This window comes from Neopsephotus bourkii, unplaced genomic scaffold, assembly GCF_033783945.1.
Source record: "Neopsephotus bourkii isolate Nb327-2 ecotype Australia unplaced genomic scaffold, CSIRO-AGI_Nbou_v1 NB_1820, whole genome shotgun sequence".
NCBI classification, from domain to species: domain Eukaryota; kingdom Metazoa; phylum Chordata; class Aves; order Psittaciformes; family Psittacidae; genus Neopsephotus; species Neopsephotus bourkii.
Genome location: NW_026902293.1, coordinates 3,614,537 through 3,686,625, shown reverse-complemented (window position 1 = coordinate 3,686,625; position 72,089 = coordinate 3,614,537). Strand labels below are relative to the sequence as shown.

The 72,089-nt window shown below is 40.5% G+C and overlaps 1 protein-coding gene across 3 annotated transcripts; it reads left to right on the top strand.

Annotated features, from left to right (window-relative positions):
• Window positions 1-15,095: 15,095 nt before the first annotated feature.
• On the top strand, window positions 15,096-67,627 carry CA8 (carbonic anhydrase 8). Of its 3 annotated transcripts, none has more exons than XM_061342760.1 (9): window positions 15,096-15,312; window positions 15,795-15,884; window positions 19,654-19,778; window positions 39,755-39,850; window positions 42,265-42,327; window positions 43,688-43,736; window positions 46,382-46,494; window positions 52,827-52,998; window positions 66,966-67,627. In XM_061342760.1, exons 1-8 carry the CDS (start codon window positions 15,234-15,236, stop codon window positions 52,959-52,961), a joined length of 750 nt encoding a protein of 249 aa, XP_061198744.1. In that variant the 5' UTR covers window positions 15,096-15,233; the 3' UTR covers window positions 52,962-52,998; window positions 66,966-67,627. The 3 variants fall into 3 exon arrangements, with proteins under 3 accessions (XP_061198744.1, XP_061198743.1, XP_061198742.1); XM_061342758.1 differs by lacking the exon at window positions 15,795-15,884 and adding an exon at window positions 15,567-15,758 and having other exon boundaries at window positions 15,102-15,312; XM_061342759.1 differs by lacking the exons at window positions 15,795-15,884; window positions 52,827-52,998 and adding an exon at window positions 15,567-15,758 and having other exon boundaries at window positions 15,098-15,312.
• Window positions 67,628-72,089: the final 4,462 nt, after the last annotated feature.

Sequence of the window (72,089 nt, the reverse complement as noted above, 5' to 3'; positions counted from 1 at the left end):
GGACTGCAATTTATCTCTGCTTCTTACTGTCATCTTTTCCCACTCCAGCCTGCCATCAACTAAGTAACCAAAATCTAGCTTCAGTGAGATTTGGAAGATTCCTGAAAACCTCAAGATGGACACTTTTCCCTGTTTTTGTGTTCCTTGCCTGTTTTATTACCCGTTTGCCTGGGAAGGGACAATGTTATTTAGAATATATATCTTCATAGCATTTGGAAGAACACCTATTTCTTCAGAGAAATGGACATTTAAGAAATACTGCAAGTACTTTGCTTTGCTTCATGCCAGAGCTCACAGTTCTCCTTATGAAGGAATGTCTATAATGAAATTACTGATCTTGTGAATAATTTTGTGGATGCTAATGTGCATACCCCCATTCTTTCTTGGTAGACTGTGAAGAGAAGCTCCCATACATATTTAGCTCTTCAAGCCCAACACCTTCCTCTTGAGGATTCTGGAAATGGGCATTGTAGCAGAAGTCGTCTCTGGCACCAGGTACTTTCAAGTAAATGGCAACAATCTTTTGATGTCAGTGAGGCAGGATAAGATCTTTTGAAAACCAGCAAGCACTCACATAATATCTCAAGAACCTCGTATCTGATTTCACACTTTATATGTCCACCCCAACCAAATACATGAATAGGCACAGATATGGTACAGCAAGGAGGTATGACAGTGAACAAAAAGATGTGACTATAAAATGTGATTAAAGGTATGGTGCAATGAACAAGACCATATCATTTTCCTGGATCTCTGTTCCAAGCAGCTGCTGAAGCTAGCAGCATGAAGCACAGGAGGTTGTGGGCAAAATGTATTTGAAATATCAGATGCTTGGAATAGCTGAGCTTTTACCTGAGCTTGTTAAACAGTCTGGGATATGACACAGACTGGAGAAACACAAGCAACACAGCAAACAAGAGAACAGCTACTGGTTTCAAAAGAACAACTGTTATGTTTTGTCAGAAAACAAAAGATTTTAGCTAGAATCCTGACTAGTTATTTCTGTTTGAGGTTACTTATGAAAACCACTTATCACAGAGCAGATTAAATCCTAGCACTGTTATGTTGTCATCACTATAAATTCATTAATGTTTCACTGAACTGTTCTAATACCATTAGACTACCCCACATCACATGTGCTGTGTCTGTGAATGTTCTCTTTGTCTCCCTGCTTAGCATGAAAGGTGAGAGGCACTGGAATTGAACTGATTTTTCAAGCCAAGAATCTTTGCAATCATAAATAAAATAAGTCCCTTCAGCTTAACATTCATTGCCTCTTTTCTCTTTCAGAAACGGATGTCAACACAAGGAGAATGCAGGTACAGAGCACCTCTTTCAGCTGCTTTTGAAGGAAAACAGGAAGTAAGTCACAGGGAGATGTGTTGTATGTATCCTTAGAAAAGCACTTATAATTTCTTGGTACATTTCTGCTAATGAGGGTGTGAGATGCCAGCTCCTTGGAAGTTACAGCATGCATTGCTGCACTCTCACCAACTCTGATGGATGAGTTTTGCATGGGAATATGATTTAAACATGAGAATGTGAGGAATGATTTATTAAATTACCAGAGAAACTACTTAAGAAACAAAGCCTAATACCAGAAAAAATGTCTGCCTCAGTTGAGTGCTATTAGAACTACAAAAGTTCTTATAAACTGGAAACCCCAAATGGATGCTGTCTGTACACTGCAGCACTGTCTGAATCTGTGTATAAATACTCTGAAGTAGTTGTAAAATATTATCATTTATGACAAAGTGTCCTAAATCCTGAACATAATGAAGGCTGCAGTCTTCTTGATGCCAATCAAATTACTGCTGTTAAAGTGAACAATATAATCTGAGAGCACATTATGTTTGGGTATGTAGCGAGAATGTGAATACTGCCATTTTCCCCCTAGGCAATCCAACTCTCACACAAAACATTGCCATTTTTCAGTGGAGTCAAGATCAGACCCAATATGATCCATAGTTTCTACAAGATGTTAGGCCAAGGTGAGTAGAAAGGAATGAACAGTGCCATACCCTCTCTCCCCTTTCTTTCTACATCTATCAAGCAAAGCTTGTTTGATGTGGGTGGAAAGAGCTATTCTTTGTAAAGAGCTGGCACAATTTGCCCTCATTAGCAGAGCATGTTCACTTTCATTTGCCAGTCTTGTAGCACCCCATTTTAAACACCATGCTGCAGGGGTTTTGTAGAGTGTTTGGGATTTTAACTATGAAAGAAGTTTTTCTTGTAAACTCCTGCAGCTTCCTGGCCTTGATGCACTGCATTGCCTGGCATGGATTTCACTCCCCAGGACACTGAAAAAGCACTAGCCCTCTTGTCACAGGACAATTTGCTTCCATGCCCTACACTAGCAAAGAAGCTCTGCGATAAACAAGCTTTTAGTTTTGTATTTCCGCACATTTAGTTTGTAATTTGCAACTTGACAAAGCTGTGTGTCAGTGACTGTGCCAAAGGCTCAGCCCCGAACAGAGACACTAAAAGAAGTGTGAGGGTAGAGGATAAAGTGCTCACGGGAAGCTAACAGAAGAATTGTACTTCTAGAAGCTTTGTAGATGCTTTGATTTAGTGCCATGAGTCTTATTGCTGCAGGCCTTCTACTTATTGCTAATGTAGACAGCCCAGGAAAAGTCCCAAGAAACTACAAATGATGCCTTTCAACCTGAAAAGTATCTTCTGCCTCCCTGAGTTCCAAGGGGTCTGCCAAAGTGAAAAACGTGCAGGGACTCATGAGGAGCAAACCCTTTCCTATGACAAGGTCTCTCTTCAATGAACTGTGGTTTAATCAAAGTATATATGTAGCCAAATCTCATGGAGCATCAGATTTTCAGCAAAAAGCCTTGCTGGCTCTTTCAGTGTGATCCAGCCTAAGCAGGCCAGGTAGAACTGCTGGAGCTGGGCCATCTTCTTGCATGAGGGGAATACCTGGTGCCTGAATGTATGTTAACATACCCAAGACAGCTTTTCAGTGCCAAAACGAGATTTTAAGTGATAAGCAGGAGTAATAATAACAGAATGAAGGACAGTTTCAGTTCACTATGAGAAATACTGACCCACAGCTGGGAGCCAAACCAATTTCAGAGGAAGTGCTCACAGGCAGTTGAGCAGTTTGGGAAGCAGCACAGCAGCATAGATAGCAGAGGACTGTTTCTGCTTACCTGACAGTTGTCTTACTCCTCAAAACCTTTACAATAATCCTTAAGTACTGCACTGTCTCCTGGAGCTCTTCCTCTGCCTATTTCCAGACGAAGAGAGGTTGAGCTTATCTGCTCTGCTGATGCAGATACAACAAAGCACACTATGCTACTAACTGACTCCCTTCCTGTGGAACAAACATTAGGAAGCAGCTGAAGAGATATTTAAAACTCCCATGTTTCAGTGTAAACCAGAAAATGCCTCTTCTCAAGACTCTTAAACAGGAGGGTGGAGATTGTGAAATACAGAATCTTATAGGAAAAAGAAACCCACAAAAAAAGGCTTATATCAAAGCCATCTTTTCAGCTAAGAAGTCTTCTCTGATGCCTTTTTTCCTCACTTCTTTAAATAAATCTGCTGTATAGGGATATGTTGCGAGACACTGATAAAATATTACAGCCACTGGCTCCCTTACTGCATGGTGATCTGGGGCACTTGGAGCAAAGATTTCGTATTCAGTCTGTGAAAGATTTTTATTTTTAACGGCAGCTGTCTGAAGTTGTTCAGTGGTTTGGAAGCCTACCAGTCCCTTTGCACTTCTGAGTCTGAACATTTCTGTGCCCATGTAAAATCTCAGGTTTAGAGACTGAGGATACAAAGCTAAACTCCTTTAGTGATTCTATTGACAACACACGTAATCTAGGACAGGTATTACTACATTATTGTCGATGATATTATCACCCTGGAAGAATACTAATTCAAGAAATCAGTGTTCCATGTTCCTACCCCAAACATTTAAAATTGCAATTAAATTTTTTAAAATTTAAAGTTTAAAGATGCAATCAGTTGCATCTTCCTAGTTATCTACATTGAAGCATGATTAATGAATGGCAAAATCTAAATCTGAATGGAGACATCTCCTGTTCCTACATTCCAATTGAATCATTTTGAATTGCAAAAGGATGTGAGCTGAGTCATCCTAGCAGCATTACAGTCTTATCTTACACTGTCCTCTATGATTTAATGCCCGGTCTTTCTTGAAATACTTGCTCCTTCCTAATTATCTGCAGCTGACCACTGGACTTTGAAACTGCAGGCTGCTTCCTGTATCTTTTGCTTCCTGCTGTATACACTTTGAAATCATACAGTTTGTTTTCTATTGCTAAGATTACAAGTGACATGACTTAAGAGGAAAAATGCAGAAAAAATGGAATGAAAATAGTGAGCTCTTTAATTGCTATAAAATGTGACAAGGAGTGTCACAAATCTGCAACTGAAAGAAAAGAGCAGCTGTACTTAGAATCTAGTGATGATTCAGTGGTGAATAGAAAAAATAATTGGAGATTAAACTTGTAATATGTGGATAAAAGAGTAAACAAATATTGAGATGAAGTAGAAATTTTGGACTATAAAAATATTGATGAACACTTCAGGGAAAAATCATTAACTGGGTTTTCCACAAATAAGTAACAACTTTTAAACTACAAGGGTAACAAAGAAACCCACAGTCAATTAGTGGCCACGACTGTGCATTTGTTAATGATTATAAAGAGAAAAAAATTAATAAATATTTTGAGGGTTCCATGTTTGGAGATGAGTCTCATCTGCTTACATCATTTCTGGGTAAAGAATTTGGCAGTTTATTAATATATAAATGCTATTACACAATATCGCAAAACTTAGAATTTTTAAATCTGTTTTATACCTATGTACTCACACCCTTGAGTTCTACAAGAATTGGCTGAACAGATCTTCAGTCTCTTCTGTAAATTTTTAACAGAAAATCCAGGATTTAAAGGTCTTTAACATTATGTAAATATTAAAGAAAAAAAATAGAGAAATTAGATGATCTAAGTAATTGCTGTCTGGTTAGCCTGAAAACAGTTCCAGGAAAAATATTTATATGGGATTACAGTCATAAAAGCTTGATGGAGATGAATATAATTAATGCTAGTGTCAATAGTTTTACTGAAAGTATGTCTTGTCAAACAAACATATATAATTAGATTACAGATTTTTATGAGGCATATGATTTACTGATGTACAAATTCTGATTAAAATTGAACTCTAGAACTCACTGAAATGAATGGCACTTTAAGTCAACTAAATGTAAGACGATAATGCAGGCTGCGTCCACATTCTGTAGACTGGCTCCTGGATACCCTGACTCAGAAAGAAGATTTAATGTTTGTACTAAACCACAGCAGAACAAGAGCTCCAATGTCTGATTCAGCAGCAAAAAAATACTAATGGGAATTGTCTATGTGCAGATAAAAAAGAAATGAGTGAGAACACAGAGGTGAAAACAAGAGCTACACAGCTGGTGTCCGTATTTTGAATGTGGAAAAGGGAAAAATGTGCAGAAAAAATCCAAAAACAAGACAACCTGGTGTTTACCCTCTAGTAAGTGTTAATGAGCTTCTCTTCTTTAGACCACACAGAGATGACCAGACTAAAGTGGGTGATTACATTAGAGAAAAGACAAAGCAGTAAAGGATCTTGTGTCACCGCAAACAGGCATAATGTGAACCAGTGGCTGGAAGTTAAAGCCAGATAAATTCAAATTAGAAATGGGTACCCATTAGTTAACACTGAAGGGGATTAACCAATGGAAGAAACTGTCAAAATAATGATTCTTCATTTCTTCATGCCTTCAGGTCATGAATTTCTGGAAAATGTGCTGTGGCAAAACACAAGTTATTATTTATTGACAGTGAAATAATTAATACATGAGTAAAATCATAGAATACTTAAACTTGGAAAGTACCTTAAGATCATCTAGTTCCAACCCCCCTGCCATGGGCAGGGATGCCTCACACTAGATCATGTTGCCTAAGGCTCTGTTCAACATTTACCACTTCTTTGGGCCACCTGTTCCAGTGCCTCACCACACTTACAGTAAAGAATTTCTTCCTTATATCTAAATTGAACTTCCCTGCCCATTACCCCTTGTCCTACCACTACAGTTCCTAATGAAAAGTCCCTTCCCAGCATCCTTGTAGGCCCCCTTCAGATACTGGAAGGCTGCCATGAGGTCTCCAAGCAGCCTTCTCCAGGCTGAACAGCCCCAACTTTCTCAGCCTACCTTCATACGGGAGGTGCTCCAGTCCCCTGATCATCCTCGTGGCCCTCTTCTGGAATTGTTCCAACAGTTCCATGTCCTTTTTATGTTGAGGACACCAGAACTGCACACAATACTTCGAGTGAGGTCTCACGAGAGCAGAGTAGAAGGGCAGGAACACCTCCTTCGACCTGCTGGTCACTCTGCTTTTGGTGCAGCCCAGCACATGCTTTGCTTTCTGGGCTGCAAGTGCACGCTGAAGCCAGCTCATGTTAAGTTTCTCATCAACCAACATCCACAAGTCTTTCTCTGCAGGAGTAACTGTGTGAAACATAATAGCTTGTGATATAGGAAGCCAGACTGCACTCTGAACATGTGATTTTATAGCTTTAAGAGGATGGGGCAAGTGAGTACTTGGTGGATGTTCACATATTGATAAGCAAAACTTAGTAGAATGAATAAAGAACTGGCTGTCCTTTCAACATCATTTTACAGACTCAAATATGTTGTTATTCCCTTGCCATTTGATCCTGATTTGTGCTTCCCATTTCTCATGACCTTCCCAAATGAAAAGCCAACACCTGCTTGTGCTCTTCTAGTGAAAAACTGCTGAGGCTCATTATTTAGCTCATTCTCACCTTTTATGTTTAACAGTAGAAGATACTACGTCTTTTCCAGTTTCAGTGCTTCTTTCTTAAACATTTAATTTGCACGAAGTGGATTTAACATTTATCAGTTCCACTGACAGCCACTTAATTTCAACAGGTATTACATGAAACTCATAATCTTTCAGGAATCTCATCTAATGTTAAAGATCTGAAATTATTACAGCTAGGTAAATAAATATTTATCATCTTCTTATTGCAGATTTCTCCTCTGAGCTTCCCATCTTCTTCCTTGAATTTGAGTCTGTGTGTATCTTTAGTTCTCCTTCCTTCCTAAAGAAATAAAGAAATATTTACATAGGATTTTTGCAATGTCAGGGCTCTTACATTCTGTGTTTCAGAGACAACCTATTTCATCCTTTATCTCTCTTTTCCTTTTAGCTTACTAGGGGAAAAGAATGTCACTTCCCTTCTACTCTTCTATTGTCTGCAGGGTTTCACTTTTTGCACTTACTTTACTTCATCAGCAATTCCTGTTGCCTTTGCTACTTTTTTATAGTTCTTCACAGATTTTTTTTTCCAGTGCTAGTACTTGTTAAGGAAAAGCTCCACGAGACTACGCTAGATTATTCTCCAATTTTCACTGGATTATACCGTATTTTTTTAGTGTGCCCTTAATTACACTGTATTTCTTATTAATGAACCACTTCCCTTTTGACTGTGTGTCGTGATTTAAACCCAGCCAGACAGCTTATTCACTCACTCCCCCCCTTCTTGCCCTCCCCCTGCTCCTGGAGGGACGGAGAGGAGAATCAAAAGAATGCAACTTCCACAGGTTAAGATATGAACAGTTTAGTAACTAAGGTATAACACAAATCACTACTGCTACCACCAATAATAATAATGATAAAGGAAATAACAAGGGAAGAGAATACAACACCTCATCACCAGCCGACTGATAACTTGCCCCCCCAGCCTGACCAAGCACCGACCGATACCTCCTCCAACCCCGCAGTGCTCTAGCCCTTCCGGGTAACTCCCAGTTACATCCTGGGCATGACGTGCTGTGGTATGGAATACCTCTTTGGTCTGTTTGGGTCAGGTGTCCTGTCTCTGCTTCCTCCCGGCTTCCCCTCCTCCCTGGCAGAGCACGAGGCTCACAAAGTCCTTGTCCAGACTAAAATATCAGTGTTACCAGCCCTGTTCCTAGGCCGAAAGTCAAAACACAGTGCTGCACCAGCTACTAAGAAGAGGAAAAATGACTGCTACTGCTGAACCCAGGACAGTATCCACCCCTTATTCCATACCATTCACATCATGCTCAGATCCCACATTTTCAATATACCATCACCCTTATCTCAGTGCACTCTTATCTCAGTGCATGGACCAGTCCCTATAAAGCTGCTGAGTCCATCTGATCCATGACGTCAGGCTCCATCCCTTGTAACAGTCTTTCAGAGCAGGAGAGGCTGTGTGCAGTGTTCACACTTGTGAATAACCTGGGCAATGGTGCCCATTTCTAAGTCCACCCCTCGATCACGAGTCCATCTCTATGTTGCAATTCTGCTCTGTTGGCCTGAAGTGCCACGGGCCCACCAGGCCCAAAATAATTCACTGTCCCCTTCATCAGTTTCTGCAGCTTGTTGCTGGGGACTCCATAGAGCTGCCTTCCATCTCCGACCTTCCAAAGCACTGGAGGGACCCAGTGGACTAGATATTGTCCCACAGACCCTGCCACTCATGACTGCCCAGCCTTGGGGAAAATTTCCTGGTCCTCCTATATTGTTGTCTAACCCTAGACAAGACCCAAACCTGACTCTGGTTAACTTTTGAGGTCAGGCAAAATGGTGGTGGGTAAAACACAGTCTGTATGTGTGCCAACAGGCTGATTGATCCCCATCACAATCAGCAGGCAGGTCCCAAGGATACCCAAAGGCCATTCAAAACCTTCAGAACTCTCAGATGACGCTGCTGTACTTGTCACTGGGGCTGGTGTAGCTGCTGTGCTTGCCAGCTCTCCCACCACCGGCTTCTCTTTTACTGAGTCCAGCTCTTCCTCCTCTGCCTTGCTGTGAAATGCTGCGTGCTTTCCTGCATCCTCCTGGGGCTCAGCGGGCGGCTTCTGGGGAATGCTCTCGGCCGTTATGGGGCTGGGCTCGGCCGCGGGGCTCGGCTCCTCCTCCGCCTCCTCCAGCTGCTTGGCAGCTGCCTCCTTCTGCTTCTCATCTACCCTGTCCTCCTCCACTGGCAGCAGCTCCCTGCTGCCCTCTGGTCCCGCTCCTGCTGCCGCCACTTGGTCCCGGGGCCACTCCCTGTTGGCTCCCTCTGGCCTCACGAAGACGGAGGCAAGGGCGAGGGCCAGGACGGTGAGGAGCAGCCGGACGGTCAGGTACAGGTCCATGGAGACATCCGTCCTGCCCTGCTGCTGGAGCCCGCCCGTATTACAAGTCATTGCCATAAAGTACAGTGAGACAAGAACCTTAGCCCAAGCCCCACACTTGATAAACACTAAGACAGCAAACACTGGTTCCAAGCAACATACAACATTCTGAAACCATGAAATCAAGAGGAACAACTCTGAGAGCCAATAAATCAGCATTGTGATGAGTGACTATTAATCCAGTCAGATCTGTCATTATCTCAACCCTTCGTGCCCCACGTTGGGCGCCAAAAGAACTGTCATGGTTTAAACCCAGCCAGACAGCTCGTTCACTCACTCCCCCTACTTCTTGCCCTCACCCTACTCCCGGAGGGACAGAGAGGAGAATCGAAAAGAATGCAACTCCCACGGGTTGAGATAAGAACAGTTTAGTAACTAAGGTATAACACAAATCACTACTGCTACCACCAATAATAATAATGATAAAGGAAATAACAAGGGAAGAGAATACAACACCTCAGCACCAGCTGAATGATAACTTGCCCCCCCCAGCCCGACCGAGCACCGACCGATACCTACTCCAACCCCTCAGTGCCCTCACCCTTCTGGGTAACTCTCAGTTCCCTCCTGGGCATGACGTGCTGTGGTATGGAATACCTCTTTGGTCAGTTTGGGTCAGGTGTCCTGTCTCTGCTTTCTCCCGGCTTCCCCTCCTCCCTGGCAGAGCACGAGGCTCACAAAGTCCTTGTCCAGACTAAAACATCAGTGTTATCAGTTCTGTTCCCAGGCTGAAAGTCAAAACACAGTGCTGCACCAGCTACTAAGAAGGAGAAAAATGACTGCTGCTGCTGAACCCAGGACAATGTGGTATTTTTCTCCTTAGAAATGGCTTTCCATTCCTTGTGTTTTCTTTAAAGAACTTGAAGCTATCCTGTTGTAGTGTCCTCTAGCTTTATGTGTGAATTCTCATGGGCAGCCATAATAGTTCTGGTTTACATATTTGAACACTGGAAGAATGCTTGCCAATATGCCCATCAGCTTAGAAATATTAGCATGTTCCCCCTTTTTTTTCCCCTTCATCTCTTGTGCACTCTTACAGATGCAATTTTGCACGTAAGAGTTTTCTATCTATACTGTAAAAAAAAGTGTGCTCACACTTTCAGATCAATGTGTTGATCTTTTAATTCCTCCCCCAAATATGTATAGTGTAAAGTGAAACTTGTGAATTGTGAACCTGCTCTTGTATTAGCTGGCAAAGGCAAGAAGCACAAATTTACACTTGTAGACCATAAACCACACAAGGCAACTGCAACCACCCTTTAGGATGGATGTAAAGGGAAAGTGGGATCCAGCTGACATATTTTGCAGCGTTTGCAGGATGGCGTTTACCAGTGTAAACCTCACTTGCAAACATACGGTCTTCTTAACTGTAAATGGTTTCTCTCTGCTATAAATGGCCCCTTTACTGAAACTGGTTACCTTCTCATTTTGGACTATTTATACTACTCAACCATCCATTTCCTTTTTGTAACACATTACTTCAGCTGCAGAAAAGAAATGACAGGCAAATAATATTATTCCAGGAATACTGGAATATTATTCCTTGTAAAGAACTAGTTCGTTTTAAAACATGCAGAAATATTTTCAATTTTGTTACTTAGAAGCTTGTGTTTTAATGGTCTAATTCAGAAACTTCCTGCTTACACTTCTAAATCTGGAAAATAATCAAACTTATTTGAGAGAGTAACCTGGCAAGAAATAAAGATAAAAAATGGACCACATGAGAGATGATTGCTGGCCAACATAAGTCCAACACAGGAAGCAAAATAGAAAGCCTCTTTACTGGAAAAGCTAGATGCTCCTGATCCTTTCAGTTGCCCGTGTTGCTATATGGACACTGCCTTCCAGGACACCTTGGCAAGGACTGAGATCTGCTTTAGAGAAGCATAAATGGATGCCAATTTGCCCCAGATGGAATGCTCTAATACCCCACATATTATTTTTCTCTTTATCATAATATTAAAGTCCTGCATGCCCATAACTACTCTGTGCTGGCAGGAAGGTAATAAAGTGAGTAAGAAAGAAAATACGATCATCTCACAGTCTGCATTTCTCATCCCTCTAAGAAGTAACTCTTAGTTCTGTGGCCTGCAAAGAATCCTGCAGGTCAAAATGTATAGTTTGTAATTCTTGTAATTCTTCTATTCTTTTTCCTACAGACATCTTAGCAACCTGTACAGCTCCCTGCATTGGAATCTTCCTTTCAGATTGGTAAAAGCAATAAATACAGTTGTTGAAATGTAACCTCTTAAAAAGAAGTTGCTAGTCATTAACAACAACTTACACATGCAAATTTCACAGTGTTTGGATGCAGAATTTTGTTTCAGGCCAGTATACACATTTAAAGGTATTTAGGGAAAGTATAATGTCTTTTGAAAACAAATCAGTAACTGTATAAAAATATTAATAATTACATATAGACATAGGAAATACAAGAATAGTTGTTTGCAATCTCACCAGGATTAATATTATACCAAACATGATTCAAAAAGCCATTTCTCATTTGACAAAAGGGGATGTCAGAGTCTTTGCTGCCTCTGAACTATTGTCCTCTGAGTTCAAAGAGGAACTGTTAAACTTTGGATCTGTGCCTGGACTTTTTTTTCCTGGTATCATGAAAGGATGTGAATACTAATCCCAATTAAACAAGAAGTCAGCATGTTCCACAGAATTAAAGGCTCAACTGCGATTCAGGAGAGAGGTGAGCTGCTCCTGTTTTTACTGGTGAGGTGCCATGCCACTTACAAAGGTCATGTTGGCTGGGCTTCTCCTACTTTTTACCCATCAATCTGATACTAGCTTGAGGGCCATCACTATGCCTCCTCTCAGATTTTTCAGTATATTGAGCCAAGATAGCAAACACCATAAGCAATGCATTTTTACAGAATTAAGAGTGTATTTATGTGTATTATAGTTACATATTTAATATCTTTTCATAATAAAGCCAACTATTGGGAGCTTCTACACAAACATAAACTTTAGATGTCTGGTATTAAAGATTCTAAAGATTGATATAAAGTCAGTTTAAGAGAGAGATGGAACAGAGAATGGCTGGCATAAACCATGTGATCCCCAAGAAGAGCACACTTAATTAAAGAAGAAAGGACTGTAAAGTGGATGTGGATGCCTTGGGACAACTGTATCAGGTAACATAATGCTGCAACAGTGCGTGTTTCATGATGACTGCACAGTACATCAATATGTGTCAAAGGGCAGTGCATAGGGCGCTATCAGTCTACTATACATATGAACAAGACCAGCCTGACAGAGCATAACATTTTCAAGAGTACCTACATCATTAAAGGAGACAAAATCCCACTGATCTTGAAAAAGGCTTAGATCATGCCACAGTCACCATCTGATTGTCTCAATACTTTTACTTGAAGCAGGGTCCATAAATGAATGAGTTGGTTTGTATAGATTGGTCAGGTCAATATCCATATTTGCTGTTGGAGTCAAATGTGAGGGCTCTGTCCTGTGCTCTATTTCATTGTGGAGACATACCCTTGAACTCCTTTGTTACTTACACCCTTCACCGTTAAAGGTGTAGGAATCTTCAGTGGAATATAATCTGCTGATTAGATCATGCTATGCCTGACAGAAGCTATGGAAGAAATAGGATATTTGCACAGAAAACAACTCAGCAGACATGGGAATAAAGAAATGCCAGCCATTCATTAAGACTTTACCTGCTATGCCTAATTTTGCAGAGAGGTATGGAAAGAATTGAAAGGTTAAAAGGAAGGGCAACAAGTATAAGTAGCTTAGTTCTTAAGCTCAGTAATGAATGGAAGCCATGAACATTATGGAAAGCCACAGAAAGTATTTATTGCAAAACAGGAACTTGCAGGTCTGATAATGTTGCCCCTCATAAGGATGAAATTCTAGAACAGATGTCCCACAGGAAAGCTACTGCAGGAAAGGACTTAATAGAGGGCATGAATGAAGTACTGTGCTTCAAGGAGTACAGGAATGAACCCAGCCTCCTAGGACTGTTGTTTTTCAAACTGTGAGACTCTGAAGATGAAAATTAATTTCCAGTCAGATGGAACAGAATCAGTTATGATTTAGGGGAATGTTTGTTTTTTCCCCATGTGGTTGAGCAATGATTCAAATGGACTGACGTTAATAGAAACAAGTAGTATGTATTTAAGAAGCAATTAGAGGACAGAACTTAACCATAAACCCATTTTGGTATGGGAGATGGGTATGCATACGCAACATGATATCTCATGTGACTAAAATTCATGTTCAAAAATACGACTTTTCTGTTTGTACTGATGTCAGGTGATCATTATATGAGGAAACATGCCTATTTGCTTTTTTTGCCTCAATAAGCTGCACCACTGTTATAGATTGTTTGGGTAGTATATATTCCTTTCAGTCATCAGTTGTGAAGATCATAAGTAATGGTCCTGCAGAAGGAAACCTGTTTCTGTTCTGATCTTAAAAAAACAACCCCAGTACATTCTACTTTTTTTGTCCTATTTTCTTTTCACCTTGCACACAGCTCATGAGCCAGTACTCTCTTGTTCCATTAATGACGTTCCAGCTAAGTCCTTCCTCTCCTTCTGTCTCTCAAAATGGTGGTAATTTCTACTCCCATGCCAACACTACATCTTGTATATTCTGCAGGAGAAGTTGAAGCCACACTCCTGGTTGTGGCCTAAATGAAGGGGTCACTGTAAAAAGTGTGGGGACCATAACCCTTCTTCAGAACAGAAGCCACAGAGATGAACTCCCATGCTTACTCACTGGCTCCCTTATCCTCACTGAGGGCCTCCATCCCTCTATAGGAGGGGCAGAGTTCTATGGCGTGAAGAGGAACCTCAGAACTGCAGAACGGCTGCGATTGGAAGGTATGTCTGGAGATCACCTTGTTCAAATGACCTGCTTAAGCAGGGCCACCCAGAGCAAGTTCCCCAGGACTGTGTTTAGGTGAGTGTCTCCTGGTCTGGAGACTCTACAACAGCCCGGGGCAACCAGTGCCAGTGCTTGGTCACTCTTACAGCAAAATGTGTTTCCTGATGTTCAGAGGGAACTTGCCATGTTTCAGCTTGTGCTGTCACCGGGCACCACAGGAAAAGACCTGGCTCCATCCTCTTTACATCTTCCCTTTAGGTATTTGGACATATTGATATGATCCCACTGAACCTGCTCTTCTCCATGCTGAACAGCCCCAGCTCTCTTACTTAGCCTTTCCTTGCAGGAGAGGTGCTCCAGTCCCTTACCCATCTTCATGGCCTTGTGCTGGACTCTCTCCAGTACCTCTACAGCTCTCTTGTACTGAGGAGCCCAGAACTGGACACAGCACCCCAGGTGTGGCATCACCAGTGCTGAGCAGAGCGGCAGGATCACCTCTCTCCACCTGCTGTTATCGCTTTGCCTAATGCAGCCCAGTACCATTCACCTTCTTTACAGCAAGAACACATGGCAGAATCATGGTCCATTTAGTGCCCATCAGGGCCCACAGGCCCTTTTCTGCCAAGCTGCTCCCAGCCTGTACCTGTGCCTGGTACTGTTCATTCCTAAGGGCAGGGCTTTGCCCTTCCCATTGCTTGAAGCTGCCCCCACCGGGTGTCCCCGTGGGTACAGACCTCCTGTGCCTAGCCCGAGGGGCAGCGGGAGCTGCGGAAGCCCTCACCCAGGCGAGCGGAGCAGCCCGCAGTGGAAGCGAGGAAGACGCCGGGAGGATCGGGGAGCAGCGGCCCGGGGGACATCAGCCTGGGCTGCGGCTCCCGCGGCCGCCCGGTGCCCTCTCCACCATTTGCCACCTTTACCCCTCGCCCACCTCGCCTCGCCTCACCCCCCCTCGCCGCGCCTCTGGGACAGCTACCGGCTCCTGGGGCCCGCCCGGCGCTCCTGCCCCGCCACACGACGACACCCGCGGGCGGGGGGAGGGCCGAGGCACGGCGCGGAGCGCAGGCAGCCCGCCTCGCCCCTCGCACACACACACACGCACACAGGGCTGCTCGCAGGGCGCCCGCCCATGGCTGACAGGAGCCTTATCGAGGGCGACGAGCCCTTCCAGCGCAGGGAGGAAGCTCCGGAGTGGGGATACGAGGAAGGTGAGGAGCGGGCCGTGGCGGCGCTGCCGGGGACAAACTTTCGCCGTGGCCGATGAAGGGGAGGAGGAGGTGGCCGTGACAGGACTTGGGTAGCGGAGCAGAGGGAAATCGGCCTCTGCCCGCCCCGGGAAGGCAGCGGGGGGCGGCGGAGGCGCAGCGCTGGCTCCGGTGGGCAGCAGGGGGGCGGGCGGCAGGGTCCGTCTGTCCCGGAAGCCTCCGGTTGTCCCCGTTAACATCTTTCCCTTGTGCCTCAGGCGTGGAGTGGGGGCTGATTTTTCCCGATGCTAACGGGGAGTACCAGTCGCCTATTAACCTGAACTCGAGAGAAGCTAAATACGACCCCTCGCTCCTGGAGGTGCGTCTGTCACCAAACTACGTAGTATGTCGTGACTGTGAAGTGATCAACGATGGGCATTCGATTCAGATTGCCCTGAAGTCAAAATCAGGTACGGTGAAATACGACCTTTGCTTTCCCCCTAAAGCTTGGGTTGCCTTGAGACTGGCTGTGCTTGTGTCCCGGAGCATGGGAACAGCAACTGCTCCCAGCAGCTCGTTCGACATGGGCTGTGCTGGTAAGAGTGTTGCTGTTGACTTCAGTAGGAAAAGGAGCAAGCTTTGCAATGGGTGATGCAAGTTTCAGCGCCAAACTCTGGATGATGGTCCTCCAGACTGCTTCAGAGCATGCCTAGAATTTCCTCTTACAGTGGTGTCATCTAATTCATGGCACTAACAGCTGTCTGCAGTCAGAAGCAGTCCAAACTACTAAGGCTGTGTGATGCCCAACTATTGTACAGCTGGAAAAATTTGGCCTTGGTCCAAAGACTGTGCAAGTTAAAAGTACTTTTTCCATTGATGTGAGTGGGTTTTGAATACTAACCTCAGAACTGGGCAACTTAAGCTAGACACTCCAGTTATACATGCTTACAATATTGATGAAGAGCAGGTATCAAAGCAGTTGTCATTCCTCAAAGGGTTTTTTTTTTGGCATAATTCATCAAATGAGAATCAGAAGCAAATAATAAAAAAAACAAATTCCTGCTTAAGTGAAATTGCAGTGTCTCATTGAGATCTTTCATCTGGGTAAACTATTCTGTGTGAAGGAGACAGCTGTCAAGAAATTAGGGAGAAAAAAAGTCCATTGTGCTTTCCAGCACTGTGGTAGTTCTTACCATGTATTTGGAAGAGCATCCAACTTATTCTAACCAATCTTAGCTAGTAACAGCCTTCTGGGGGCACTTAAACAGCTGAACATTGTCAAACCATGAGGCATTTGAACTTTTGTTTCCTTTGGAGATCTCAGTAGTCCTTGGAGCTACAGCTGTGCTGAGAGTGAGGGAGTCAGTTCAGTGTTAAAATGATTTTTTTAAAAAGGAAGGGTTTGTTATTTTAATGATGATGATGCTTTATTTTACATTTTCCTTTCTATGACAAATTCCATGTATTATTCTAACACAGAATATTTCTTTCCATAAAATTGCACAGATTTGCAATAGGACAGAAATTTTTTCTTCCAGTCTGTTTTACTGCATTTATCAGAAGCAGAGCTCTTTTCCCAGGGAGTAAGGTTCTCTCTGCAGGATCTGGAAGGTTCTTAAATTCTTCTGTGGAGGAAGTGAGAGTGACTGCAAACAACATGATCATTTGCATGCCACAGTGCAACTCCTTGAACCCTACCTTCCCAAGGGCAGTTTGTAACTTAGTGGGACCAACACACCAAAATGCATGTGCAAAACCATTGGAGACTTAGGAGAAGGAAGTGCTTCTTTTTAAACTTGAATGCAGTGTGATGCCAGACTGACGTGTCCTCAAACATAAGAAAATGTGAGATAGAATAAAAGTTTATGACTGAGGTATGGAATTACGATTTAGGAAATCTTGTTTTAATTTCAGCTATTCCTTAGATTCTGTGTTCCATGATGTCTTGTTCTACATTTGTAAACTGGGGATAATTTTTCCATTTCTTTGAGGGGGAAGACGTTTGTTATCCCAAACGAGTAGAGAAAAGAGTTAATAAGCTGTGTTTGACCTAGTATTGTGGCCAATTTTCAGGGATTGCAGAAACTCCTGCAGCTTCTTTTCCTCACAGGGGATCTCTGATGACAAATCCATTTAGCCAGATTATTTTAATGGGAACTGTAGAGCACTAAATACTTTTGCAACTCTGTCCAATTAATGTGCAAGAGATCCTCATTTATTGTAATGCTAACAGTCAATGAAAAACTTCTTTGTGGAAAAACCAAACTGATTAAGATACATATTAAAAATCAATTTGTCATTACTGGTGATTGATTTTATCCTTTAATTCAGGGGACACAGTCCATCTGGAATTCCCAAATCCTTCTCATTATTTAATTGCAAACATTTTTGCAGGCTGCCTCCAGTCTGATCATTGTACATGTGTTATGCATTAGGTGGAAGAAGCATGACCAACTGTGTAATGGAACTGTGTACTGAAAAGTACTTTAGAGAATATCCTACTAACAAAGAACCTTCTCCTAAGCCAGCAGTGGAGTGCACAGTGGGTGGTGGTTTCAGAATAATTTTCTACTGAGGATCAAAAATTGCTGAAAGGCAAAGTGAAGTTAAACATTTTTCATGCATTGACAAGGATGATGATTGGAGGAGAGGCAAAGGAGAGATAAACATGCTTCATGTGTGCTTCATGCATGCTTCATGCTTCATCCCATGCTTCACATGGGATCAGTGTTATAACTTAAGACTCAGAAATAAACTCCTTGAAGCTCCTGGAGTTCCAGAACTGCATCATATAGAGAACATTTATTCTGGTTCCACTAAGAACAGGATTTTAAAACAGGAAAAATGCTTCATTGTCCTAAGAAATAACACTAATGAATATCATGTTTCTTTTTATTTGTTCAGATATCCCTAAATACTTCAGTTTGTTGTTTCTGTCAATGTTCACCAGATCTGTAGGTTTTCCCTGTAGGATATAGGTACCAATAGAATACAGACGTAGCAAGTTTAATCTGGATCTGTAACTACATTTGTAGCTGGTTAGATCAGTTATGAAGAATTACTAAAGGAGAATTAATTGTAATATTTTACTTGTTTCTCCAATGTAATTGCTTATGAAACCTGTAACTGATCAGTTTTCTTTATTTTTTTATAGTTCTGTACATTTGTTTTGTGTTTGTACAGTTGCAATATGTTTTCATTGTTAAATTATGTTTTAGTCGTGCACTGTGCCTTGTGCTCTAAACTAAGGCTGTTTAGTTTGCGTGTCAAAAGAACTTTATATTATGTAACTTTAATTCCCTGAAGCTGTAAGTTATGCAGTTAAGTAATCTGTCTCAATCATCTGAGACTGTAAAAGATTCATTCAAAGTCTGTGAAATGTAAGCTATAATTTAATGGATTCTGGGGAAGACTGTGAATGCCCTCAAGTAAAATCCACCCTTGACTAGAAGCCAGTATTCAATGATTTCAGAGGGAAGTTCCCTACAGCTTGTGGAATAATATTTGGTCTGAAGCAGATTCAGAAATGCCAGGGCAAAAGGTTCCATTGGTTAATTCCAGAGTAGATTTGGCCTCACAAGGTACAGTTGCTTGCTTTTACTACTTATGGTGGAAGTCTCAATGCGAAAGTATCAAACTACTAAATACTTTTGTTTTGTGTGTATGCGTAACAATTGTGGGCAGATGTTTTTTAAGAAATACCAGATGTTTAAAAAACTGAAGTGAAAGAAACCCAAATGAACTAAACCATGGCTGCCTAGAAGTTGTTTTTAAGTAAATGAGCTATGTTGTTGCTACTGTGTGTAGGTTGATTATATTTGGATATGGAAGCGTTCTGTATCTCAGAGGCTTGATAGGTGGCATATGACTGGGAACCTTTGCCTACCAAAATATTGGCAGTCAAAAGCTTTCTACCAGTTTCTGTGACTGATAGCAAATACAGGTGATGGAGATTAAGCATTTGGACAAGTTGAAGGTAGTTACCAGTTCAGTTTAGAACCCCTGCCATCTGTTTAGAGCACACAGGTACTGTCTCGATAAGAGCAATAAACATATTCAGTGTTCTGACTGATAAAGGTATGATGTTTTGTATTTTGTGTTATGACCAGCTGTTCTACCTCATAAAACAAAGAGTGCAGCATGACAGCAATTACACTGTTGGTTGCAACTGCCTGAATTCAGGTTCTCTACTGACATGGTGTTTCAAAAGTGAAGATATGAACTCTGTCAACTTTACTCTTCCCCTCTCTAGTACTGTTGATAATAAAGAAGCTTGCAGCAATTTCCGCACTGTATTTGGAGAATATATTCAGTGGCTTCTCTGCTTTGAAACCCAAGTTCCTTACCATTTGTCTTCTTTCCCAGTGTTAATAGGGGGACCATTACCTCGAGGACATGAGTTTGAACTACATGATGTTCGATTTCACTGGGGGAGAGAAAATCAGCGTGGTTCGGAACACACAGTTAATTTTAAGGCATTTCCCATGGAGGTAAGAGAGACACTGCATTGCAATGCAACAGCTAAATGCAAAAGATTTTTCTTTCATAACCTGAGTTCCTGGTAGTTGAAAAGAGTTTCTTTCAGCTCCCCATTTTATTGCTTTGTATTTCCACAACAAAGCTACCTTGCTGAGGTGTGCTTTAGTGCAGGTAAATTAGGACATGCATCTGGAATAGAATGCCTCCAGCACTCATCAGATTGTATGATTAATTGGTCATAAAGTTAACTTGCATAATTATTAACTTCTGTCTTAATAATATTAGTGTTCTAACAAGACCTGTCATTTCAACACTTCCTGTGTCACCTTGACTAATAGCTATAGATGGGGAGAACTAGCCACTGGAATATTTCCATGGTGAATAATAACAACCTAGGTAAATTTGGAGTAAGTGTAGAGCAATTTGTTCATGAAATAGCATTATATACCTGGAATCTGAAGATTATGGGATATTCTTGGGTATGTTCCATTATAACTCAATGAATTACAAAATTAGGAACACAAAGTGATAATGCAGTCTGAAAAAATTAATCTGGTCATGAGGTGTCATTTTGGGCTCCTGGGCAACCCAGGGATCTATTTCTCCTGCCCTCCAGCAGTCATCTATCTTATTACTTCACATCCTGCTGTCCCATTGCTTACATTTGGCATGGAGTGGCTTGGAGTATCCCTTAGACCCTGGGCCGCGAGATCTGGTACCTGCCGCATTGTTTGGTGACTTTAGCTTTGCATCTTTTATTTCATTTGTTGTGCACTATTGATTTTAAAGAAACTCAAGATTTTTTCAGAGTTCTATGAATTACCCTTGCTTTATTTATCTACCATAATCCCCCAGGAGCCTGAAACTCTGTTTACTTTTTCTCTGTGTTGTTCAGTGCTAGAAATTTGTTACTGTAGCATTATATTCACAGGTGCCAGACTAGAATAAAACAGCTGTATGGAAAAGGATATAAAAAGTATTAGAGTACCTATTGCAGAGCTAAGTGTAAAAAGCCTGTGGACTTACATCATCAGCTTAATTCTTAGGATTGTTCAGGTGCTTTCTTTAAGAGTTGTGGGTCAGAGCCTGGTCTCTGCTGTTCACTATTTTGCACTGGTCCATCAACCCCCCCTATATAAAATCAGTCATAGGGGCTTTGCAGGTTGAAGTGAGGCAGATCATGGAATCATAGGATCATTTAGGTTGGAAAACACCGTTAAGATTATCAAGTCCAACCGTTAACCTGGCACTGCCAAGTCCACCACAAAACCATGTCCACATCTGCATGTGGATCCGCTTTGCATGTTGATTTCAGCACGTCATAGTAATGCAAGAGAATTACTTGAATGGGGAAGACTCATCAGCAAAAGAGAAAGGAGAAGATTCATCTCTTTATCTTGGTTACCTGGCATATTATATACAACATGATTTTTATGGGCATTAAGACCTTCAGGATACTGCAGTGTTCTCCTGAGGCAGGAGTAGTTTGCTCATTATGAAACAGCTCTGCATAGTGCTTTTCCTCAAGGCTGATCCAGCATGTGGTGATCAAGAAATATTGACATAAAATATGTTGAGATCTGTACTTGGGAGTCTGTCAGGGACTCCTGTATCCTTGTTTATTAAGGATCACTTCTCAAACAGCCTTGGTGGTGTATGGGAAGAGTCTCTGGATAATCTGGGGAAACCTTAGAACTCTACTCCAAATCAGTTCAGAGAAAAGTATACTTGACCCAGAGATGTAAAACAACAAACTTAATCAGTCATGAAGGGATTTCATTTTTCACCTACCACAAAAGCAGCACAGCAGCTGCACAAACAGAATTCTGGCAGAGTTGAAGAACATCACCTGGCACTGAGCAAGCTGGTGTTATCCCATCTCTTGTATCAAAGCAGCTCTCAGCTAGATTGATCTCCCAGAAATAATTACTGAGGTAAGAATTCTATAGCAGAAAAAAACCCTGACTCATAATATCCTTTGAATACAGTGTGAACATTTAATTTTGCAAACAGCTCCTTATGCAGGTTAACTCTTCTGGCAGAAAATGACAGCATAGCATGCCATATCCAAGGTCACTTGCACACAGGTGTACTGGCTGAGCCAGTTCATCGCCTTCTGGCCTGTGCTGCAAGGAAGTGCAGGGCAGTTTGTTTGACAGATGAGCTGCAGTTCCTTCTGCTATGTGCACAAAGAGCTGCTATATTAAATTGTCCAAATCAAATATTATACTTGAGCAATAATAAAACAGGTGCTTGTGACCACTGTAAATGTTTATGAAGTCTGAGACTCCAGAATGGAAGATTTTCTGTTTCCATTCCAGAGATTTCTTCATCTAGGTTTTTAGTTTATTTTGGTGAAGAGCAATCAATTTGAGCAAGGAACCAGGAAATCTTACTTTCCTAACTTCTAATGTTAGCATTCATTTATATATTTGTTGCAAAACACCATATTCTGAACACATACTGAGCTTGAGTTTCACTGGGTTTGTTAGTTACTGAACACAGTGATGAGTGCCTATTTTGGCTATATACAAGCAGTCTGCTATAGTCTATTCTTTTGTCCAGTACTAAATACAAAATAAACTGGCAGTTGTTTGTGCACACGTGTATGCCTAGAAATATGTTGAGCACCAAGTACATAAATTTGGATCTTCTGCCTTTGGAGTAAATCTAGTAGGTTGTTTTCCTAAAAAACTAGAAAGGATTTACAAAGCAAATTATAAGGATTTTCAGTTCTCCTCTCTTTGTGGGAGGAACACAAGTCAAAGGGATAAGCAGTATCTTGAAAACGTAAGTGCTTGGTTTAAGTGGGTACATTAACAACACAACAAACTAGGCCCAGATTATATACTCCATTATGCTGTTGTAAAACCTGAGCAGTTCTACGTAATCCAACTTTGAGTTTGAAGAGATCTATGTGAGGTAGTATCTAAGACTATTTACTGACTGGAGCAGCAGGCTTTTTTTTTAGGACTGCAGACTGTAAAGCTTTATTTTATTACATTGGACCAAATAGTTGTGGAACAGCTTCAGATTGTCAGTGTACTGATCTTCATAAAGGATGACTATTATTTTTCTAAGTTTGGAAGCTCACTCTTCAATTACTTCCTTAGTCTCTTCATCTTTGATACCATAACTACTTTTTGAGAAATTAGGCAATATGCTGTATTAGTTGGGTAATATCCTGTGTCTTTTAGTGTAATAATCTGTTATTTCTTTCTAGACAGCTGGGGTCTTTGCATATGGTTAGTATTTACAGGTTCATGGTGAAATGTGTTAGACTACTAAGCTTATGTAACCTCTGGAAAAACTCCTTGAAATAAGTCACACTGTCAATAAACGTTGTTCATGTGGCTTGGAGGTTGAGTTTATTGTAAGTTTTCTTATTATAAGAAGTTCAGCAAAGATGTGTTTCCACCTTCCTTGACTGAAGAAACCAGAGTGTTGACAGTAATAAGCTGGTTTTATAATTTTCACCAAAACATCTGTGTTTGCAGTCATTCAGGAGGACAGGACAAAACAATAAATAGTTATCAAAGGTAAATACTGTAACATATCTTTTTAAACAAGGGAAAGCAGAGAGCTGTGCATATTGATGCAATACTTCTCTCTCTCTCTGTTCCATTAAAACAAGAGCATGAAGGGCGTTCTTGCCTTTTGGCTGGAAATTGGAAGGAGACATTTGTGCAGATTTCTCCCCAAACCTTCCTTACCAAGTACTTCTACTGCAGATAAGCAGTTTTACTTTGCCTTTTGGCATTGCTTGTGCTAAAGATTTAGTATTGGTCTTAACACTGATAGACTCTTTTTTTCCAGCAAATGGAAGCAGGTACCAAAGATCAGATTGTTCTTTACAGCACACATTTTCACAGAGAAGTAAAATCCACCGTTATCATGTGATTTACCTGAATGTTTTTTAGGTGTAAGAAAGATACGGATTGTTTGATATCAGGAAAGGGAAAATGGCTGACCCAGGGAACTACAGACCAGTCAGTCTCACCTCTGTGCCTAGCAAAATCTTGGAGCAGATACTCCTGGAAGGCATGCTAAGGCACATGAAAAACAACAAGGTGCTTGGTGACAGCCAGCATGGCTTCACTAAGGGGAAATCCTGCCTGACTAATTTGGTGGCATTCTATGACGGGGCTACAGAACTGATGGACAGAGGTAGTGCAGTTGATGTCATCTACTTGGACATGTGCAAAGCGTTCGATATTGTCCTGAATGACACCCTTGTCTCTAAATTGGAGAGACATCAATTTGATGAATGGACCACTTGGTGGATAAAGAATGGGCTGGATGGCTGCAAACAAAGAGTTGTGGTCAATGGCTCAATGCCCAGCCGGAGACCAGTAACAAGTGGTGCCCCTCAGGGATCTGTGTTGGGACCGGTCTTATTTAACATCTTTGTCTCTGACATGGACAGTGGGATTGAGTGTGCCCTCAGCAAGTTTGCCAATGACACCAAGCTGTGTGGTTCGGTTGATACACTGGAGGGAAGGAATGCCATCCAGAGGGACCTTGACACGCTTGTGAGGTGGGCTGATGCCAACCTCATGAAGTTTAACCATGCCAAGTGCAAGGTCCTACACCTGGGTTGGAGCAATCCCAGGCACAGCTACAGGTTGGGCAGAGAAGAGATTCAGAGCAGCCCTGCAGAGAAGGACTTGGGGATTTTGTTTGATGAGAAAATGAACATGAGCCGGCTTCAGTGTGCACTTGCAGCCCAGAAACCAACTGTATCCTGGGCTGCATCAAAAAGAGCATGACCAGCAGGTCGAAGGAGGTGATCCTGCCCCTTTAGTCTGCTCTCCTGAGACCTCACGTGGAGTAATGTATGCAGTTCTGGTGTCCTCAACATGAAAAGGACATGGAATTGTTGGAACAAGTGCAGAGGAGGTCCACGAGGATGATCAGGGGACTGGAGCACCTCCCATATGAAGACAGGCTGAGAAAGTTGGGGCTGTTCAGCCTGGAGACGAGAAGGCTGTGTGGAGACCTCATAGCAGCCTTCCAGTATCTGAAGGGGGCCTATAGGGACTATTAGGGACTGTAGTGATAGGACAAGGGGTAATGGGTTAAAACTTAAACAGGGGAAGTTTAGATTGGATATAAGGAAGAAGTTCTTTTCTGTTAGGGTGGTGAGACAGTGGAATGGGTTGCCCAAGGAAGCTGAGAATGCTTCATCCCTGGCAGTATTCAAGGCCGGGTTGGACAGAGCTATGGGCAACATGGTTTAGTGTGAGGTGTCCCTGCTCATGGCAGGGGGGGTTGGAGCTAGATGGTTTTAAGGTCCTTTCCAACCTTAACTATTCTGTGATTCTATGATCTTTATTCTTCTCCCTCATGCCAGGAGCGTGGATTGGAGAAGAAGGGAGATCAAATAAAGAGCTAATGAAACGCTGACTCTCTCCCTTACCTTTGATGTATAATGGAGATAGAAGGGAATAAAATAGCAAATTACTGCTACTGATTTTTATTGTTAACAGAGTTAAAGCGGGGGCAGCTAAAAATGGGGACCCACTGTACTCAATCTCTGTATAAACACAGCATACTATAGTGCAAGGCCAAATCAATTTACAGTGAAAAAAATAGGAAAGCAGCAGGAGAAAGTGAACCATATGATGGCATCAATGCTCTTTTATGGAAAAAAACCCAAACCAAACCAAAAAGGTTTTCACTGCTTCCGAAGTGAAGGAAAGCAGGGAAAATTATGCCTTAAAGGCGTCTCTTCCTCTTAGTTACTCAAGTGGTGGTGTGACCAAAGGCACAATCTGACCATAAGGGAATTTCCAGGCCACTGCTCTGAAATAAAACTGTATCTGAGAAAATAAAAAGGTTCCTTTCACTGCTTGCGCTATAAGCAGGAGGATAATTCTCTGTAATCCATCCTCTTTAAAATGTAGGATTATATTAGCTGTGAACCATGTGAAAGCTCTCAGTAGAAGAGGATTGGCAGTAAATCATTCCAGTTTCCAAGATGTGTAGGAAGATTAAAAACTGTATTATTGTCTGTCCTATAGTTTTTGAGTAGAACAGAAGAAAATCTAGTTGCCTGAGGGACCAGAATCAGTTCTGTACAGTAGAAAAAGACGTTCCTTTCAGTTGTGTAATGAACAGCAGACTTAATTCATTTTGTAGACTGTTTCAGAGCTACTGAAATACCTGCTGCAATGAAGTTAAATAGAATGCAACAAACATATCCTACCCTCAGTCTGATTTAAACCATTAAGTTTTCCTTTGTTCACATGAAATGGTGCCTGCCTAAGGATCTCATCTAACAGATTTGTAGCTTTAGGGCTTCAGGTTAGACTGTTAACATTACGCTTATCTACCCAAGTCTTTACAGTATTTGGTTTGGAGTTTTCCCTGAGCCTGGCTCTGAAATCAGATATCTGCACACTGTGCATCCCCTGTCTGGTCTTTCTTGAGAGGAGGTGTCACACTTTCAACGTGGAAATTTATTCTTTGCCAACTTCTAATATTCTTTGCCAACATTAGTTAATCTTGCAGTCTTTTTTAATCAGTTCATTATTAGTTTGTTAGCAAATTATTTGGGTTAAAAAATAAAACACAGCATTTGTAATTGTGATACAAGGCTTGGGAGATTGTGTGCATGCAAACATGTCTCTGTCTTTATGAAGAGACTTAAAAACTTCAATGGGGCTGGGTATGTGTGAATGGCAAGTAGGATTTAACCTGTAATGACAGTAATTTCTAATATGTGAGCTCAGTTCTGATACCTATGGATTTTGCCAGTAGCTTTAATGGGACTATTATACTAGTTATAAACCCTAAAAGAGAAGGTTTTAAACCAAGGGGTTTAAATTTTGTTGCCTTAGCTGATTGCACTAATTACCTGCTTGTGAAAAAAAAAACGAAGAAAAAACTCATTCCACTCTAGCAGCACAAGAGCTATGAATGGAGAATCTTGCTTAGGCTGTCATGAATTTAACAGGAGGCAAAAAGAACAGATTCCAGAAGGGTTTAAGTAGTGGAGGTCTGGAATTCTGCTCAGAAATTATCCAGGTTTTCTAGTGGAAAGTTAACTTGCTACTCCAAGGCTTGGACAATTTTCTAAATTTTGGGATCATTGCAGATCAATACTGTGAGCTATGATTGAAACAGTGTGTCTTACAAGGAAATGTCATTCATGTAATAGCTATATCCTTGACAGGTTATGAATAACAGATTAATAATACTTTAAAGTAGATATGTCCATTGGACATTATCTAATCTTTGAGGACATAATTGTGGAAAAGCACAGGAAAATCGGGCCAAAGTCTAAGCAGATGTTTTCAGTTTTATTTTCCAAATCTGCAATGATTTATGTAAGAATTTTTTACACATTATGTAGATACTATTTATGAACATAATGATAATACTTAGCTTTACGCAGCACTGTATGGGCAAAATTGCTCCAAGCACCAATTCCAGGGCTATCAGTTAATTGTATTACGTGGGATACTAGCCTCATATGTGCAGGTCTTTAAGAATTTTTCTTCATTTTTCTATGTACTGTACACTCTGGTCCCCAAATTGATGTGACTTCTGTTTGCTTTTTTTTGTAGTGGTCCAAAGCTAGGAGGTCTCCGTCCCCTCCCAGTATACAGAGAAACAGAAAACCAGCAACAAAAGAAAACCAAAATTACCATCATTATAAAAGCACACATGAGGAGCTTATGACTCTTGACACTGCTAGTTGCTGAGCTCTTTCAGTATTACGTTTTTATTGTGGTTGAGAGTTAATTTGACCTAAAGAGGCACATGCAGTCTCTGAAGTGTACCTCGTTTCTACGTAATTTGTCAATATGAGCTTGGATTGGCCCTTGCTTTGTTCAGTCATATACAGTTTGAATTTTTTAGGGAATACATTCTATGTGTTTTGTATTACGGATTTGTGAAAACAGGTGCAAAAATGGGCTGATGTGCTAGCACAAACATGCTTTTATCATGGCTGTCACCTGAGAAATGCTCCGTTAAGCCCTGTGGAAGAACTGTGCACATCTTCAGAGATACCAAATGAGAATTCAGTTCTGTGCAATATCTGCAATTTATTTGTTGGATCGTAAATGATGTACAAGCTGCAGGACGCCAAGCCAGAGAAGAGTGGCATTAACAGCGTGTCCTGAAGCTTCTTTATCCTTTTGTCTCCCTTTTATGAGTTAATCTTATTAACAGTGAGTTGTGTGTGTAAAAGCTCCATGGCTCATGTGCACCTAAAACCCTTCTGAGGTGGCAGTTGCAGCAGTCTGTAACTTCTACCAGTATAGAGAATTTCAGTATTCTTTTAAGAAATAAATGGTCCAAACTACAGGTGACTGAACAGAATTCTTCTAAGGAGAAATGTCACAGGTGGAGAGAAGTTGGGTGAAGGAAATGCAAATGAAAAGAAAATGAAGAGTGTCTGAAGGAAAGCCCTTCTCTGGGCTCCCTGTTCTGTCTTACCTCAGCTCATTGATTTAGTTCTGCCATAAGCTGAAGACAGTTTTTGTGCTTCACATGTAATAGACATTTTGCACGAAATTATGTTGCAGTTGTGCTTGGCTGCGACACAATGTTCAGTTGCAGCCTGTAGTAACAGGTCTGGTGGTGAGGTGGGCAAGTGACTGAACAAAGGAAACAACATAGCCCTTGATGCTTTTCAAAAAGATGTGAATCTTTTCAAGTCCCCGAGCAAAAGTACAGCATTGCCTTCTCCTTTCTCATACAAGTGTCTTGGTAACAGTGCTTGTACTTTTGGATATAGAGGCTGCTATCATGGCATCCCTTATTGCGAACCCCATTCTAATATGGCTGCATATGTTTTCTCTCTGCTGTAAGAGAAGAGCTTGTGTAATGACTTAGGAGATGGCGCTTCTGAAGAGAATTGAAACCCGGGTCTGAGTGCAAGAAGATGGCTGCTCTTGTCTCTTCCTTGTCATTTTCCTTGCTGTGTGCTTTTGACACAATTTGCTTCAGTTGTACATGATTTTCTAATTTCTTCCATGATCGTTGCTGGCACTCTGCTTCTATCTTACTTAAGTTTCCTGGTGCCTTGGTTTTCCTGTTTGGTTTTCCTTAGCACTTAGCCCTAACCACTAGGCCTGACTGCTTTTCTGTCTAAGACCTGTCACTTGTGGAAGAAGCTGAGAAAGGAGATTCCCTGTTTTCCCATTTTCCACACTTCGTGCTTGAGTCAGGACCATTTCCTAGGGTGGCCCTGGTGCATGAGTGAATACCCTGAGTTATAATAGCTTTCTAATGCTAAACCCAAAATTTTATGTTATTTGCTCTAATGGTGCACTCATGGCTCTTGAGAGGTAAAGGATGAATCTTGTAGATCATCTAAGAGGTGAAAACCTTTGAAGGTTTACATAAGCTTTTGCTGTCATGCCTGAGTCCTTCACAAGCACAAATAATTTAATCCTTAAAACATCAGTACAAGGGAGACAAGTTCTGCTATTGCAAACAAACTGGTAGAAAACAAGTTCAAAGGGATTAAGTTGTTTAGCCATGGTCACACATGATGCCTTCTTCAAAACTGACAGAGGACTGACTCATGATTCCTAGATGCTTGAATTCTAAGAGTTTCAGACACTGTAGTACTGAAATACCTAACTTAGGCTGTAAATCCCAGTGCAGCATTTTAACTGTGGGGCTGTCTGATGCCCTAGTCTGCAGGGTACACTGTTGACAATGAGAGAGTCTCACTGGTCATTCCTGCCTTTTTGCTGTGCCAGCATCAAGCCACATAATGAAATGGATTGGGGAACAGTTGAAGTTTGATAAAATTTAGGGAGTTTATGGAACTGTGGGGAAGGAGAAAAGTATAACACCATTATGCAATGTGCATACTAGCAGTTTGAGAGAAAACTGTTGGAGGTGTATAATGAAGTTTATTATTTCAATGGAAGCTTAGCCAATATTACAGGAAAAAGCCTGACAGAGTTTCCTAGAGGAGTGTAGTATGGAAGAGCAGTCGCTCACTAGAGAGCAGTCAAGATTATGGTTTAAGAAGATAAAATTCAGCTGCAGATTCTCATCTCTTTAGAGACCCTTAGCTTTGAAACACAGGGATTCAAAACGGTCACTAATAAAACTTAATAAATTAGCAGGGAAGGAGTGCTTTTTATTCTGCCTTCATTAGAGAATCTATTGTTGAAAATTAAATCAGTGATTTAAATCCTTCTACATACGGTCTGGGTTTAAATCCAAGACACCAGAGTGCCACCAACACTTTGTGGAATTGGACATGCTTATATTAAATGCTTAGTCATATAAATAACACTTCCAGAATTAAATGCTTAACTGATAGCACTTTGTGTTTTCTGACTTCTTGATGTAATATTGCCAGCTATTCATCAAGGGCCAGTCCTTTATCCAAGCTTCGTGCTTTCTAACTGTGGAGCTATAAAGGAGCTTTATATAAAAGCACATGGAGACACACACCCACACCCACTCAGGTTTGCAAGAATCCAGAGTGAAAGCAGGCTGGAGAGTCCTGCACTAAAGCGCTTGCATTTTCCTTACTGGCCCTCATAGTTCAAGGGAAGGAAAAAGAAAAGCTTAAATGTGTATTTGTTACTGTCAGCATAGGTAAGGGCATACCCAGGGCACCTCAGCCTACATGTTTGCTGGGGCTAGATGTAGTATCAGGGAACAATAAACTTCTCTGTGTGCTCCTTGCTTCATGCACTGACCAGAAAGTTGGCACAGCGAAGAGTCTGACCTATGAATTTGACAGTAACAACTGTGTAGCTTTTCGTTTTCTTATCGATTAGGTTATTAGCAAAAGAGATAGAAACAAGGGTATTTTGTCTTTTTCATTCCTTTTCTTAGCCTGCATACTTTTATTACAGTTGGAAAAATGTTAATTTTTGATTAATTCCTGTTTTCATCTCCTGTGCCTGCCAGTAGAAATAAGCAGTGCCTGTGCTTTCAAATGGGAAGAAAAAATAAATACACACGGATTATGAATTACAGCATCCTCAGATTCCCCTACACTCTTCGATGTATTGCCAATGGTTTTCCTAAGAAACAGGCAAGCTGATGTCGTATGTCAGCAGCTTTCATAGGCAATCAAGGAGATATTTTGATCTTCTATTCAAGGCCTGAACAAAAAAGATCTACAGGGGGTTTGCAAAGCTTTCTGAAGACTGGTGTCCTTCACAGAAACTCAGGATAGGTAAAGACATTGGTGTGGTTTTGTTACCATGAAGATAATTTTTGCCTCCCTGTTAGTGCTGAGAACTGCTGTGGTGTTCAGCTTTGTGTCATCCTTCATGTGTCCCCTTCCTGTTTCCTAGCCTTGTATATGGTAGAAATGAAGCCTCTCCCTGAAGAGTCAGCCCATCTGTGGTTAGACAAGAGACACTGGATTTGACCTGCTTTTCCTTTCTGAATTGTGTTTAAATTATTTTTTTTTGTTTTATTTGTTGAAGAACCTTTTGGCATCTTTTGCCAGAACAGAAAGAACACCACTCGAGTGGATTTTTTATGTTTCCCATAACTTTCCTTTTTAGCTTACTGTTTGTGGCTGCAGCCTTCTGAGTCTTTCCATGTATGTCAGTGCTTCCTGTTACTTTCATTTTTTCAGTGGGCCTGTGGTTCTTTGTCTTATATGAAATGAGGCTACTGCATGTGATTACACTGTTCAAAGGGAACACAGATTCCTGCTTACTATTAGATGTTGCAATGTTTTTATTATTCTTTTTCAGTATAGCTACTTCTTTAGAACAAGCAATTTGCCACAGCAATTGCAAGAGTGTTGCCTGAGATGCTGCAAATAATTCAGTAGTCGCACTGTTCCTTGCCTTTTCAGGGGCACACCTGAAGGTATGCCGCACAATTGCCTAGGCTACTTCTGCTGTTGCTTGGCTGGCTTTTTGGAAAGAAAACAGATTTTGGAAGATATGAATACCTTCCTTTTATGATCCAATTAAAAGAATTTATTTACTGTCAAGTTACAGTTCTGCCCTCTTTCAAAGATACTTGTGGAGAGAACACCAGTCAGCAAGCGTTCTGGACTATGATGTCCCAGTCAAGTATCTGTTCTGCATGTTGTAGGTGTGAATTTAGTTTTTGAGCTGAGACGTATAGTATTTCACACTGTGACCGCAAAATTGTTTAAATAGTGTTTCCAGGATACCTTGGACTCTGCTCCAACTTGATTTGTTTGTTCTAATTTTTCTGATTTTAGATTACAGACTTCTTTGTTCAGGGAATGTCATCTTGTTCTGTACAAAGCCTGATGGTCAGCCCACAGACTAGACCTGCTAGATCTTTAACACTTTCAGTAAATTGTAACAGGCAGAAGTTCAGAAGCAGCTGGGCTTTCCCTTCTCCTATGTTACGTATTGATAAGCAGGTTTTTAATGCTAATGGTGTTGTCATCTGTGTTTCTTGTTGCTGCTTTCAGTTGTCTCAGTGCTGAACTTAGCACTGCATTTAAAGATAGACAGAGTTATCCTTTTCAAACTTTTTTTTAATGGCAAGGATCTGTGAAATTTTGGAGGCTCAATTTCTGCTGAGATTTGGTGACATTTTGCCATCTATTCACAACAAAAGCCTTGAAAAATTCAAGTCTGCAGGCATAAACCAAGTCTACTGATTAAGAGCCTAACTCCCTTGGCTGCTGCTTCATCCTTTTCTTGATTTTGCCCAGAGTTCATGATCGAGTAATTTTCTTTTATTTGCTTTTGCATTTTCAAAGGAAGCATATTGACCTTGACTGAACTGTAATGTTTAACCATGAAGACTTTGTTAAGGTTTTATGGGGTTTTGGTTTTTTTTTTTTTTTTTTTTTTTTTGTGGCATGGTGTATGTACACATACTCCTGCTTCTCCTAAGACGTTTTCAAACAGCCTCTGTATCAATTCCATTAACTTTAATTTCCTAAACCTCTCCTTCAGGCTGTTAATAACTAACTTTCTTTTTTCTTAATCACTTTTCTTAAAGCTTTGTGCCCTGGTCATATTCTTGGTTTGGTCCCCTTGTGAGGATTTGGAACTTAATTACTGTATGTTATGGTCACTGCCAACAGCTTAGTCAATTGCTTCCTGAAACAATTCAGTGCCAAGTCAAGTATCAAGTCATAAATTCTTGTGTGTGTATATAATAGCAAGACACAATTTTTCCACATTTTGTCCTCCTGTGATGTTTTCTATGAAATATTTCTGATGTTGAAATTACACATCGTTATTGTACAAGTAGGCTGTGTTGCCTTCCCTTATTACCAGCTGAAAGCGTCAGCTTTATTTCATCCTCTCAACCTAGGAAAAAGACTTTATGCTGGCCCTAGTTAGGTAGCCAGAGTTTCCCACCTGTACTGTTCCCTCCTCAGCTTTTATGGCATATTGTGAATGAAACTGGAATATACTAATATCTAGCAAGCTTGCGTGAGCTCAGTACAACAGTTCTTAGATCTACGATCTTCAGCAGAGCAGCTCTAAAGCTTCTTTAATTTACCTTAGGGATATAGATTCATCCCTGAGATGATGTTTATGTGGAAACAAAACAGAATTTCAGCTCCACTGTCTTTCTCATCAGTGACAGAAATATGGCAAAAAGAAATATGTTCAAAATTTCCAGACTTACATGTTTTAGATGCAACTCTGGTTAAGATATGTTAATGCAATATTTGCTTATTAGTCTTCTGAAATGCGGCCTATGTGAATTGAAATAAGACTTGGAATATATGAGCACTAACGTATGTCTCATCCTTAGATCACTTATCCTGTAACATTACTAGAATAGGCAGACTTTTCTGGAGCTTGTAATTGCTAGATGCACAGCTAACAAGAAGTAGCTGCATAACCTAGTCCTGACCAAGGAACAAAGCTTTCCCAAAGATTATTTTACACATGATGCAGAATGCATTGAAGAAAGAAGCTTTTGTAATAAGTAGCTCCTTAGTAAAGACTAAGAATGTAGGCAGTGGAAAAAGTACAATGGGTGATTGCGACAGCAGCATAGATTAAAGCAAGCCTGGTGATGATAGTATCACTATCTGATGTATAATAGGTCAGTGTGCAGGTCTGAAGAGGTAATTATTTAAAAATTATCATCTTCTATAGTGTGTAGAGCATAAACAGGAACGAACTGAACAAAAGGATCCCCTGTGTCACACCCTCTTGCAATATGGACTATAATTACAAATGAGGTTGAGGCAGGACCTACACCCGGGCTGGGCAGGTGTTCCGTGTGGCCTCCTCCTGCCACAGCTGTGGGTGGTTTTATCTCACGAGTCCCCTGTAGGGCCTATGGCTGGTGCCAGGGAGGTCAGGAGAGGTTTTGTTGGCACATTTCTCCTTGACTCCCAACTTTCTTCCCAACTGCCTGGCATAGCCAGTGGAAACACTATAGATTGAACAGTGTTTTGTAGGGATCCCAGTAATAAATTAGGGTTTCAGTAGTTTAGCAGCAAACATTCATAAAGAAAGCAGTAATTCTATGTGGGCTCCTTTTTATGGTAATAAGTCATTCCAAATTGTGCAGAGTTATGTTAAATTTGTAACATTAAGATTATATAAGAGTGCAGAAACGTTGGACTACAGTCCTTCTCCTCTTACCATTAATCAGGTATGTCATAACAAAAGAGGAGCTGTGATATATTTCAGTGTGTATTTTTCTATATGGGATGAGCCTGTCTCGTGTTTGCTCTGGCACTTGTGTGACAGATGCACACTAGCATGTTGCGGTAAGGAATAGAGCTAGCAGCAACTGTCCTGACATTGCAAGAATCAGGTAAGCTTAGGTGAAAGTAAGCTTACAGGTGAAACATGGCCATTCACATAGGTGGATGACTGAGAGAGTCTGAGAAAGAGGGGTCATTCAGCAGTCAGTCAAGGAGCATCACTTTGGTAGTCATGGGCAATTCATGCCTGGGCTCCTGAACAGAGATTCCTGGGAGTGTGAAAGGGCAAAATGTGAGGGACAGGTTGAAACAAGAGAGATTCCAATTAGGTGCAAGGAGGAAAAAGCGCTTTAAGATGGGGGAGGGTAGTCATAGAACAGGTTACCCAGAAAAGTTGTAGAATCGTCATTGCTGGAGATGAGCAAACTTGGTCAGACAAGGCCCTGAGGAACCTGATCTCATGTTGCCTTGATCAAAGCATGATCTCATGATGACTTTGAATTAGCAGCTAACTTTGAAGTTGGTGCTGCTGTGAATGGGGGAAGGAGGCAGTTGAACTTCAGAGGCCACTTCCAAATAAATTATCCTGTCATTGTATGTTTCTATGTGTGAGCTGGGAATAAAGTAAGATCAGCAATAGAGCGTAAAGGATCATTTTTTTGCTCTTAGTGAGCTTAGGACCCTGCAGATTTCCACAGAGTAGGCAGTGCCCCAGACCCGAAAAATGTGTGTGTTTTTGCAACTTTGTTTTTTATTAGAGAGAAACTGGCTTTCAGAACAGCTAAATGTGCTAGGTCATACACAGTAACGCTGATTCCTGCCAGAATCTGTCATTCCAGGGACTGATTCTGTGTAAAAATTTACCATCCCAGTCCTTTTTCATATTGACATAAAAGAGATATGTGTAGTAGAGAAAGGAATGGATTCAAGTGTAGGGTTTTAATTTGTTTGTTGATTTTAAAGCCAGAATCTCAAATCTTTACTTAGTTTTGAGAATGTTGTGTTGAGATGGGCCCCTTGTTCATGTCAGTGTCAGCTTTTCCTAAGCAAGGACATTAGGACTGGGATCAGTAGTCTTTTTGTTGAGTGGGGACTGGATGAAAATTGGGAAGATTCTCAGAATATGTTCAATGCAGAATAATCCTTCTGTGGGGTTTCATCTGCTACCTGGAATAATGTCTTAATCTTTCCTGTGAAGGAGAGCCCCTCCAGTCCCTTCACAGAGCAAATCTACTTTATCAGCACTTTATTATTATTTGTCTTCATGAGTTTACAGCTTATCTGATTTTAAGGAAGTCACTGCTACAATTCTTTGATTTACAGCTGGAATATTAAAAGGCTCCAAATTATTAACTTGCCTAAGAGAAAAATGCCTTTTTTGAATGCTCAAAGGCATTTGTCACAATTTTCTGATTATTTATTGTAAAAATATACTGTCTGGCATGCTGAGCCAGATACCAATAATCAGTGACAGCATAGCTGACTCATTTTGGTTGTATAGAACCATCATATCTACTGAGTATCAAAACATTAGCTAACAAGTTGAGCAGAGCCTCTCCTGCTTCACTGGCATGTGCAGCTTGTTTGTGCTCTGAATGAAAACCACACAATGGTAAGCTGCCAACACACTGCAGCTGATTATTTAAAAAACCCCACATGGTTATGTTCATATCAGAGACTGGCACCCCTTGTGAGTATGCACTTTTTATGTAGCTGTCTCAAACCAACGTGAAACTGAAGGTTACCAGAAACACAGAGCACTAATCTAATAAGCCTTTCTTGCTATTCCTACTTGTAAGATACAGATGCATGGGTATGAAGCTGTCAATCTGCATGGCCATTATATTACATTGACAGTTTCAAGATTTGTAAAAGCACTTGAGTCTTTCCTCTGTGCACATCTGATTCCCATAAAATATTAACAAGAGTTACAGGCCATGTTGTTAGTGGACTGTACTCTCTAGAGTTCAAATTTTGTAATGTTTGTGGACTTTTTGCTATCTTTTTTTTAAACTGTTATCTGATGTTTTCATCTGATGTCATGTTACAAACAAAACCAGAGCCAACAAAAGGCAGAACAGCTCCAGGGAACCACACAGATACACAGGATAAACCACAACTTGAAAGCAACACTGTGCTACACTCAGGCCTTACCACTTCCTTGGTAATATTTCCCTTTATGAATCACTTTTTTGTGTACTTACCCAGCCCCCATCTGAGCAATATTTTTCCTGCTCTGTAGAAGAATTAATTTGATTTGACTTCCATTTATTTAAGTGCATGTTGACAACCATTTATTTATTTCAGTGTGCATGCATGGTCTTACCAGAGAGCAAAAGATGTGGAGCCTGTTGGCATGTTGTTAGGAAATATTATGGTATTAATTATTATTTTCCATTAGGTTGCCTGTCTGATTTCTGTTTGTAAATCCCTAATGACAGAACCTTTTCTTTGAATAGCTATTTCAAATATCACCTTGCTTCAGAACATGGGAATGTAATAAATTTGCTGCTGGATCAGGTCAGCGGGCCATTTTTCATGATACATTTAGTAATGTTGGTTACTAAACCTAAAATTAATTTCGGGGTGTCTACAGTAGCCTTAAGTAGATCCCTTTTCTGTCTCTCTGACGCTGGGGTTTTTTTAGTAGACCATCCTGGCCTCTATTGAGCTGGTAGAAGAAAAGGAGGCCTGGAGGGGATTCAGAGCCCTAAATACACTCATAAAATGCATAGCTAATACTTAACTTACTCTCCCTACGTCCGTTGAAGATGTGGGAGGAGATGCTGGCCAGTAGGTATGTGCCTTGGAAAGCAGTTCCAGCCACAGGGCTTTTTGCGCTGTGGGGGGGGGCCCCCCCCCCCGTTTAAGTAGCAGCTCAGTATATTTTGCAGCATGTCTTCCTGTTAGGCTACTAGTTCTGATTACAAATTACAGACTAATTCTAGACCTATTCATGTTTTATAGTATTACACAGAGGTTTTGGTATCATTTTTCTAACTGCTATATGGCCTTGTCATAGGAAAGTCTGTCCTCATAAGCCTGCTTGCCTAGGACAGGACAGCAGTCTATTTCTGGATGAACTGTAGTCATTGCTGGTATGATCAGAAGCTCTTGCTCATTTTCCTATTGCTGGGGCTCAGCATTTTGCTTTAAAAGCTTCAGAAAAAAAATCCAGTGTTGTCGGAATGCTGACAAACGTCAGATTAGACTTCACCTGCAAAGGAGTGTAACACACTGAAAGCCACGGCAGCTTTAGCCAAGACCCGCCTGTTGACACAGTCAAAGTCATGGTCTCATTACATTTGGCGATCGCCCTCAGCGCTATTGTTCCAGCTACCAAAGGACAAGCTTGCTTTGACATGTCCAACCAACCGCGTCCCGGTGCCATGCTGCGCGGTTCTCGCTGCACCAAGGGCATTGCCATCCCGACTGCGAGTCGCCCTAGCCTTTCTTTTTCGTGTTTGCTTCTTAACGGCAGGGTTTAGGTGAGAACTGTGGGGCTCCCTGAGCCCCCTCTAGTGGATAGCTGATGGAAACGCCAGGCTAGTCTTTGGGAAAATGCGGTGCTCCGGCTCTGTCTCCTCGGGTGGTGGTAGTTCTGTGTCTGCTTACGTGAGCCTGGGAGACTAAAGCCTCATTATTTGATCCTGCGGTTTTGTTCCTTTAAAAGCCAAAGGCAAATCAAATGTGTAGCAAAGCTCTTTATAGCTGATAAAGTACATTGCACCAAGTAAATCCATGGGCAATAGATAGCTTAGTTCTAACGGAGCATTTGTATGTCTAGAAGTTTTGTAGCTGTGGGCAAGTACATTTGTATTAGTGTTCTCATGTACAAAGGGATTATGATATTCTTAAAGAAAAATGTTTCATATTTTTAGCACAGCAGATACCTTTGATCAGCAGGAATGGAATTATTTGTGTGATAATTTGGAACTGAATTTGATTTACAGTATGTTAATTTAAAATTTTGTATTGACTTTTGAAATGACAGTCATCAAGAGTGCCCAGAATTCTCATCAGAGTTTAAATAAAGGGAGAGTGATTGCTTGAGGAACTGGTCTTCTGAAATGCTGAGGTGCCTGGTTAAACTCCTGTTGTCTGAGGGTCAATAAGCATTTCAGAGAGGCTGTAACTGTGCAGAAATGAAACACAAAATCGGAAGGCACACTATCTGTTTTAAAAACTAATTTTGCTGAAGGTGGAAAAAATGTTAGATAACAGCGTGACATTTTAACTTCTTAGACACATGACTGAGCAAAGCATTGATCACTATTTTACAACGGGAATTAAATCTAAGAGTTTGTATTTTTTAGCTGTTCTATCTATCTGAAATGTGCAAAAGTTGTTGGCAGATAAACTTCAAAGCAGCTGTGCTCAGGATGTTGAAGCTTTGCAATGTTATCAGACCCAGCCACAGAGATTGCATTTTAGCATTAGTGCTGGAAAAACTCGTATTTGAAATGCATATTACCTCTCAGTACAGTAGATACTGCCCTCCCTCCCTCTCCTTCTCTCCCTCTCTCCCTCCCTTCTTCCTTCCCTCCCTTCCTCCCTTGCTTCCTTCAGCCCGCCTTCGTTTCTGCCTCTCTTCCTCTTTTCAACGTCTCTTTCCAGTTATTGTCTTCCAGAATTATTCTCAAACACCACTTCCCAAATCATGCTGTGACATCTCACCAGGAGAGACTTTGTGTTTACTATCCTGTGTCTGCTGCCTGACTTGTGTTCATGCATTACCTCCTACAGGCCCTGCTACCATGTAGGAGAAGGCGGTTGAGGGCTCATATTTTACTCTTTGGCATCCCTTTCACTGCTGTCCCTAAGGTGGACCTCCAGCCATTTTTCTCTCCTTGACTTTCTGTATGTTTAACCTTTCCTGATATCACTTCTCCTACTCTTACTACTGACATTTGGGTGACTCATCTTGGGAGGTGATAATGTGAGACAAGTGACATTAAAATAGTACACAGTCAAATGTGTGTTTCGACAGCCTATGTCCATAATCATACTCCTGCCTTGGAAGAGTGCTGGCTGAGAGGTAAAATTGGTGGGCTTTATCAGCTGGCATTATTTCGGTACTCAAAGTGAGGAACTTGGTAAATCACCATTAACATCATTAGCATAATTACGCTTTTGTTGTAGACATTTGGTAACATCACTTTTTCTGCAGCTGACCCTTTTTTTTCATTGGGATTGCTTATGTTTATAATAGGAATCCACATATATACATGCATAGCCATAGGCATATACATATGTGTACTCTAGCATGCACACACACAGGCTGAGTCTTTGTTAATTGTTAACTGCTGGTGTTTTTTTTTATTAGAAAACATATTTCTCTATGAATGTGTTTGCACTGCTTTGTTTTAGCTTCATCTAATGCACTGGAACTCCACACTGTACAGCAGCATTGATGAGGCAGTAGGGAAGAAGCACGGCATAGCTATTATTGCTTTGTTTGTGCAGGTAAGTTTCTTGTGGTGCACTATCATTTGTCTGAAGAGAATGAGTTCCTTTCAATTTTCTTTCATTTTTAATGATTTCATAAAACAATGTATGACTGCTGATACTCTATTTGAAATACACTTCTCAGTCATGTCTTCTGTGTGTGTGTATTGGAATTCCATTGTGAATTAAACAAGTAATCCTTGTTTAAATGGGATGTTGGGAGTATGTTAGTTAAAGAAAGGATGATACATAACTGGCCATCTCTCTGTGACTCTGGCTGTAAGCAGATATCCACTCTCCATTCCTCTGAAGACAGAATGAGGTTGTCAAGAGGCACAAATGCTTCACTATATCTGTGATGTGTTGTTCTCCATTCCTGGCCAGGCCTGCTGTTTGGGAATTGAGGAACTATACAGAGGAGGCGAGGAAAGAGGAAGAAAAAGCCTAACCCATTGGCACAGCTGAAAACCAATAGTAGGCTCGTGCTTTTCTAAACACAGGGACAAGTGTGTTTCTTCACACAGAATGCATGTGAGGTGGGATGACATCACTTCTTCAGAGATGCCAGGCTGATAATGTATCAAGACTTGCCACAGACCCCAAGAAAAAGCCTGCGACAAAGGAGGCTTAGAGCTTCCTGGGGAGAAAGGTGTAATGCCAGCTGGAAGTTAGCCCCATTATCTATTTGCTATTGAAGGTATTTCAAGGGATGTACATTATAAAGAAGATTTTCAGTTTTAGTCTCAGACACCATCCTCCTCCTGAGAAATGGCAAACTGTTTTATTTAAACGGGTTTTGAGGAAGAGGCTTAGAGTTCATGCTTAGATCAAATGGATTTTCTTTCACAGTCATATTATTAATTTGTTGTATTTCATAACGAGTTTATGAGTGCCTTTGAGCTTTACCTCTGAAGATAAAGGTACGTTGGTTACAGCTCCAACACTCAGAAATGCTAAAAATGGAAGTTAGAAAGTCTTCAGTTTTGTATCTGGAGGGCTGTGTAATAATTGCTTACGTAAGTCACTTTCTAATTCCAGCAGAGGTAACCTTTGAATTAGTTAGAAAGTTATATATAAGTTCTTAAATAAATCTGAAACTTCAATGATACATTTTCCACTTCTCGTCTCTCACCTTCATCAGAGTTTGTAAGTATTCCAAAGGGCTTTTTTATTAGCCAAGAAAGGCATCGTATAATTACAACTGACCAAGAAATAATAGCATTTATGCTGTTTATTAAAGGAGTAGGGAAAGGAAATTTGGTGAACATTTCTTCTGTTTCAAAGGCATGGAAATGTTGTAGTTTTGCATCAGTTCTCAAAAACATCATTTTGAGTTTCGTGAAAATATTTTCATTGATTTAAGTGTCATTTAAGTGTAACCCTTGGTGATTCTTAAAACAGTGTCTTTGAAGTGATTTCTGTATCTTTTGTGCACATTAAAGGTTTAAAATTAAAATTCCATTCTGAAACAAAAGAAAATCTTCTTAAATTCCAAGAAATAGCAAAATATGTTTTGTTTGACATTCAGTTGTTTCCTTCCAGTGACTACTCTGCTGTTCTATTCCAAAAGAAACAAAAACCAAACAAAATTTTCAGGGTCTAGCTTTCCTACTCTCACTCTTGCCTGCTTCATTCCTCACCTCAAATGTGTATGTGTTGGCAAAGAAATCAAGTGGAAGGCTGTCCTCTTGTCTTCCTATTTCAGCAATATTGTTCTGAATGTAAAAGCCAGGATCGTAGACTGGGCAATTTAGAAGCATCTGAAATTGCTGTGCACACTGAACAGCATACGTGGAAAATGAGAATCTCTTTATTTTGACAACGGGTTTCTTTTGAAAACACCATCTTCTGTGCATTTAGTAAAGGCAGTGCTGTAGGCTGCTGGGGTCACTGGCAGGGTCCCAGGGATACCATGAGGGAGATGATCTGCCATTCTGCACTCTGCAGGCAGGGAAAAACTCCCCCAAGCTTCACCTTGGGCCAGATTTGCAAAACTGTGGGAACAAATTCAAAAAGTGTCTGTCATGTTCACTCTGTTTCTTTCTGTGTATTTCTCTGACAAAAATTGGTAAGGACAAGCTGTATCCTTGGCATTTACATGCCATGATGCTGCAGGATTTTGACTCCACATGCAGTGTATGCTGCAAAACAGGGTTAGTCAAAACTTACAAGTCTTAATCGTGACTCTGTCTCTTGTTCTGTGAGTTTCTCTTTCTGCTTTAAAGTTATTTACCTCATTTCCTTCTGACTGGTGGCTTTACAGTGGTTTAATTGTTTGGAGTTGCCATGTATCAGTGTGTTTGGTTAACACAATGTTGTGTAGTTTGACTGAAACCAACTACAGAACTTACTGTTCTGGCTGACCTGTGTCTTGCCTTAGAGTTTCTGAAACAGCAAAATACTGAAACTCATCTCTGCTTGCTGTATTTCAGATAGGAAAAGAGCATGCAGGCCTAAAGGCTGTGACTGAAATTCTCCAGGACATCCAGTACAAGGTAAGGCATTGTCTGAAGAAATGCTTCTTTCATTGACCACGCAGAGAGAAAGTAAGCGTGTGTGAAGCTAAGAGATGGGTTTCAAATGTGTTTGTAGTAAAGCCATGTGTGAAAAACGTAATTTGGTGGCCTGCATCAGAACCTCAGCGTTTTACAGTATTCAGATAATATGCAGTCTTTGTAGTTGCTTCCTTTTCTGGTTGCCAGAAAATTTGTTCTCCTATACCAGTAACTGATCTTAAATAGTACCTTTTCAGTGATTTTCATGGCGTCAGTGTGAATGTAAACACTGCAACATGCTTAGCAAACACCAGCAGCAGTATCTCCAAACCTATCTGGTTTTCATTTGTAGAGGAAAAGAATAGATGAACTGAGCGCCCATATTAACTTGCAGTGGGAAATCAGCGAACACAATGCTGTCTTGTCAGGTGGAGTATGTGTGGGGCTCCTGAAGGGCAGATAATAAACCTAGCAGGACTGAGGAGATATGAGTGCTTTCCAGAATGTTGATGCTATCTTAAATGACCTTGGGCAAGTTACTTCCATCTCTCTGCTTCATGTCTCTGTGACATAGAAATAATCATTCTTACCTTTGATTTTAAAGGACTTTGAGATGTACTAATGAGATGTTCTGTACTGGTCTGGAGACATTAGCCATTCACCTCAGTGGATGCTGAAGTGTAGAAAAATTAGAAGCTGTTATTAGAATGGAATTGAAAATCTGTCAGTCAAATAATATATGGTAAACTTTAGTCATGATGCTTAAGATTACAAACTCATTGTTTATGAAGGTGTCAGGGAAAACAGTTAGTGTTTAGAACTCCATAGTTTCATTACTGAAATGCCAGCCAAGTAGAGGAAGGTCATGAAAGGCCTTGTCATTGTGAGTGTGTTATAATAACAATTTTCAGAGGATCAGCATCAAATGTACTTTTGGCATACAAAAAATTTTCTTGCATTAAATATGTGAAACCAGCTTTATCTTTTAACTGTCATCCATATCGGTCAAAGCAAAGCTCACTTTGGCCCTTGGATTTTAAATTCAGTGTGTATAGAAACCCTGAGTTTCATGTAGAGAATTTCAAGGCTGGGACCTGGAAGGAGCTCAGGTACTAAAGGCAGAAAGTTAGCAAATTGTTGGGATAACCTTAGAAATAAAAAATAAAATAGAATAAAATACGTGTTTGTGTAGCTGCAAGGACAAATGCAATGATGATTAAATGGGGGCTAGTAATGAAGTTACTTTGCACAGGAATTCAAGTCTTAATGTTACAAGAGAACACAGTGTGTTTTTTACCGCTCCATTCATCATTATTTTAATAGAAACTAGACATGAGATTTATTTGTATTCACTTTTCAGGGAAAGTCCAAAACAATACCCTGTTTTAATCCCAACTCTTTATTGCCAGGTAGGTGTCTTTGCTTACTTTTGAGTATGTGGATTAGTAGCTAGTTGCAGAGGCTGAGACAATCTTGAGCTAAAGCACAGTCTAACTGCAAGCCTGGGAGTGTGTCCCATAAGTTGGTAACACATTTTGCACCTAGTGGTGCTAACAGGAATAGGGATGAAGTCCCTTTGGAATTTATGATACATCTGCACCTGTGAGTGGGATGTGATACTGTAGTCCGTGCACTTCTGGCAATACTGATCCTAATTTTCTTGATGATTTCTCATCCCATCTAAAGGGGGAGCTGTGTGTATTGCCTTCTCTAGTTTGGCACAGAATAGGAAGCGTAAGGTTACCCACTTACCAAGGTAGCCTTTTGGCAGCATCAAAAGGCAGTGCATAATGCAGACAGTTGTGTAGCATACAAGAAATAGTGACAATAGGAGGCAAATTCAAATTCATATAGCTAAAAGAGTAATAGTAAGAAACAGCAACTACCTCTACCACTTGTCTACTACTACTACACTACCTTGTCTTGAAAAAAACATGACTTTAAAAAAACCTCACATTTCTACAAGATGAATGTTTCTGCAAGGAATCTTTGTGAGCTAAATTCTGCACTGTAGTAGCAGGATCTTAAATTTTCAAAGTACTCCAGGTCTACACGAAACTGTATCAATTATAGATATCAAAAGAATGCTATTTAGGTTGCAAAGTCAAGTGCTCAGCAATTAGGAATTGCAGGAATTTAGGCTGCCTGTGCCCCTTTGTGCATATATGTTATAAGGCATCTTTTAATTGCATGACCATAAGTTATTTTTTACAGGACCTCTGCCTCACAGTTCCTGTTTGATGCTGATTGAGTCACATAAACCAAAATTTTCATAAGTCATCTCTAACTATGTGTTCCTCATTTTCTAGGTGCCCGACTTGAGATCATGGGGTCTGATTTGCAGAAGTGCTGAGTGCTTACACCTCCAACTGAAGTCAATGGGAGCAGTGCTCTAACTGTATTAAGTGCTATAGAAAGTTAATTACTCTTGAGAAATCAGGTTCTAAGCATCTCATACCGAACACCTCAAATGAATAGATGCATTTGACATTAACTTCTCTGTACTCAGGTCCCCATCTTTAAAGTGTAGGGGTAATCTGTCTTTCCTCATACCATGGGGTGTTGGAAGGATAAATGAAGTCACGTTTTAGCAGCACTCAGATACTGAAGAAATGAGTGCGTTAGAAATGCAAAAAATGACCAAATTTGATCCTTGTCACAAGCAGGGTTCGAATAGCATGGAAAAAAGAAGACTAAGGACTGCATATTGTGCTGAGAAATCCAAATGTTATTAGAGGGTTTTCAAAACAAAATAATCCATCTTTGCAAGTAAATGATGAAAGGTTCTCTTGAAAAGACATATGTGATCATGTAACAAGACAGTGTCACAGTGCATGCACAGGATGGGCTGGATTAATTCTTGCAGTTCTTAACTCCTGACTGTTTGATAATGCAACTTGCTTTCAATGGGTTTGCTATGTAATTCCCTAACTGAGAAAGAAAACTACTTCAACAAACCAAAATCCATTTGCTGACAATCACAGGCTTCATTAGCAAGATTTAGTTCTACTGATACTCCTCTAAGCTAGTAGTGAAATGTCAGTAACAGGTTAGGTAATCCAAACAAGTTTCTTTGTTTTCAGTCTCACATTCTGTACTGTCAAGCCAGTGACAATCTTCCCCCTAGCTCTCCGTGGCATGATTAACCACCCTTTGTTTCCAGTTCCTCTCTAGGTTTGTTTCTTATCCCTTCTTTTACAGTCAGGCAGTTTCCTCTCCGTACATCTTAAGCTCTGTCAGGGAGTGATTTGTGAGTATGGCCTATAGCAGCAAAGGAAAGCACTGTGTAGTCTTGCAAAGTGCAGTGTGACTCAAATCTTTGAGGAATTAACGTTAAAATAATTAACATCAAACTGTTGTATGTTGTGTTGTCTTTAGAGTTAAAACTCTGCTTGGACAAACCATTGCACATTTTCTTGAGAGACAATAGTTCTTTATAGACCTATTAATAAGTGTATAAATTTATTAAAACAAATTTATTCTTAAAGAAACCTTGATTTTTTTCCCCTATGAAATTCAATTCACTTTTCCAAAGCTAGGAGGCTCCAGTGCATCTCAAAAAATGTCACCAGAATTGTGAACTGAAAAGTTTGGCTTGAGCTGTTTTCACTGAATTTTTATAAAAAAATGAAATAAAATAATCCTTGAGACATGTCCTAAATGTGGAAGTCAGTGAAAATTTGATCACCACAGCCCCTCTGCCTTCAAAATAAGATGTGTCTTGTAGCTTTGTCACTAAGAGGAGTTCTTTATCACCATATTATGTATTTGCTGTGTTAGGTTAGTGAATCATGCATGTTATTTTTCACATCTCTAAAGTGGCATTTTCATCTTTAAAATGGTCATCTGCAGGGGGAAGTTACTGCAATAGAATGACCAGAAGACATGAGCTAAGTAGTGGACAGTGCTTGGCAGGTTATAAATTCACACTGTAGCTTACTATGTACTAACTTCATCATATGAGGAAGCTCGTGGCTGTCATAAGGTGTCATAATTGAAAAACAGAGTGATGTTCCTTAATGTCATTAAAATTCCACATTTCTTTCCATTTCAGATCCTCTTCTGCGTGACTACTGGGTGTATGAGGGCTCCCTAACCATTCCACCCTGCAGTGAAGGTGTCACCTGGATATTATTCCGCTATCCTTTGACTGTGTCCCAAGTGCAGGTAAGAGCTGTGCTTAAAGTGACCTTGGAATATGGTTTTGAGCTAAAGGTTATAGCGTGCAAATATATATATCAGGACATTATATCTGTTCTCCTTGAAGATCCCATTAGATCAGTACATGGCTTTTCAAATAAAGGTTAAGCCTTTTGAGTCACTGAAAGCAATGCAAAGGTCAGAGATGAAAAACCTTATCATTTATCATCTGCATTTAAAATAATTCTTTATTTAAGTGAAAGAAAAAGAAAAAAGTCAATGGGCAAGAGAAATTCAATTCTTTGTAATTGTAAGCTTTCAAATATCACTGCTTTTTGATGTTAGAAGAACAAAAAGTCACAGGGAGACACTGTCCTGGAGAATGAAAAATGTTAACGTAGTACAGGCTAGCTACATTGCACTGAACTATATTTAACTTGTCTTGCTTTTCTAATTCTGTTTTGTAATATATGTCCATGGAAACTGCTTATTTAAGTTTGATTTTACATGTATGTATGTTAAAGTTGGGTTTTTTTATAGATTTTATCTAGCAGTCATGTAAGGCTTTCTATAGAAAACATTTCAAAACTGTCTGTAAATAATCCTGGTAAAAACAATGAAAATTCATGGTTCTCCCACATGCTGTGAGTCCCCGTTGGAGAAACATGGGTTTAATTTAAGTGAAACTATTGAGAGTCCCTCAAGGTGAATGTCTCAATCTTCATTGCCTGCTCTGAAGCATGTGCAAACAGAAGGGAAAAAAGTATTAAAGGTGATAAATTCAGATTTACATTATTTCATCTTTAATACTCCATTTTTTTTTCTAGTAATCCCAGCACAATATTTTCACAATTTGGCAGTGTTTCTTTTCAATGAAAACTGAATCCTAGTTCTAATCATATGATAAAAACAATAGCTCCCAGTAAGCTTATTTGCATGGTAGCTGCAACTTAAATGTATCTATCATGAATCTGGTATTTATTTGCTTGTGAAAGGGTAAATCTTATGGCTGCTTACTACTGAATAAAGAGGAAACAGAACTCTGTTGGCATTATTAGATTCAGAATAACTTTAAAAGACACTGCATTTTGTAACTTGGCAGCTAATTATCCAGGTATTATATGGATAACTAAGAGTATTTAATCAGAATTATAAAGACCATAACTATTACACTGAGACATTGTATGATATTTGATTTCATGCTACTTGTAGATTTTGTAGTCTGTATTCCCTTTTAATTCAGCCGATGCACAGAGGAGGGCACAGTTCAAGCCATCCACATATGGTGGGAGATGGAAGGCCAGGTTGAATAGAGCCTTGGCCAACATGGTCTAGGGAGAGGTGTTCCTGCCTATGGCAGTGGGATTGGAACTAGATGGTCTTAAGGTCCTTTCCAATCCAAACCATTCTATGATTCTATGATTCTGTGATTCTCTGGTGAGAGGGTGAATAAAAGAGGAATTAAGCAGAGAAATGTGAGTTTAGTTAACATTATTACGTACTCATTTACCACAAGGAAACAAGGTGTTGGAGCATAGTGTGAAGGGGCTGAGTCTCCAGAAGATAATATTTGCCTGGGGAAAAGATTGTGACTCATAACCGTGGAGTTCTTTAGGTGAGGGGTAGCTGTTTTGTGTTTTATTGTCTTAAATTGTTATAAACCAAATCCAGCAAAACCACTGCAGTGGCAAAGAGTGCACAATTCATGGGGGCCACAGGCAGGTATGTATGCAGGTGAGATGTGGCACTGGAGCAGAGTGAGAGACTGGAATGGGCTTATGCCAGTGTGATCCACTACTACTTGTTGTAGATCAGCATCACTTAGGAAAAAAAATCATCACTGATAATTATGAATGCAGCAGCATTAAAATTAAGGTTGCGCAGAGACAACTTAGTAAGTACATGAAGGACTTTTGCCAAGATGGGATAAAAATTTTACTTGTATCAGATACCACTTTCAGATGTCAATTGAAAATAAATGTTTGAACAAATAAGTGAGAGATGGTGATTCCGGGATTTGGAAAAGGGACTGAGAGTTCTCCATGATGGCCAAAATATGATTTTTAGGGTGCCAGGATACTTTGCTATAGCCTAGTCATCCAAGATTTTAACTTGTAGTTAGCATTTTGGCTGTGGTTAAGTATTGGGCCTCTTTTGTGCATGTGAGCAAGAGTGCCTATGAGAGATTCAGTTTAAGGAGAGATGGGAAATGTAAGGGCTTCTCTCTATGGAAAATGAGAGACGTAGTATGGCATATAACATTCTGAATCATCCATGGCAGGATGGTAAAGGCATTTAATTTTATTAATCCTGCTGGTAGTGTTAAAGCATAGATTTCAGCACAAATGCATTTCTAATGGATTTAAATATACTATTTTACATGTGTCATTAACTTGTAGAACTTTCTTCTATGAGATATTAATGAATACAGCTTATGAGAGTTCAAGCCATTTATATAAATACTAGTAGCATCTGTGGTTATAGCCGATAAGAGACAAATCTGAGGCTTTCTACTTTCATTTTTCAGGCCATAAATAATCAACTTCTGAGTGTCAATAAAAAGAAACAGTAAAGACTAACACAGTCTGATATGCAATAGGTTTTATTGCCTTCCTCTGATGAAGCTTGTTAATATATTGGAGACAAGATACTCATTCATATTCTCCTTTTCTGTAATTAACACAGTAATATTGGTTAGCTTAGCAAACTGTAGGTCATAAGGGAAAAAAGAAGAAAATTGCAATTCTAGTTCATGGTCACATCTGTGTATTTTCACATTTGCTTATTTTGAAACAATGAAGAAGTAACTATTTTAGCATAGGCATAACAGGCTGACCATTGCAAAGTAGAAAGCCTTTTCTTGTTTCTTCTGAAGGCATTTATAGATAGTAAAGTTCAACTGATGAGCTGATTTGCTACTGATCCAAATCAATGTTAAGTGAATGAAGATTCATCTCTACGTGCACCTCACTTCAGCAGCCGGCATCTGAGTATGTTCGTTGTATGAATAGCAAAAGAGCAAGCCAGGACTACAGTTAGGATGTACTTTGCTGGAGTCCAGTGCTGTCTCCTCATTGGAAGTCACTGGCTTCACTTCCATCAGAGAGCTGTTTCCTTCATGGGTCTTTCTGTGAGGTCTGAATAAAGCGTGCAGGCAACTCTTCTCCCTTGGAGAACAAGGGCTTTGGAAATCTGGTTCTGGGAGTTTTATTACTGATCTCAGTGGAAAGGAGCTTGTCTGGGAAGCAGCACCCTGCAGTGCTCTTTTAGCATATTCCTGCTCACCTTTTGTGTTTTTTTTTGTCATCCTCACATGTCTTACGTTGAAATATACAGCCCAGAAAGAGCTGTGCTGACTGCTTTTGTGAGACACCTCACCCATGCCTGTACATTGCTGAAATGCAATGGGAGAAAAAAGAAAACTCATTCCTGTTAGGCCAGTAAGGAGCAGAAAATAATTGAAAAAGACTAGCTCATGCTTCTCTCCACTATATTTTTTAAAAAACTGGACATTTGTGAATAATGTGCTTTGTGGTTCACTGAAGCCCAGAACAAGTACATTGTTTAAGCCACTCAGAATAGGGATTTTAAACAATGATGCAGCATGGAGCTGTCATTCTGCTGTACTCATTGTCAGAGTTAACTGGCTTTGTATTGAATGGCAAGGTCTCTAGTCCTTTTGTGTACCTCATTCAAAACCAAGACCTCCTGAAGCACAGAAATAGTAACTAGCATATGGTGCTGGAGTGGGAATTGTGTAAAATTTTTGTAGTCTGTGAAATAAAGTGCTCTGACAGGTTCGAGGTATTCAGGCAAAAGGATAGCGCTTCTATTCCTCATATAGAAGAAATGTCTGTAGAAAACATGCAGATTCTTTGTTTTGTGTGTTCTATTCTACAGCAAATATTTAAGGAAGAAAAAAAAAAGTCTTCAAGATCTGATTAAAGGGAAGTGGTAAAAACATTCTTGCAAAATTTTTCAAAATATAAACTGATGGTGACTGTTCACATTGTGGCTTTACTTCTTCACTGGTTAGAATTCGTTCCTGAATTTCAGTCTGAACAAGCCTAAGTCATCCTCAGTGTCTTCTGAGAATGAGAAAAGTTTTTATAAATGGCTATTCCTGTTGAAAGTATGTGAATATCCAAGGATGCTTCGCCATGTGCCTCTAAAATATTTGTTTCCTTGGCAGTCCTACAAGGTGCACTTCACAGCATTGACTTGTGAGGGGTTGGGAGGAGAAAGTAAGCAGTTCCATATGACATTGAGCAGGATGTGTACGGCACATGTATTGCCTTCTCGTGGAAATTTAACAGGGGAACTAGTGCAGCACAGCTGGTGTCGTTTTCTGACAGAACTACTTCTCAAGAGTGAAGTAGACCCAGTGTATAGAAGGTCTCTGAATCATGGTATGAAGGACTAAACAAGGAGGCTGACAATCTCAGAGGCAATTCCCCTTTGGAGGAGGGCTACAATTCTTTACTTCCCTGAAGACTAAAGAGCAGGCATGGGGATCAGGTCAGTCCTACTTTCCTGACTGAAGAAACTGGAAGCTGCTTTGTGAGGAGTAACTCTGTGAGAAAGATTTTACTGTGGGGACTGGGGCAGAGCATTGTAGTAAAAGTGGGAGACAGCTCATAAATACCAGCTTTGCAGAGTCTGCTCTTCCTTCTCCTTCATCTGTGTTTGTTTGAAGTCTCATTCTCAATAGATCAAACAAAAGCCACATTCTTGTAAAATGTTCCTTCCTAAACGGCAAGTATTTCAGATTTTAGAGAGTTGATTCAGACGATGAAAGAGGCTACCTTTACAAAATCCTTTCAGTGATTTACTAGTGTCTGACTCCTGAAGACTTTTTCAGTTCCAAGCCTGTAGTAGGTTTGTTTTCGGTTTGCTTTAAACAAACAAACAGAAATCATCCAAAACAGGATTCTGTTCTCAAAGAACCTTCAAAGAACTTTGCAGTTCATTCTGCTTTTCATCTTTTGAGTCTAAGCTGTTGTCTTATATCTCAGCTGTGGGAAGCTGAGTGTTGATTTTTAAGAACACTGCTTTCTGAGGAAAACATAGCAGAGCAGAGCTAGCCCCTAAATCAAGTAAATAAGTCTGTATCAATTCTGCTGTAGAGTGGAAAACAGCAATGAAGGCAGTTGTCTTCCAGGTTGCAGTGCAAAAGAGTTCTCTGTAGGCAGTAAAAGAATAAAAATGCCATTAACTGCTATTTAGTACCTCATTTCTTTTAATCCTGGAATCACACTTGCATCCTCTCTGTAATCCTTCACTGGGTGTTTTTCATGGAGAAATTATAATCTCTTAGATGATAAAATGATTAAATACTTCAGGCTTCATTTTGCTTTTTGTGTAGCTTGTTTCGAGTCACAGCTGAGCTGAATAGTAAGGCATCACAGGGTCAGTACAGGCTCAAAGGCTCAGGCTAGAGGAGTCAGCCTTCAAATAGATTTGCTGTATCGCACTAACATAGCTTGTCAATACACCAAAGCAAAACCAACCACAATTTCTTAGTAGTTGTAACTGCTTATTTAAAATATAATTCTCTTAAACAGCAGTGTTGAACAATAAGGTGTTATATTGCTGAGATATGCATTGATTTTCTTAGTTTTTTATCACACAGAGCTTGATGCTGATATCGGGGATGGAGATGAGAGCTGCTCACATTCTTCCCTACACATTTAGAAAAGTCTAAAGCAGCAACATATTTGTTTTGGACCCATAGAAATGTTTTATATTGACTTTTTGTTTGTATTTGATTTCTAAGTACACTTATCATCTACAGAACCACCAGAAGGGGTATTTCATTTTGATGGGAAAAAATCATATTTTTCCATATAAAATTTCAGCAGACTTCCTCTAAAGCTGAGAGTCTGTTCAGAATTCTGGTTTAGAAAATAATTTTTATTTAAATGAAGCAACAGTTTCAGGCAATAAATAAATCACTGGAAGAAATTCAGAACCATTTATAGTGAGCCAAGTTATTAATGAAATGCACTTCTTTGAAGAAGACCAGAATGATTACTCTCATGTCACAACTGGGAGGTTGATTCATAGAGTGTAATACACAATGGCCAGGAAGGTTATAGATCCCAAAAGAAGCTGTTAAAAAGCAAAAGATAAGTTTATGCACATGGCCAAACTATGTGCATAAAACTTCTTACTTTCCTCTGTTAAATGCTTTGACAGTGCTGACAACTATTTTTAAATGTTTAATGATGTATTTTGACCTCAGCATGTGGTACCCGAATACTCACAGTATCAGAGCTGCAGAAGTGGCTGATTTTGATCATTGGTCATTAATGAAGAATGTGTCTCAGCTTTTTCATGCCTGTTTTTCTGCCTTTCAGATAGAGGAATTTCGTAGACTGAGGACACATGTTAAAGGTGCTGAGCTTTTAGAGGGCTGTGATGGAATCCTAGGAGATAACTTCAGACCAACTCAGCCACTTAGTGATAGAATCATCAGGGCTGCATTTCAGTAGCAGAAGAGGAAGAATAACAAAAAATAATCTTATTCAGGTAAGTAAAAGCTTAGCAGAAAAATCAAAACATTGAAGTAATTTTCATAGGGGATCTTTAGCTAAAGGAGGAAACACACTGAGTTTATTTCAGCTGATGTTATGATATATTGTCACAATCGTAAATTTTGACACTACTGTTTTGTTCTGTCCTGTGATATAATAGTTTGGTTCCTGGAATAGTTTGATTACTGTTAGATTCTTTAGTGGCTGGAATCTAATATACAATTTGGTGAATTGAAATATTTGTAGTGTCTTCAGTAGGCAGTGGATCATTCACAGATCACAGTTACTTCCTGTAGCTTTAAATTTCTCCTACAGTATATACTGAGGTTCAGTAGTTAATTTCTTACTTTTTTTTTTTTTTTTTTTTTTTTTTGAAAACCAGTCATTGGTGAATATTTCTAGTGTTGCCTGTTAAAAAACAGGGTAGTAATTCTGGAAGGAAGCCTTTACTTCTCAAAGGAGGCTATTTTTTGCATCCCTTCTCCCTGCTTTACAATGCTATTCTTTCCCAACAAGACTGAATCTTGGGCAAAACCAGTGCAGATGCAAGAGGAAACTAATTAACTTCTGTTATGACCAATATTTCATATTTCATTCATGGAAGCAGTTGCTGCTTCTTATCATCAGTGATGTTTTCAGCCTTCACTGGCTCAGAGAGCAAGAATTTAAGGATTACACTGAATTCAAAGCATAAGAGCTAATACATATGTGAACCCACATCATCTGCACTTCAGTTATTAAAACCTCCCATGTCATGTTCCCCTAGCCTCTAGCAGTTGCAAGACATTCCCTCAGTGCTCAACATTTATGCCTAAACCTCATTATACTTAGTTAACCAGTGTTGTACTATAATGAAAAACCTTGTAATGAGATTTTTAGAGAGTTAAAGTCCAGGGAAGTGATTGAGTCCCCATCCCTGGAGGTATTTAAAAGATGTGTAGACATGGCACTTAGGTACATGGTTTGGTGGTGGACTTGGCAGTGTTAGGTTAATGGTTGGAATCAATCTAAAGAGTTTTTCCAACCTGACCATTTCCATGATTCTAAGGCAACTAATAACCTTGAAAGTAATGAGGCAAGACACTAATAATTATGGCTCATTTTGTAATAAAATGGCTCCAACTTGGTATAAATAGTAAGACAGCTGATCTAGGAAGTCTTCAAGAAAAGAATGAATCTATTAACCTGCTTTCTTTAAATTAAAGTTCTGCTACTTTTTTAACATAGTATAATTTTTCATCTACTATCCTACCATAAACTTAGATAATAAAGACACTGGGTACTCTCCTTTACTCTATTTTACTGATATATTTTCATATAAAAGTATGAGTTTTTCTATCTGCACATTTCTTCAAAGCTATATGCTCACAAGAGAATTAATTAATTCAGAATTTGGAATAAAAGCATGCTGATGCAAGGTTTTTGATAAACGCTTTTGGGTAAGGACATCTATTTGTACATTAATTTTTTGCCGTATCTGAGTCAATGATGGAATTCCTTAATTCACATGAAACTCTGTTACGGAGTTAATCCTTTTCAGAGCACGCTCTGGGCCCAGCACCCATATTGATATGAAGTTAAGAAATGATTGGGCAGCTGATAACCCCTAAAATAGATTGATAATTTTGTGCTTCCAAAAATGTATCCAAGTGCGGAGATTATCTTTATTCCTGCATGTGACAGGAAATATTAAAGAGGCTTGGACAGTGGCCAACAATTTCATGGTCTTTCCATGTAGCATAAGCATTCAATATAGTGTATCCTTCTAAACATTTTTGAAATGAGGGTTTGTTTGTATTTTATAACCCTATTTAATATCCACACCCCTGAAGTTAAGCAAAGACAGCAAAACGTTGGTACTTTTATTAGTACTGTTTTCTCATTCTGCTATTTAATTTTGGGCACATCCCTAAGCCCAATTCTCAATTACATGGTTCTCTGCAGTCACCAAATGTCATCACTTTAATCTTGAAATGGATGTTTCAAATTCATCCCGGCTTCTGCATAAAAATTACTTGGGAAAATCATAGCAATATTAAAGTACAATTTTTCGCAGAGAGTGAATAATGGCCTCAGGCCAGTGCAGGTAATTCAAGTCTGTAACAGTGAAATTACTTGACATGCTGAGTTTGAATTTTCAGCATGAAAGAGTTTCCTTTACAATGCTGGAATTGAAATGTAAAAATTTCCCTTTTGCTTTCATGTTTGAAATTTTGTTACATTTGCCAATACTTATAAAGATTTGTTTAAAATAATAAGATTTATCTTGGCCATGGTTCACATAATCTGCAGTTTTAATTCCCAAATGATGGAATTTTTAATGTAAAGTAGTAGTCCTTACTGTAGGGCTATGCTAATTATGGACTCTCAAGCACGGAGAAGGAACTGTGACTTCTGGCATTGTGTAGCCCACGGAAGAAATGGCATTTGGCTCTCTATACCTGATTGAATTACTTATCAGAAATTCGTTTGGTCAGGTCTTCTTTTTAGTTTTAGATGCATCAGTCCAAACAGCACTGAACCAATCAAAGGTTCACAATATATCCTTGCTACTGAGTTTGTCTTTGGGGAGCTGGAAGAATGAAGTGTAAAAAGAAATTATGTGGCTTTGATCACCTTTTTTCTATTCGAACAGAGAGAAAGGAAAGAAAACAATTCTACTTACTTTGTAGTGATTTCCTCACACAGTTCTGTCCAGAAGGAAGGTGTTGAGGAGCTGTAGCTTCCCACAGAGATCTCAGACATCCTCAGAAGACACCTTCCCTCATGCATAGGAATGGGTTATGGTCCTTAAGCTGAGACTGCTGACATTGGCTGAATATTGTGATGAAGACTCAGTAGCAAATGGGGAAGTAACAGTTTGCAGGGTAGCATCTACATAGTGATCCAAGAGGAAGCATTTCTTTCTTTCAAAGAGATCACCTTTTATTTTGAAGCTCTGGTATGTCTTGAATATGTACAATTACAAACACACTGGTGAACTTCTTTTCTGACATGATGCTCCTCTGCCAAGGCTGCAGGAACTCCTGTCAGTAAAGGTTTCAATATTTTCTATTATTCCAAATCAGTGTGGTACAGCCACTTGAAGAACCTCGAGGAACATTAGTTTTCCATGACCTTGTCACTCTGTCAAGGAAAGATGGATACAGATGTGTCCGTAAGTGTTATATACACAGGAATAGAAAGAGGTTGCTTGAAAGGTCTAATTAGTTTTGACTGAATCAGAATGCAGGCTTTATGCATGCCATGCTCACAAATCTTCAGAACATCTGCTCTTCAGCCTTAATTTAAACCTTGATAGAACTGAACCCTTTGTGGCTTCTGATGAAATGGCTTATGTTGATCTTTGATGCAATTTGTGATAGTTTATCGACATGAAGGCAGAGTTGACACAAACATGATATATCATGGTGTGTTATCTCAGGTAAAGAACTACTTTCTTCCCCTGCCCCCTTCAATATGGAAAAGCCCAGATCTAAAAATACCCCTCTCTAGTTCTAGAATAAAGTTTGGCCAGGCTCTAAAGAAAGCCTTCAGGAGCATAAACTGGGTAGAACATTGTAGCTTCACTGCTCTCTTTAACCCAGTGGGCTTTAAAATAAGTTTGTGGCTGTCATGTTGGCCTTTTTTGGCTCTGCATTTCTGCCAAAAATGGATCTCCCTCCTGTATCTTGGGGTTAATGTGCCTTTGGACTCTGTTGTGTGGGTGTTTTTGGAATACATTCGTTATACAAGAGCTTTTGCATCCCTTTCTCTCCTGCAGTCGCATGGAAGGTGAAAAAATTGAATTCAGTTTTAGTGGTGAAGAACAATAAAATCACAGAATACCTGTAGTTGGAATAGTTGTAGTTGGCCTTTGGAGATCTACTAGTCCAATCCTCTGCTCTAAGCAATTGCCAGGCCATGTCCAGCTGGGCTTTAAATATTGTAAGGATGAAGACTTAACAACCTCTTGGAGCATCCTGTTGCTGTGTTTGACCACCCTTGCAGGGAAAAAGATTTTTCTTAATTTTAAATGAAATCTCCTGTATATCTGTTTGTACCCACTGCCTCTTCTCCTTTCACTGGATACCACTGAGAGCCTGGTGCCATCTTCTATACTTGTTTACATGCACTGATAAGATCCCTCTTGACACACCTCTTCTTGAGGCTAGCCTCTCAGCCTATTTTTCTATGATAGGTGCTTCAATCTGTTTATCATATTTGTGGCCTATTGATTGTATCTCTCCAGTATGTCCATGTTTCTTGTGAACTAGGGAGCCCAGAACTGGACCCAGTACTCTGGATGTTTCGTCAGTGCTGAGCACAAGTGAAAGATCATCTTCCTTCACCTGCTGACAGTGCTCTTCCTAGGGCATCACAGGAGGCTGTTGGCCTTCTTTGTTGTGGGGGTGCATTACACAGTATCACAGTATGTTAGAGATTGGAAGGGACCTCAAAAGATCATCTAGTCCAATCCCCCTGCCGGAGCAGGAACACCTAGATAAGGTTACACAGGAACGTGTCCAGGCGGGTCTTGAATGTCTCCAAAGAAGGAGATTCCACAACCTCCCTGGGCAGCCTGTTCCAGTGTTCCGTCACCCTCACTGAGAAGAAGTTTCTTCTCAGGTTTAAGTGGAACCTCTTGTGCTCCAATTTGTATCCATTACCCCTTGTCCTTTCATTGTTTGCCACTGAGAAGAGCCTGGCTCCATCCTCGTGACACTCCCCCTTTATATATTTATATACACTAATAAGGTCACCCCTCAATCTCCTCTTCTCCAAACTGTAGAGACCCAGCTCCCTCAGTCTTTCCTCATAAGGGAGATGCTCCACTCCCTTAATCATCTTAGTTGCCCTGCGCTGGACTCTCTCCAGCAGGTCCCTGTCCTTTTTAAACTGAGGGGCCCAGAACTGGACACAATATTCCAGATGAGGTCTCACCAGGGCAGAGTAGAGGGGAAGGAGGACCTCTCTCGACCTACTAACCACCCCCCTTCTAATACAACCCAGGATGCCATTGGCCTTCTTGGCCACAAGGGCACAGTGTCGGCTCATGGTCACCCTGTCGTCCACCAGGACCCCCAGGTCCCTCTCCCCTACACTGCTCTCTAACAGGTCGTTCCCCAGCCTATACTGGAACCTGGGGTTGTTCCTGCCCAGATGCAGGACTCTACACTTTCCCTTGTTATATTTCATCAAGTTATTCCCCGCCCAGCTCTCCAGCCTGTCCAGGTCCCTCTGGATGGCAGCACAGCCTTCTGGCGTGTCGGCCACCCCTCCCAGCTTAGTGTCATCAGCAAACTTGCTGATAGTACACTCAATTCCCTCATCTAAATCGTTAATGAATATATTAAATAATACTGGTCCCAGTACCGACCCTTGAGGCACTCCACTAGATACAGGCCTCCAACTAGACTCCGCCCCATAGACTACAACTCTCTGGCTTCTCTCCTTCAGCCAGTTCACAGTCCACCTCACTACCCGATCATCCAGACCACACTTCCTCAATTTAGCCGCAAGGATGCTGTGGGAGACCGTGTCAAACGCTTTGCTGAAGTCGAGGTAGACCACATCCACCGCTCTACCATCATCCATCCACCGTGTTATTTCCTCATAAAAGGCTACAAGATTGGTCAAGCACGACTTCCCCTTGGTGAAGCCATGTTGACTGCCCCTCATAACCCTCTTATCCTTGATATGCCTTAAGATGGCACCAAGGATAAGGTGTTCCATCACTTTCCCAGGAACGGAGGTGAGGCTAACCGGTCTATAGTTACCCGGGTCCTCCTTCTTGCCCTTTTTGAAGACAGGAGTGACATTTGCTTTCCTCCAGTCCTCAGGCACCTCTCCCGTTTCCCAAGACTTGGTAAAGATGATGGAGAGCGGTCTAGCAATGACCTCAGCCAGTTCCCTCAGCACCCGCGGGTGCATCCCATCTGGACCCATGGATTTATGGATATCCAGATTGCTCAACTGGTCTTTAACCCATTCCTCATCGACTAAGGCAGACCGCTCCGTTGACCTATCTTCATCCGGGGTCTCAGCGGTACAGGGCTCTTCAGGACTGCCTCCAGCAGAGTAGACAGAGACAAAGAAGTCATTCAGTAACTCTGCCATCTCTGTATCTTCTGTCACCAGGTCACCCGTCCCGTTCATCAGCGGGCCTACATTGCCTCTGGTGTTAGTTTTACCTGCCATGTATTTGAAAAAGCTCTTTCTGCTGTCCTTGACCCCTCTCGCCAGCTTTAATTCCAAGGAGGCCTTAGCCATCCTAGCAGCTTTCCTACATCCTCTAGCAGCAGCCTTATATTCTTCCCAAGTGGCCAACCCTTCTTTCCATGACCTGTAAACTCTCCTCTTCCACTTGAGCATACCGAGCAATTCCCTATTTAACCACGCAGGTCTCCTGACCCTCTTCCTCGACTTCCTACGTGTCGGGATGCTCCGATCTTGAGCTCGGAAAAAGCAGTCCTTGAACGTCAACCAACTATCTTGGGCCCCTTTCCCTTCAAGCAGCCTAGCCCACTGGATTTCCCCTAGCAATCGCTTGAAGAGGCCAAAGTTTGCCCTGCTAAAGTCCAGGGTTGCGATTCTACTTGCTATTGTACTGACCCTACCACACAAGATCCTGAATTCTACCATCTCGTGGTCGCTGCAACCAAGGCAGCCCTCAACCTTCACTCCTTCAACCAGACCCTCCTTGTTAGTGAGGATGAGATCCAGCAGCGCACCTCTCCTGGTTGGCTCATCCACCATTTGCATGAGGAAGTTATCGTCTATACACTGGAGGAACCTCCTGGACTGCGGCTGGGTTGCCGAGTAGTCCTTCCAGCAAACATCAGGGAAGTTAAAATCCCCCACGACGACCACGGCCTGTGACTGTGAGGCCGTTCTCAGCTGCCTGTAGAAGGCGTCGTCAACTTCCTCACCCTGATCCGGTGGCCTGTAACAGACCCCCACAACAGTATCGCCCCTGCCAGCCTGCCCCTTAATTCTCACCCACAGACTCTCAACTCGCTCATCATCTGTCCCCGGACAGAACTCAACGCACTGTAGCTGCTCTCGCACATAAAGAGCAACCCCACCACCCCGCCTGGCTGGCCTGTCTTTCCTGAAAAGGACATAGCCCTCCATGACTACATTCCAGTCATGTGAGCTGTCCCACCACATCTCTGTAATTGCCACCAGATCATAATCTCCCGACTTAACACAGGTTTCTAGCTCCTCCTGCTTATTTCCCATGCTGCGCGCATTGGCGTACAGACATTTCAGGGAGCGAGCCGAGCACACCGATTTCACCCTAGGATTACAGGAGGCCTCCCAGTCTTCATCAATTCTGGAGCGCTGTCCCACTGAGGCAAGCCCAGCTACAGCCCCATCCCCCTTCGAATCTAGTTTAAAGCTCTCCAAATGAGCCCTGCTAATTCGTGCCCCAGCATCCTTTTGCCTCTGTGCGATAAACCTTTCCCACATCCCACATGCATTACTGATTCATGTTTACCTTGCTGTTTACCTGGACCCCTAGATCCTTTTCTGAAAGGAAAAGAGAGAAAGGATAACTTTGTGACTTCCTCAGTGCTGCCAGTAGCTTTTTTTGGTACTTCATACTTGACTCAGAGCCATAAGGTTATTTCCTGATAGCCTCAGGGGATCTTGGAATCAGATTTGTAATTCTTACTGTTTTACAGCAAAGCTTAACAATGGGGAGAACAAATGCTACCACTCTTGGAAATCAAGTGAGAAAAAACTTAAATATTCCTTTTGTTCTGGGTTTTTTTTTTGGCAGTTTGAGTCCTGGCTCACTGTTTTTAAACATGTGAACTGAGACTATTCCAACAGGCTCTTTTATTTTGGGGCTTGCCACCATACCTAATGGATAGGTTCTTTTTCAGTAGCTCATTCTTCACTGAAGCCAGCATTGTTTGTGGTTTCCAATGGATTTATTACCCTCTCTTTAATCCTTGTTGCTTTACATGTGGCTGATTTGATAGGCATGCCTTTCTCTTCCATTACATCACTGAAACAGCTTTATCTGTGAATGAGCAAGTTGTCTGATTTCGAACACTTAAATATCCACTTGAATTGATAATGATACCAAATTCATTTTGGCATGCCTATGTGTCTTCATCCCTGTATAAATCAGGTTTTCTAAGCATGATTCAGTGCATAGGGTAGTTAAATGTCATTGCTCCCCTTTATTAAGAGGAGATAAAAGAAGTGCCTGGTACAGAAGTCATTGAAATCAATGAGATTCTTTAAATAGAAGGCAGTAAGAACTAGTTCTAAAAAATAGCTTGCTAAAATAATATGGAAAGAATATTTTCTTTTGAAAGTGATAAAATAAAATTTCCACTGAGCATAATTACTAAGGAATTTGATCTCCAATGTGTTGTCTCAGGAGTGCACATCCCAGACACAATTTATTTTGTACCCATAAATAAAGAATTGTCCTTCAAGTGTGACGATGGCTTATACCTACTCCATTTTCTTATACACATTACTCCAGTTCTCCTGAACAATTTTTTTTTGTGATTGATTCAGAAACTCCTTTTATATTCACAAATGCATGTACACATTCATACCTACATATACATATAGGTATTTGGTAGACCTCAGTTTGTAAGTAGCTGCAAATTCATCCTTATAAATTAATATTCCTTTAAATTATGATAGCAGAAATGAGTTTGGATTAAGAGCCATTGTTAATATAATTACTGTTTTCCTAGTTGTACGTTCAAGATTAGAGAAAAGAAAATAAACGACATCATTAAAATACCAAGGTTGTGCTAGGCCTGAGGAACAGGAAGGAATAATTTAGGGTGGGAGAAACACAGACTTCATGCTTGATACTTCAGAGACTCTCTGCATGATATTAGGAGGTCTAAGCAGACAAGCAGAAATTGGTGCAGCATTAGTTTCAGAATAAGGAGAGAGGGCAGTGTGGTGACGGTGACTGTCTGCTGTGTTCAGTGAGTGGAGAGTGCAAATTACTTGCTTTTGAAGCTTCTGAGCTGCTCTTGTGGCAGCAAAACTATGCTGCCCTTTTCATAGGACATTGAAGAGGGCATCAGTGCTGCCAGTGGGAATGAACTAGTACTAAACAGGTAGTGGTGCATTCCCCTTTGCGGCACTTTACATTGTTTAGTAACTAGATTATAGAATATGAAGAGACATTCAGGTACAGCATGAGCTATGGAGCTGTGCCTTGCCTTTGAGAAATGGAGACGAGTGGCACAATGCTCTGATCTTTATTTTTTAACCTAAGCAGATCTCACTGAGCTTCACATTTGAAGTTTACTAGTAGCCTTTCTAGTTCCTGAAGTTCACAAACATGTTGCTCTGCGGAGTTTCCAACACTTAGGGATTTTATTCTTTCCTATTGTGTAGGTCCAGAGATGGAGGAAGCTTTCAGCAGCTATGCATCGTTAGGCTACTATGACCATTCTTCTCTTTTTCCTGGTTTAAAAAAACCCCAACACCACCAGATATTATCAACACTTGTTCTTTAGAAACACAAACACCAGTTTCCTAGGTTTGATGAAATAGGAGTATTTATGTTGCTTTGCAGCAAGGGATTTTTCATTGGTCATCCTTTGTCTCCATGAGTTTAGGGTTTGTACTTAAAAGGTGGTTGGTTTAATTGTTGATTGCCTTTGAAAGAAACTGAACTTCCTGTTATCAATAAAACTGACTATTTTTCTCCTGTTTTTAAGATCTTCTGTATAGAGTCTAACACTGCTGTTACTTCAGAGTACTTAAGAATGTTCTTACATGTGAGTGTGTGACTACAGTACATAGGGCTGTAGGCCACACACCATAATTGGAGAGCTACTTGAAACAGACCAAAACTTTTGGCCCATTTGGGGACCAGGAGCTTCAGGAATGGCTAAAGATGGTGCCTTTTCAGGCACTGCTTTGTTGTAATAGCAGGGAATGGAGTGTGCTCTGAGATTGTGAACCCTGTCTTCTTAGCCTAACTTGTTTTCCCACTGCTGAGGATTCAAATTAGTGAATAGCAAAACATGCTTGTTTGTGTGATGTACCTCTGTCACAGGAGCCATAATTTACTGATTTGGTAGCCACAGGCAGCCCAAAAGCCACAGACTTGTTCACTGCTGTAGTAGGAATTTATGCTGTGTCCTGGCCAGAGCATTAGTACTGGGAGTGAGCAAGCCCTAAACGAGGAAGAAAACCATTTTGAGTAGTAGCTGTTTCCAGAATTGGTACCATATTGCAATTGTCCTTGTTCGATCCTCTTCTGAGTTCTTACTAGAAATACACAAATATTGGTGAAGGAATGGGAAACAGTTGGAATCCCTTAGCATGCTGAAGAAGAAGCAAAGAAGAAACAAAATACTGTGCTTTTTCCAAGATAAAAATATCACAAGGTAGCCTAGGAATTAGACCCCTGCTTATGCTTTAAGTGAGATACTTCATTCTGACAAGGGCTTCCAAATTTCGTGGCCTGTGACTTTCTGTCAGCATCACACATTCTTTGCTATCCACAATGCACTGTTATCATCAGCATTTTTATGTAAAGTGTTTTGAGAGTAAAATTTCCAGCTGCTTACCATAAACCATGTATAGTTTGTACACTGCTGCTTGGGAAGTGATAATGTAGCCAGGAGTGCTTGTCATAAAAACATCCTCACAGTATATTTATTGGCAATTTCAACATGAAAGTTAGAGTCTGAACACACACTGAAGCTCTGCCATGTTATTTTCAGTTATGAGGAAAATGCTGCAAATTAGTGGTAAGGCAAAATGGTAGGAAGCTTAAATCATCTTTGATAAAAATACACCTGTTTGTTAAGATATAGAGACTCCAGATTAGTACATGTGAAATATAGTGATGTAACAGCTCTCAAATGTCAAGGATATTAGAAAGACATGCAGATGCATGTGTCTAACCATAGACAGAGGGGAAAGCCTGCAATATGTGTTCTTCCTTCAGCAATGTACATTTTAGGCAGTGAGAGTGCACTCTGTTTTACCTGCATGAAATAACACAGGGAGTTTAAAGAAGAGCATTATTACTCCATTGAAACTGAAGATCCAGGTAGTCACAGGTCCTTACTCTTATAGGAATTTGTAATTCTAATTATTTTATGTGGATGAAAACAGTGCAATGAAGGGATGCAAACAGGCTCTTGCTAAGCAGATAGCAATGTTTTGAAAATAAATAGCAAACAAAACCAGCCGAGTTATTTTGGTTATTGAAAATGTTTTTGCAACTGATAACTGTCACTCAAGGAAATACCAGCAGTGACTGTTGTTAGCAATGTTTTAAGACTAACCCCAGAGCAGTGTTTGCACAGCAAAACTTACTGTAACTTTTAAAAGATTTTTAGACATCCCCAGAGGTCAAGGGAAACACAGGTACACTTTAGTTAGCTATATGTTGTTAAATGCCACAGAACTAGATGTAGACTCAGTAGGTTGTGACCTATTCATGGAAGGAATGCAGAGTGTTTCAAGATAGCTAAGGTGGTCAGTTCTCTTTTCTGTGACACTCTGTATCCATGTCTGGCCATATTTTCAGGTGCTCTTTTTAGGAAGGAATAAGGTAATAGTAATGCGTAGCCAGTGTTAAACTGGTTTTGCCATCCATGTCCTTTGATTTTCTTTAACATGTTAAGCTTTTCGTTTAAACTTAGTGTTGAGGAGAAGGCAAGAAACTTCTAGAAGGAAAAAAATAGAAATATAGTGTGAGACAATAATGGTAAGGATTATGGTATTCAAAAGAGGTAGAAAAGCTCTCCAGAAAGCAGATTGACTACTTTTAACTAGCAGAGGGAAGTTTTTGATCTTATATAATGATCTTGGCCTAAGCTGCTACAGTGAGGCATCTTATTTTCTCCCTATCAGATGGAAAGGTATATGATTTTGGCCATCCTATTTCATTTCTCTGTAGTCTGTTTATTTGTACTTTCTCAACAGTTCTGGAAGACTTTGAAAAATAATCCTTTTCACTGAAGCTTTCATATATCTTCTCTTTTAAATGTGTTCTGTCTATTACTAGGCAAACATTGGAATCTTTGGTTCTTAAAAATATACCAGCTTGGCCCTATCTTTGCTCCTGCTGCTGCTCGTTTCTGAGAGTCTTGCATTTATCCTGGTTTTATACAAAAAAATCTATTCTTGGTGAGGAATATAAGTACATAAATTTTTTATATGAAAGAATTAGAAGTAAGTATTATTGGAAACATAGTGATATTTTTACATTCTGAGGTTGAGTTCTGAATTTTGATTGTCCTTGTTATTTATTTATTTAAAAACCATGGGTAGTGTAATAATAGCTCTCAGATTTCCCAGGTACATACACCTTATGGCACTGATCCTGGAAGCTTTTCTTTGGGGATGGTTTTCCGATCTGTAGAGGACTCCACCAGAAGCAGTGGGACTCCGTTTAATATATTTAGGACTCAACCCAAAGAAAAGAAATTTCAGAGGCAGAAATATAATCTATAAACAAGCAAGGCATCTAGGCATCTAGGCAGTTTTCTGATTATAATTGATTTGCCCATTTGTACAATTGTAGCTCAAATACTACATTTCCAAAAACTTTTCAGAAGAGTAAGGGAAGCAGGTATCTTCATATCTACATAAAACTTCAGCTTGAATAGTGTGTTACTTGACCACATATATTATGTAACAGTGCTATTAATTTAGCATGGTAGAGAAATTACTCTTAAACAAGAACAAAATGTAGACATGAATAGCAACACCATCAATGTATCAACGTATGCAATCAGTCTTTTGTCAAACGATATGTTAAGTATTTCTGTAGCAAACAACTGAAATCTTCAGGCTGGCTTGCTATTAGACCCCTTTCCAAAAGTAATCCGTTAATACAATAGCTGCCCAAATCCCGGTTCTACTTAATTTCACTGACTTTGATTTTTGGACTAAAAGCATTAAGCTTGAACTAGTGAAAAATGTACAAAATGTGCATTCAATTAAGGAGTAATTAGATACTCAATCACCCTTACATCACACTAGGGATTATCCAAGAATGAAGAGAGATAGTACTCACTGCAGTGTATAAAACAGTTTTCTTAATTAGTTTAGTACTAATTGAGATTGAGAAAGTGTCACTGTGTCACAGCATTAGTTTGCCTATGCAGAACCTTAAGAACACAGGTTTTGGCTTCTTTTGAGCTTCCTGACTCAGATTTTGCAGTCTGATTTCCCAATCCAGTATCTTCTGTCCATGCAAGATGAAACTTTCTGTTCATTTCAGGGAGGGAATGGGTCCCTGAACCCTTGTATCAGTAGCCCACTGAAAAACATGTCGAGTTTTTCCAGAGATGGAGAGTAACTTATGATTATTACATGTTTTTTTATAGTACACCTTTATGAAAAAACCCGTGAAAAACCGGGAATCTGAGCAGCTGGTTTCCTAAGGTTATGCCAAAGCACACGAATATGTGTTTGCATGAAACCAAGTATTGATTTATCTCTGCTGCAAATGAATATGAATATTGCTGCTATTAGGAGGGACAAATTGAGTGATGGCTTTCTATCTCCTGAGCCCACCTGACTTAGATGAAAACTGCATACTCAGAACTTCACTTGGTAGAGTCCCTAAAATAGTAACTGTTAAAAATCTATCTGTGACTAATATATTTTCCTTTCTAGTTTACTGCCATGCTCTCCACATGGGAATCAATTACCTGATTGATTCAGAAAGCCAATTGGAAAGCTTTGTTTCAAGTTAATAATTTTACCACCGCATTTAACTTTTCATTTTTATTGCCATTTCCTCCATTGGTAGTAAATCTTCCAGCACTGACTTTACCCTAAAACAGAAGAATCAGGACCATTATGTCACTGATGTATATACCCTGAAATTGCCCCCACCTGCTGTCATGAAAACCCAGCTTTTAGTTTTCCCTGTCTCCCTGGCTGGACATAAACAGTCTTTCAGACCCACTGTGGAGGAATTTCAGTAACATAATTGTTCCATTCTCTTTTCAGAGAGGGGGAAGACAATGCTCCCACAGTGCCCTCAGATGAGAAATGGAAACTTTTGAGGCTGCTGCTTCAGTTGAACCACAAAGCCTGTATTGTTTCTCTTCATCTAATTCAGCCTTGATAGACAGCTGTGACAGTTGGTCTGTCCACACGGTCCAGTGAAGTTCTGGGAATGGGGCTGTACATTAAAAGAAGAAAACACATTAAATCTTCCAGTTCACACTGTTAGCTATTTTTAAATGGTAATTATCATAGCTTATATAGTTTCTTTACCACAGCATTCAGCAGCAGTCTGTGATCCAAATAGTACTAATTTTAAGCTTGGTATGAATGTTAATATGTACACATGCTCATTATTGTTTTAAATGTTAGATTTAATTTGTTTCCATATCATCTCTTATGCTGTTAGTAACCAGCTTTTCTGTAGAGGGGAGATGCATTCTATAAAGCTAATAAAAGCATTGTTTGCTCACAGAGACCATTATACAAATTCAGAATTAATTTCTGGGCAGAAAGGAGCATTTTTCTGCCAAACATATGCACTTAACGTGGCTTATCTAAATAAATATGAATGACATTTGCATTACTAGGAACCTTACTGAAATCATGGCTGATTTTGAAATAAGGACATTTAACCAATATAACAATAAACAGAATCATCTGGATTGTTTTCTACTTGGTGATTCATGGAACTTTGCAAAGAAATGTTCAATTCAGGCAGAAAATGATCAGCCTTTGTTCTCTTGTGAATTATGTCAGTTCCATTTGTTCTGTACATTGCTGAGGATGGTGGTCAGGGGACCTGCTCTGCATGTCCTGAGCTCACTACGCAGTGTGGGGATTGTCATGCTGGGCCACACATGACACATTCTGACACAGCAGATAAGGGAACTGTAGTCAAAGCCAGCTAGTCAAGCTCATAGCTTCTGAATCCTGCAAAACACCAAGGGCTGAATGGTCTGAAGGAGAGTCAGTAATAATGTGGCGGGCAGTAGCTTTGATCACCATAGCTATCAGCGAGGTCCGCTTTACTAGCATGAGGAGGGCAGGTTTATGTAGGGACCTGTGCGAGTAGAAGAACACCAGAGGCACAGATGGCAAGCTGCAGGCCAGGGCACAATGGAGATGCAAACCAAGGGTTCACAAAGGAGAGATTGCTCCTTTGGAGCAGATTAGGGAGTCATCAATCACAAAGTCATCACCAGGCTATGGTAAATGCAGTGTCAGAAGGCATGCTTAATCTATCTCATCAAGGGCTATGGAGAGACCTGCTGCTGAGTAATGGGTTACGAATTCTCTGAGCTGTATTAGGGACAGCAGAAACAATAGGACAAACCCACCCACAACACATGAGCTGGGTGAGGGGGATTGGATACTACTCACTATTCATGTGTTCATAACTCTGTACTGCAGAAACACGTACTTGCTTTGAAGAGGCACACAGCTGCCCTTGACAGCATGCATTGCGATAAATGCATAGAAAATGGACAGCATGCAGCCCACCATGAAGTCATCTGTGTTCGTTCGGCTTAACAGAATAGCAATGGGCAGGTTGCTCCTTGGGCCTACAGAAACTTTTTATGTCTTAGGGTTATGTTTAAGAAAGTCTCTCTCTCCCTTCTGCCCAAATTTAATGAAGTGTAGCCTCATCATCTGGTCAAGAGGTTCAAAACCACACTTTTCATCTTCAATGTCTCCACCACTTCTATGATGTCTGTGTAGCAGCTTTTCTGGCTTTTGTCCCTTTTCCTTCAGCAATGACGCCCCAGGCAGCTGCAGCCAGAGCCCAACCCCAACATGCTGGTCACCAGAGCCTGGCCTCCCACCGATCCACATCCTGCCATAGGGGATAAAGTTGTCTGCAGTGGCCTGCAGTGGCCTGGCTGGACTGTCCGTAGTGTTTCACAGGAGCCCGATTATTCATCCTGGTTGTCAGGTTTGGTATTAAAATCTTGAAAAAAAGCCAACCCCCAAACAAAGCGCTGTGAGATGGAAGTCAATTGGTTTCTGCTAGTTGAAGACCTATTGCTATCTCTTTGCAACCAGCAATGAAGGAGGCCTCCAAAAATCAGAGTGGCAATTTCCTGGTTATATGCACAGCTCATTGGAAAGATCTTTTCCTTTTGCACACAATATATTATTAACTACTGAGTATTAACTGAGAGGAACATTAATATGGCAAATATTGACATTATGATGAAATCTGAACTAGATTTATTCTCTAAATAAACATGTTCCTTATCTTGGAACTGGCTGACATTATTTGGGCTGTGATACAGATACATTGCAAAGCGAGTGATGTAATGTCTCCACCAAAAAGTCCATGGTTTCCCTTTCCTGTGCTCCCTTCCTGTGTTTGCTGTTCTTTCCTGCATTGCCTTGTACAGTGAACTTCTGGTCATATAAATATTACTACTGAGGAACTGAAGTTAGTAAATTTGTCTCAACACTTGTCAGACTTTCTTTTTCTATGCTTGGCTTTGAAAGAGGAAAAAAAAAACAGTGGTAAAAATACTTACAACTGTGTTTTTTCTTCAGAACTAGATCTAATTGTAACAACAGATTCATTCACAAAACACACCTATTCTAATTAGGGGTTGGTCAAACCCCATTTGTGATATGTTGTGAAAAGTTAAATTAGTCTTTCTGGGTTTGGTAGAAGTCTGCAGGGAGGAGTTTCCAGGAAGGGCTCTCTATATTATACTTCAGTTACACTGCACCGATGAGAGGTTTTATTGAGTGTGGCAAGGCTCTGCTGCTCCCCAATTAGAGTTCCATATGCCTGCCATTGTATTAGTATTCTTAAGAAATCATAAACACTGATAAAGGTATTCTGAGGGTAGTGTAATAATTTCCTTTTCAAGCCTACAGCTGCTAAAATTCTGAATCAGATTGCTACCTTCTGTGAAGATATACGAAGAAATACTTCGTATGTAAGAAGATATATATATATAGATATATGAAGAAATACTTCTATGGAAGTATTTTTAAAGGTAAGTTTTTATGTGTGTAATGTTCCACATAATTGTATAGATTTATTAGAAATGTGAATTACAAGTTTCCAAGAGGTGTTGAGTGGTTATACACTTGTTGATCAAGAAATTAGTGGCAATAATACTTCAAAGCAGCTATGTGCTTCATGAGGCAAAAGCTGGACCTGCAGCCTTCTGGTAAACTGTAGGAAGAAATCCAGCTCTTGGGAGAAGACAGGTGAGTTGGGGCAGGATGCCTGCTGTTGAACTTCCTCCTGCGGGTGATGTGTTCTTTGTGTTCTGTAGTTTTCTGGAGCTCCCCAGAAATCTTAAGATGCTTTAAGCTCTTAGGTTGACTTCAGACTATGGTGTGATGTGCTTTGCACTCTGGGTTGTGATGAAAGGCTCCTTCTTATTCAGATCAGAGGAGCCTCTTAGAAAGCACCATGGCTCCCTATGGCTGCCTTCTGCCCTGGCTCTCACATTTTTGTGAAAATCAAGGCATAGGTGGAGCAATAATGAATACTAGGCCTGTACCCCAAATACACCTAGCAAGTGACCAGGCATAAATCAGTGTGTGTTAAAGGCTAGGCTTGATCGCAGACATTACAGTGGCAAGCATGTTATGGTAGCTGTGTACAGAAACTGGTGTGAACTAGGACACTGAGTCTGAGAGGAAATAAGAGTGGTCCCTGGCTACTGTCTGTCTTCTAAAGGTTGGTTCATTGCTGTTCTTGAATCCCGGAGTGTAATCGAAGCCTACTGTTGCTGAAGAATTAAAAGTGCTTAACAACAGCGCAACATAAGGGGAAAAAAAAAAAAATTTTTACTAAGAAATTTCAGTTGAATTTTGCTGAGACTGCAGAACCAATGAGGAGGGGGAGGTCCGTCCATGCACAGGCAGCTTCACAAGGAGTCATACACATCATTCTTCAGAACCTGCCGGGGGGCAACTGCCATGAGCTCAGACTTGCATTCATTGTTTGAGTGGTGGGCACAGCATCAGTGTAGTAATAGCTTTGTGTAAATTAATCCTCTCATGGTTGTCACATCAACTCCAATGAGAATGAGGAGAAGCTTCCTTCCTTGTAGAAGTGGGGGATCCTCATGATGAATGATGGCTGCAGAGGAAAAGAGGAAAACCCTCTCTTAGGGTTGAGGATTGTGGAAATAGGACAAATTTTGTCCTGTCTATTCCTTCTTGGCTGAGTTTCATGGTGGCATCATCAACCATGGAGTTAGCTTTGAGATGTGTTTTTCCTTTAAACATCAGTGCTGCGCAGCTGGAGAATACATCTGAGGCTGGATCATGCAGGATGTGTTTGGAAGTATTTATGTGCACATTTAATTATGAAACCCTAACTGTCATTGTAAGCATACATCTGTGTGTGCATTCCTGTCTTTAGAATACTATATATAGAAAAGCTATTTTTAAACCAAAGACAATTTAAAATGAATTTTAGAACTTCTAATTATAGTTAATAAATTTCAGTATGAAGACAGACTGACATCATCCACCAGTACTGTACATATACTGTTGGTATTTGTATGATGGGATATTTTTCCATTTGCTTAGTGAACATGTGTTAAAGTCCTTTTCCCTTCTCTTCCTCCCATTATCCATTATTCAGTTCCAGGTCCTTTATACTGAATTGTTCTGAAGACATTATAATTTTTCTCATGGGACTTTCTCTGTTACAGTATTCTTTTGAATGCTTCAAATGTATTAATAAACTTATCTTTACACTCACTTTGCAAATGCCTTCTCCCCTGTATCATGTGAGGATTCCTCTGTCATCACAGACTGGCTATCTTTTTGATGCCAGGTATAAGAAAAAGACTCAGCACTCAGCCAGTTAGAGGCTCTTCATGTTGACCTGCAACATACATGATCTTTGTCCAGGAGAACTTGTTGTGATCTTATTTGGAAAATTAGAAACCCAGCACTGACTCAGTATGGAATCATAGAATCATAGAACAGTTCGGGTTGGAAGGGTCCTTCAAAGGTTACCTACTCAAATCCCCCTACAGTAAGGAGGGACATCCTCAACTAGATCAGGTTGCCCAGAACCACATCCAGCTTTCCTTGAAGGCAGTTGTCAGGTCACCTTATCAGTCTTTTCCCTGATGAATTTGCAATAGATGACTTTTATTG

Bases quoted from the DNA above. Each gene is read 5' to 3' on its own strand.
- CA8 (XM_061342758.1), top strand. From the start codon at position 15,234: ATGGCTGACAGGAGCCTTATCGAGGGCGACGAGCCCTTCCAGCGCAGG. The intron at 39,851-42,264 runs GTAAGTTTCTTG...GCTGTATTTCAG, and splicing joins TTATTGCTTTGTTTGTGCAG to ATAGGAAAAGAGCATGCAGG. The intron at 42,328-43,687 runs GTAAGGCATTGT...TTCACTTTTCAG, and splicing joins TCCAGGACATCCAGTACAAG to GGAAAGTCCAAAACAATACC.